The following is a 70,550-nucleotide window of genomic DNA, read 5'->3' as shown; positions in this document are numbered from 1 at the left end:
TTTCCCGCATCTCAGCACAGCCACATGGAAAAAGTGAACTCTCCCAGTGTAGCTGTTTTGCTGTGTACGCCTCGACGCGCACACTGGGCATCGACTGCCTCTGTACCAGGGAAGGTTTTAATTACACACTCATGTTTGTGGTGCATGACCAGTTTATCCCCAATATAGGTCACTAATTTGGATTCTCTTCTGGCTGGAGGATCCCGTAGTGCTGCTCGCTGTGATGTCTGGCAGCTCATACCCAACCCCAGAGCTTTTGCTCTTTCTCTCTGCCTTGTTTGAGACACAGATTCAAGAGAATCTATTTTCACAGGCTCAGAAATGTGTGTGTTTGGTTGGTTGTTGTTCCAGGTTTTTTGGTTTTGGTTTTGCTTTTTTTTTTTTTTTTTTTTCCCCTTCCCTTGAAGAATTAAAAATGTAACATATTTGAAATGCATTTAGAGACAGAGCTCACACACAATCACACACTCAGAGGAGGGATGCCAGTGCATATAGAGAATGATAGCTCAAAACGCAGAGAGAGCATGTAATGCAATTTTGTTGTAGCATATCACTGAATTTTGTTGATGTAATAACCTGAAATAAAGTATTAAGACAGATTGACACGCCTGGGTAGCACAGCTGAGGATTCAAATATTTAAATCTAACATGTTCTAGCTTGTTCCTGCTGAAATCAATGGAAGTTCTCCTTCACAGCTGATTGCAGTGGGGGAAAATGGATCCAGCTTATGCAGAGTAATGACAGGAAGGGGAATGGGTAAGTTCAGCTGAGTTTTCAAATGTTGATTTCTCAGCTTAAATCAGCTCTAATTTCTAATTTGGCTTTTGATGGGATTTGTGGGCAGGGTTTTTGGGTATTTTTATTAGAAGTGAAAAAGAAAGCTAATTTCCTAGACATTCGTAAAAAAAATAGAAATCATCCCAATGCAAGGAAAGAGACTACAAAACCTGTTTAATCTGCATCTTCCTTTCATCCCTTTCACTTCCTTTGCCATTCTTCTATTGCCACTTTATCTACCCAAAAGATGAGACCATATCCTGCTGGAACCTGGAGATCCTCTAAGTCTGCTCACAACAGACACAAACACTTCAAACCACATTCTTGAGCTCCAGATCTGAAAACACAAATATTGCAAAAAATATTACAGTCTCACGCTCAATTTATGAGTGGTCACATTCTCATTCCAGTCACCTCTCTCTGTTCCAAGACCGTCCTGAGCAGGCAATCGTTCTTTTAGCTGCCTGATAACAAAATTTTTGATTTTTTTTTTTTTTTCCCAGAATTGTGCAGCTTCACATTAGCAATTTGTGTCTGGGCATTCAATCACCAAACTGACTTCAAAAGATTTTAGCAACAAGGCATTGGTTTATACTTCCATTGAGACAACAGGGATGCCCCAGTTAATCACAGGAGAAAGGCTTCAACCCAGATCTCAGAAAGCTGACATCTTTCAAAAAGTACTAAACCTATTTCAGATTATTTCCACAGAGGGTATTTTCCATCACCCCTCCCCAGGACTATCTCCTTTGATTGACTTTAAACATCAGGAAAGTTCTGAGAAATAGAAAACTTCTGTAATAAGACTCACAAAAACACATGTAAAGCTCGTTTATAGCAAATTCAAATCTCCATACTAAAAACTTGCCACTACAAAATGCTTTCTCAGATTAAAAGCCGAGTTTTCAAAAATAAAGCTGTAGCAGCAGCAAGAGCAGACTGGAGAATTTTGCTAGAAATAAGGAGGAAACACCTTTTTCCTTCAAACAAAACTAAATGAAATGGATTAATGAATGGTGACGAAAATCAACAGGAAGGGTCTTGACATTTCCAAAAGGAGCTTTGAAGGGAAAGAAAATGGCAATTCCCAGACCTCCCAAATCAACCCAAAGAAATGATTTCTGTGGTAGAAGTCTGGAAAGAGGAAAAATGCATATCCCAAAATACTGCAACACCACCCAGGGAAGGGCAAGAGAAAACCCTTCCACCCTTTCCAGCCTCCTGACTGAAAACTCAAACCCTAAATAATTTCAGGCTTTATCTACGATATTCTTCTGGTTTGTTTTGTTCAGGTGAGGGGGTTGGTTCGGTTTTGTGGTGTTATTTGTTCCAACTGCGCTCGACCAAAAAAAAACAAAACCCCACGAACCTTTCATCTGCTGAATCCTTGCTGCACTGCTCGCAGCATTCCCGGGAAGGTTCCTCTGTCCCTCTTTTGTGGGAAACAAAGGCTTGGGGGAGGCGGAGGGGAGCAGCCCAGCCCTGCTGCCCCATCCCGCATCCCGGGGAAGGCACAAACCCCTCGCAGGGTATGACCTTGCTCGGGACATTCCCTTTGCACCTTCCCAGGAAAGGAAAATGCCATTCCCTGCCCCGGCCGGCTCCTTCGGGCTCGTTTTTTACATTCAGATCATCCTCCCGGGACACCGGGCTGGGCGCTCACCCCAAGCCACCAGCCAAAGTGTGACTCTGTGCTCCTCAGCTGGAGGAAAACACTGGGAATATAAATTGGAGCCCGGATCGTTTCCTGGCGTTATTTTACAGTAAATTTAAATGGCCTTGACGTTGTGGAGCTCTCTCGTTTATTTTAAAAGCAGGGAAGATTTATTCTCCCCAGAAGTCGTTCAGAGTGGGATGGAGAACAACCAGGACTGGGGTTTTGCTGTTTTCCTAACAACAGCAGGGCTGCCTCTGGGCTGAATTGCAGAGGGGTTTGGGCTACTTTTATTTCTCTTCCAAAATGCTCTCATATTTTTCCTCGTTTTCCTACACATCGTCTTCTGACAGAATTCCTGGTAATCTGATGTGCCATTTACCCTCCAAAACCCACCTGGGTCTTAAGTAGCAGCTTTCAGAGCCATCCCTGTATCCCTTGTACATGCTAAACACAAAAGTGCCTTCATGGGAATTCAGGTTATTTTGGCAAATGTTAGGTCACTCTCCTAGTCACAAGCAAAGTGTTGCCATTGAGGATTGTTCTGAGAAACAAATAAATATTTAGGATTAACCTCCTCCGTTTCAGGGATGGAAGAACAGGCTGGGGAAGGAAAAATGACCCAAAGACAAAGAACAGACCTGCAGGGAAGCTGAGCTCACTGCTCATGCTCCTGGCTGGCAGCCCCATCCCTGTACCACTACTCAAGCTCTACATCTTTGCTGGGTATGCAACTGGCATATGGAATTTTCAAAAGCAATTTTGTAAAGATGGGCTTCTATTTCTGTGCATGCCATAGCTTTTAATCCTGAGGCAGAAACAACCAATGCCTGAGTATTGCATGCATGCATATGCATTACCTGGAAAAGGCAGGCGAATGTCAGTTTTGGGTTTCTACCAAAATCTTCCCTTAGCTGAGTTTTTCTCAGAAACTAGGGAACAGACAGAAGCAGAGCCCTTAAAATATGTTTTCAGGATTTAAAATGCAAACTGCAGCCTTCTTCCCCTTCCCCACTTTGTACCTGGGGTGACATTCAGTGCTCTGGGGACCCACAGATCGTCCCCTGGATGCAGCACAAAGTGGCCAAGGTGGACATCACCCCACAGGAGGTGAATGCTGAATTTGGGCATGAGCTCTCTGCTGGATAAGAAACATGTGCAGAGAGAGGCTGGAGAGGAATAAAAGCAGGGATGAGAGATATTCTTGACTGACCTGCTGTTATTTGAATACACAGACTCAGCTGTGCAGAGAGGCCAGTGCTGGATATTAACACAGAGATTTCAAGCTCTGCCTTCAGGGTTGGAGCTGGACTCTCTTTTGTCATATATTCATGTCTCCCTTGTGTATAACCCATTAGCTGAGGCTGTGCCCAGGCTGTCAGGGGTAGGAACAGAGCCACACACGTGTTGGATCAGGAGAGTGCAGCATCTCTGCTTCTCATGGATACTCAGCAGCCAGCCAGGGATACCCACTGTAGGCCTCAGTTGTACATCATTGAGAAATTCCAGTACCACAACCATCTGAATCATTCATTTACTGCCCACTCCAACAGGAACTGGCTCTGAAATCTGGGAGAGCTGTAAACAGCCCTTCTTCTATGAACTAAGATGGATGTTTGTTCATATCTGTTCTTTTAGATGTTTATTGCCCTAACTGGCTTTTCATTAACTCAAGAGCTCTGCTATTAATTTTAATATTCACAGTATTTATGGCCTTGTAGCTATATCATCTGACTCTCTCCATATACACATTCTAGGTCATCATCAGTTTGTTTCATTTTCCCAGCACTGGTGTTTAAATGTGTCTGATCAGGTCATGCAAATTCCTATAGAGGAATTCTGAAAAATATTCAAAGATTGATCTTGTCTGGGCACAGGCACCTCACTGAAATTTGGGGTGCATATTCAGGCGTAGAAATTAGATTCGTTGAAATCATGCACCAAAATGTAATGTTTTCCATTTTTAAAAGAAGTTTTAGAATTTCATGGTCCACTTCCATAGGGCTATGTCCAGTTTAAACTTTTGGGTCTGGATAGACTTTGTTCTTCAGACACAGAGTGGAGAAAGAAAGTAAAAGAGAAAAAAAATGTTCACATTTTTGTGAGTGAACATCTTTTTGCTGTTACAATTTACCCTGACTCCAAGGAATCACTTATTTTTTTAACCTTTTAGAAGTTTCTATTGCTAGGAGAGAAAAAGATATTTAAACTATGGATAACCATCACTTTTCCATTTGTGGCCTGTCTAGAAGCTTCCAATCTTTGGATCAAACACCCAGGAGATATCGGTGTGGCCCAGGTGTCACCTTCCATCCTGGGCTCCCAGGAGCTGGTTAAGCTCTGCAGATTTCATTGGAATCTGCCTTCACTGATGTGAGGCTTTTTAATCTTGTCCTTGGGTTGGCTCTAACTATGATCTGAGCTAAGTGGCAGCAAGGTGAAAGGAAGTGATTAATATTGTTTTCAGTGGTGGCTGCATCGAGCCTCTCACTCTGAGGGTCTGTGAGCGATGGCCATGGTCAACTCTCCACTACAGAGGATTCAGCTCTGCTAATACACAATTACCTTTAATTATCACACATGCAAGAGAACAACAGAGTCTGAGGGGAAGGAAAAGTCTAGGAATTAAATCAGGCCATAAAACAGTGAATTTTCTGCTGGATTAGAGGTGTCATGTCATGGGAAAGGAGCAAACTGAAGGTGCTGAAAATTCAACTCCTCTCCCTTCACCAGAAGGGCGGTGGGGATGCAGGGACAGAGAGCTCTGGTTACCCCAGCTACACCTAACACAGACCTCCAGGCATGGAAAACACCCTTCAGACCTTCCACATCTTCAGCTTTCTTCTCCCTATCTTCAGCCTCTCTCCTTGATTTGAGAGGGAGAAAAATCCACTTGGCATTTGCAAATGGCTGTGATTCAATGCAGCGAAGGGTCCCTGCCGCCGCCAGCCTCGCCGAGCCTTGGGAACTCCTTGTGCCATAATGAAATCACATCTGCTGCCGAGTGGGGAGTCAGTGAAGGATGGATGAGTGGGGAGATGCTTTCTCAGGCAGGCTGGGCTCCACTACTTCCCGAGTTTAACATCCATGTGCTGCACCATCTGGGGTGTGCGTTGGCCCAGGCATCTGCCCCAGTTACAGCGGCTCTGGGGCAGGTGAGGGGCTGGAGCAGGGAGGCACAAGAACCTTTTTGCAGTGGATCAGCTGCTGGGGAGTGAAGGTCCTGATCCTTTAAAGCATTGCCTCGTAAAACCCAGTGTCACAAATTGATGTCCTGATTCTGCAGCGGGCTTGGGAAAGCCCAGAGAAGTGGATGTAAAGGCAAACAATGAATCTCATCACAGATTCATGGTAACAAGTGCCTACAGAAGTAGCACTCAACAAATTTCTCCAAGCTCTTAGAGCATCTTAAGAGGAGATCGCTCTGTCACTTGCTTTATGGGTCTGTGGAGGATCCTACTGGGTAAGAAATGCACATATTTAAGTTTATGGCAAGCTAAACCTAACATTTAGTGCCCAGCTCTGTTCATATTTAGCTCTGTGCATCCTGAGGTATATCCCTGCCATATGGGGCATTCTGGCTGACCAAACCAGAATGGGTTCTGTAATTATGTAATTGCTGTAGCAGGATGATACCTGTTATTATTATAAATAATAAACAATGTGTCTTAAACTATAAACCCCAAAAAGCAAGTCAGACAAATGCATGGCGGAAAAAAAAAACCCCAACAATGTGAAAAATACTTCTCTCCAGTAAAGATGAAACAGTGGCACTGTAGGAATCAGGGAAGTGGAAATACTGGGAAAATAACAGTGTGCTCCCTGCCTTGTGCTGAATCTGCACAAACAGACACGATATGAAATAGTCTCTGTCCTGAAGACTTAAAATTCATGGCTTTGGCTGAGTGAGAAAATGCCTTTATGAGCTCTCTCTCTCCTGTCTCGCTGAGGAAAGATCTTCAGGGGTAGAAAGAGCCAAGCTAGTGGATTTTATCATCTCCAGCTGGATTTTCACTTCCATGCCCACCGAAAGCAGCTCCTCACACAAAAGGTTTGCAGAGGGACAGAGGGCGAGGACTGCCAGAGAGAAGTACAGGAGCTGAGACCAATGCAAGGGAAAGAGAGCAAGAAAAGAAAGAGGCGGGACAAGGTGTCTGCTCATCTTTTTTTCGAGAGACAATGGAAATGCTTTAGGGGGACAGGGCAGGAGAAGCCAAGCAGGGTAAGAGGCAGGGCTGGAAGTGATAAAGAAAGGTTTCACTGCCAGAGAGGGTGACATTCAACTAATCTTTCCCTACTGGCAGTGAGCCGAGCCTGGTCCTGACATCTCCACAGGCAGGTCCTGCATGAGCTCCCTGCCACAGCCACCTCCCCAGCTCTCCCTTCCTCTCATGTCTGTGCAGAGCAAGAGAAGGGACAACGTTTACTGTGCTTTTCTTTATGTAAAAAGCAGTGAATTGGATAGAAACTACTCAATATCTCTTAACCCCCACCTCATCTTCTCTCCTAGAGAAACTTGTGCTATTTTACTTTTTACCATCTCCATCAAATGAGAAGAAGAATTTCCCTCAGTGCTGGAGAGCCTGGTGTAGATTCCCATTTCTCTGCCTTCATCTTGTCCTTTTCAGCTCTGGAGGCACTTGCCCACATCTCTAGCAGCAAAACCAAGGAAAGTGCTCTAACCCTGAGGATTTTTCCTGAGTTCCTTGGGAGAGTCTGGGAAATTTGGCAAGGAGGAGGTAAAGAAGGGGGGATAATAATAAGAGACATAAGTATACCCAAGCACAGAACTCCATATGAATGAACTGCTCCAAGGTCACCTGGTAAATGGCATGGAGACAGGTGGGGCAGATTTCCTCCCTGGTCCCTGTCCTCTAATGGAAGATGCACTTTAATGTGCTGATTTCATTTGCACCAACCTCTTTTAAGTGCAAAGCAAATGCAGAAACTCCAGAGATTTGCTGCACTGGTTAAAAAAAATCGTTAGTAAATAATTAGCTAGATCATGCATTTATGTATGTCAGTTTTGTGGTGTTTACAGATTAATAATAGTAACAGACTTTGAGTTATAGGGTTAGGGCAGTGGGTTTACACCTCATATCCAATTTCATCAAAATTGTCCAGCAAAATATGTACTTTTTTATTCTAGGGTGTTGGTGATGACACAAGAAGAGAGAAGAAATAAATGTCACTGGGACAATGTGGACAGGAGTGCCTGTTTGCTCTGGAAAAAATTGGAAAAAGAAGGAAAAAAAGTGGATTGCTGTGGTACATTAATTGTACAAGAACTGCAAAATGGCTGAAAACAGAGGGATGATACTTATAAAGCTGTCTAGTTTGGAAAAGATCAAAGGCAGAGGTGGAGAAATAATCCATTGGGCGTGTCTAATTGCAAAGCGTATCTTGCTAAAAAAAAAAATAAAATATATGTACTATGTATATATATATCTATATATATCCCTGGGTGTTCCCTCTGGCTCCTGCCCGTGCCCGGGGCTGGGGCCGGGGCTGGGCTCTCCCCGGCAGCCGAGGCTGCGGCGCTCCCCGCAGCGCCCTGCCCGCTGTGACAGGGGGAAGGACAAACCCCGAGCGCCTTCGGAGGGCGGACAGAGCCCGGGGCAGGTCACCGGGCCACTGCCTGTGACACCCAGGGCTGCCACTCTGGGGACACGCCAGCCTCATCCGCTCAGGAATGGATTTAGGGGGAAAAAGAATCACCCTTTGATGGGTGATGGGGAGAGGCCGGATCCCCTGGGAAGCCACCCCCGAGTGCTCCGTGGCTGAGAGGGCTCTGCGGTTCATCCACCCCAAACTCAGCCCATCTCCTCCCAAATCCGCGCACTGCTGTCCCCGCCGAGCCAGGACAGGGCCACCACCGGCTGCAGGGGACAGGGACAGGCAGGACAAGAACACAGGCAGGGCAGGGACAGGCAGAGCAAGGACAGGGCAGGGAGAGCAGAGACAGGCGCAGGGGAGGCTGAGGGAGGGACCAGTGTCTCTGTCCCTACATTTTGGGCCAGGAGCCGTGTCCGGGGCCGGCTGCGGGAGCGGAGCGCTCCCTGTGCCCGCAGCCAGAGGGGCAGGGAGGGATGCCGGGGCACCGCGGGGACAGGAGAACGCCCTGTGCCCACCCAGAGCCGCTGTTCCCCAGCTGCCAAGGGGATGAAGCCGCTGCCCGGAGCCGGGAGCCGAGGCCGAGGGTCCCCCCGGGCCCGCAGCTCCCGCGGCCGCCGCCCCCTCACCCCGGCGCGGAGCTGAGACACAGACTCAAAAGAGCAATTTCACAATCGCCTATTAAAATGAGGCTGGGCGGAATTGCATTTCTCCGTCCCTTTAATCCAATAAGTCAGAACTTCTTAACTGATTAATTACAAAATTAATGAGGAAAATGGCAGAGTTTGGGCGAGGCAGGGTTTGTGGGGGATTTCTTTTTTTTTTTTTTTTTTTTTTTTTAGTGTTGTGCTCTTTAAAACGACTGATGGAAATAAAGTTACCTCAAAGCATCAGGGTGCTTTGATGCCTATAATAGCAATTTAGTTATTATATTAATAGATTTCCTCTTTATTTTTAACAAGGCGTTGTTAAATATGGTCTTGTTTTTGTCTGAAGGAGTTTGCATTTCCCATTATACGAATTCTCCCCGTGCAAAGAATTATTTGGCATTATTTCCGCGCCTTAGATCTCGGCATTAATGTGAGATTGTCAGCTCATTTCACTGGGGGAGAGGGACTGGCAAAGCCCCAAACCCGAGCATCCCCCGGCGTCCCAGCACTGGTCCTGCAGCACCAGGGCTCGTGTTTACACGTACACTTTCCCCTCTGGAAACTACAGCGCCCAACTCAGCACAGCCAGCCCCCGAGATCAACCCCTCTACCCACAATTCCAGTTAGACAGGGCTGATCGCTTCAGACAGCACCGCAGCAGCCCTTCAATGCACACAAAATGTACATTTTTCCCCCGCTTTAAAAAAAAAAAAAAAAAAAAAAAAAAAAAAAAAAAAAAAAAAAAAAAAAAACAGCTGGAGAAAATACGGCGGTGACGCAGCAGCAGCAGAGATGAAGGAGTTTTACTCTGTCGTAATCAACTGTGAGGTGCCTTCCTTTCACTCAGAGATTGCCACTCTTGTCACAGAGGGATGCGGGGCAGGGATGTGTGCCGGGGTGAGACCCGCGGGTACCTGCGCTGCCTTTTCCCCACCGCAGCCCCAGCTCAGGATGCTGCGGCTGGGGAGCGGCTCGGGGCAGTGCCGGGAGCTGCTGCCGGGCTGCTCACAAGAGCTGAACGTGTTTGGGGACCTCTCTTGGATCAAAGAGGCTCCTGCCTCCATTAAGGGCTCGTATTTTTAGGGCAAATGTATAAGGAGAGGTGAAACTTGACGTGGGTGGGAGATGTTTTTTCCCCTCTCTAAGCGCTTTTGGTAAATAAAGGAAGGGGGAAAGGGGAAGACAGGGCTGCTCAGTAAAGCACTGATGGGTTTTGTCCCCTCTGTCGTTGCACAGGAAGGTGCCTGTCCCCTTTACTGGGACCTTTGCTAGAGATGGGCTGATTCAGTAAGCGAGGAGGGAAACCCACAGTACCAATCCTGTTTCCCCTCCATTCCTTAGGGTAAAACAATCTCTCCAAAGCCCTCATGGCCAGGACCACATTTCTAGGGCTGGCTCAGGATAAACACAATTCCTAAGAGAAAAAAAAAAAATGGTGCTTTTTTATTTTTTTTCTTTTTTTTTCTTTCCTAGGAAAAAGCTTTTTCTATAGCCTACCTGGGGGCACTCCCTAACACTGAATATTGAAGATACCTGAGGGAAGACGTATGGGGTTAGAGGGAGGGAGCACAGGGGTGCTCCAGCCCCACTGAGAGGGGTGCTCCAGCTCAACCTTGGTTCAGTCACCACTCCCGAGTGGAGGAATGACCAAGCTGAAAGTGCTGCTCAACTTCTGCAGGAGAAGCCGAGGGAACAACACCAAAATTCACACATAGAGTGGGGAAATGATGCCTCTGAGGGCAAGACGTGTCCTTGTGCCTGGACAGATGGACAGCAGCACAGCCAGCCCGGCTCAGAGCCCACGGGAGCTGTAGGCATTTCACAGATACATCCTGCAAACTATCTCCATGAAGTAGAGGTGTCCTCCAGACCCTGAGTGAGCCGTGCAGGCTGCACAAACACAGCTGGGGGGACGTGGAGCACGCAAGGTGTTACAGCATGAACTCACACACAGCCTGGCCATGCAGAGATGTGCCACCCCACTACGTGTGTGCTATAGAAATACAGAAATAAACTCCAGTGCAGCCAGCACATCCATGAGGAAGGAACAGGAAAGCTGCTCCAACACATGGGCAGTGTCACAGGCATGGGAGAGGGGCTGTGGCTGTGCCCACCAGATCCATGGGGGAATCTTCTCGTTCTCCCCCCGAGGCAGATCCGTGCTTGGCTGTGGGGTGCCCTGAGCAGATGATGGGGAGCAGGGCAGGGGCACCAGAGCCGGGGGGTCAAAGGCTGTGCCAAGGGATAGGGAGAGCTCTGACCACCCCCTCCTGCACCTCCCCACCCTGAATGAACATCCCCAGCTGGGCTGAGTTAGGGGCGATGCAGGAGAAAGCAAAAGTCAGAAGGATGAGGATGGAGGGCAGGGAATTGTGGGGGTCCTTGAGTGGGGTGGGGGGCGCAGCATCAGCCAGGGATGTCTCCAGCCCTTGCACCCCCTGTCCCAGCATTCAGGGCCCGTTCACAACCAGACCCGCCCCCCCCTCCCACGGCTCTACCCGCTTTCCCAGAACCATTTCCAGATTTTTACAGATATAAGTGGCGAGCAGTATTTAAACACAGCACTGTAATTATCAATTCCCCCCACATCCCCCCCCCCCATCACCCCCCCCCCCTTCAAACGCCAGGGTTTAATTGGCTCCGAGATGAGGAAGCCACAAGCAGTGTTATAAAATGAACTGACCCCGCGAAATGATGCAACATCTGGAGGCAGGGCAGGCGGGGAGGCAGGAGCGTCTCTGCGGAGCAGCCGTACGTGCAGCCTGCGCCGATGGGAAGGGCCCTACGGAGCTGCATCCCAGCTCCTGCCTCGGAAATCCCCTGCTAGAAGAAAGAGAAGCCCCTCGGTGCTTACCTGCCCGTGGCCAGGAGCGTCCCCTCGGCACCTGCACGACAGGAACCCTCTCCTTTCAAACGGCCCTCAAAAATTTTCCCCCAAATCCACCTGGGTGATTATTTTTTTAGAGCTAATCAAGGAAATAAAGTTAAAGAGGAGGAGAGTTCCTCTTGTTTGGGGTCTGATTTGGGAGAAGGAGGGGGTGGGGGGAGTTAAAGAGACCAGTTGCTGCCCACTGCTTTGACCAGTGAGGGATTCAACCCTTATTACCATTTTGTTTTTGTCCAGATTTCCAAGTAGGGCCCCCTGCATTCAAATCATCGCCCTCCATCCTTATTGTAAAGGACAGGCCTTAGTGGGCCCCCTTTGGATTGTCCTCCATTAACAATTCCTTCTTTTGTGAAGGTGTTTCTTTTTCTATTCACACACATCGCTGATGGTACTTCAGGCCGAGCTCTTAAAGAAACTGTTTGCAAAATTATACCTTTCCACACACTACTCCACAAGGAAGCGGGGAACTGTAGTTAGGAAAACATTATTGAGGCTTGTAATTTAATTAAAAATGTTAAAGCTGGCAAAGGGGAAGGGAGAGAGGGAGAAAGAACATAAGGGTGCAAAAAGCAGGAACCAGGTTTATTTTCTTTTGGAGCTCTGCAGTCCCTGCACAGGCGGTTTGGGGTGTGGGGCAGTGGCACCCTCCTGCCCCTGCACACCCAGAGTGTCTGCACAGGGACACGGGCTGCCTGTGTGCCACCTTCCCAGGCCAGGCACACATCAGGCAGCCAGACACCCGTACGCAAATGATGTTTTTAAAATGTGAACTCAAGCTCGGACATGCGTGGACAGAGCCCCAGGGGCAGGGCTGTGCAGCGGGCGCCTGCAGCTGCCGGGTGCTTGGGGCAAAGCCTGTGGTGGCTGTGGGGGGTTTGCACATTGCACCCCGCCAGCCTCCTCCTGAAAACCTCTTTCTCTTTTACGAGTTTAGGCTGAAAGAAAGCTGGAGGAGCTCAGCATCCCCGCTCTCAGAGAGGCTCAGGAGCACGTCTGCAGCGAGGACGCCCTTCCTTTGGTTATTGTTGTTATCCCCGTCGCCAACAGATCTGTAAATGTTCAAAGAACAACACGACTTTAAAAAAAAAATCATAATAATTCAGCTGGCGAAGCAGGGCAGAGCCTGACCTCCGGCTCCATGGATGAGTGCTTCGCTGGGACCCCTGCTGAGCCAATGTGGACCTTCAACATCAACTCAGAAATTGGTGTGATTTGCCTGGGAAACCAGCAGTCATAGAGCAACTGGCCTTGACAAGATGAAGAGGAAATGTATAGAAGACGTTTAATGGGTCGCAAAAGGAGGAGGGGGGGAGAAACTCAGCCTGGAGTGCTGCATTTTATATGTCTGGAGGGGCCCTTGTGCAGGAAGGGAAGGAGCAGGGCTGGGGAGGGGAGACTTTTTCAGGTTGGGTTTCATTTCCCAGCCATCGGAAGCCATCCGGGAACCGCTCTGCCCTGCAAAAGGTTATTTCTCTGTCCCTGGCTGGGACTCAGGCCCGGGCTGGGCTTCCAATAAACCCGGTGATTTCTTTAATGTCAGTGAATAGCTGAAGGCAGCCCGGCTGGCGAGGCTTTGTACATCGACGCACTGGGCTGGGATTATGCACGCCTAATCGCCTAATTTTCTTCGAGTGATCTGGATGCCGTACTCTTGGGCTGTGGAACATTTTATAAATAGCTGTGCTTGGAGTTAATATGATTTACTGGAGAAAGACCAGTTAAGCAATTCCCCACCTAAGTAGAGCAGTAATGAACAGGCTCTGGAGAAGATGCCTTCCCCACCGGCTCCAAGAGGGGGTGGGCAGGGATGCAGAGAGGTGATGTTTATTTGTGTGCGTGCACAGAGTGTCATTGATTTTTAATTGTATTAAAAGAATTGCAGTAGCCACAGGCTGCCTCTAGGACTGGACTTTTCCCTTAAATATGTGCGGCGAAGCTGTGGCCTCCCCCTCCTGCTAATGCTTGTACTGCTGCAAAATCCCACTGCGGGAGCGAGCGGGGACAGCAGAGCCCTGCCCCACTGTACATGCCTTCTCCTTCCCCTGCCCCTTCCCTTTCCCCTTCTCCTTCTCTTTTCCTTTTCCTTCCCTCATCCCTTTCTCCCGCCCTTTCTGAAGCCAAACCAAGCCAGAAGGTCTCTCTGCTGCTGTGTTTCCCATTCTCAGGGAACTCCATTGTCAGGGGGTGCCAGCAGAGCCAGGCTGAGCCCTGAGGGACAGGAGCACCCCTTGGCCTGTCCGCTGCACCTGCAGCCTTGGCCAGGAGAGTCAGCAGTGCCTGGAAACCCAGTGAAGCCACTGCTGAGCACAGTGTCCCCCTGCCACCACCACTGAAGGCCTGAACCAAAACCACAAGGATTTCAGTGAGAATCCCAGTGGGGTCTCATGCAGACATCTCTCTCCTCCCTGTTCCCAGGAAAAATACACCTTGGGACAACGCCCTGGAGCTTGGGGGAGCACTGCTGGGATCAGGGGTGCTCCTTGGGGAAGAAGGAGAGGATCAGCAGGCTGAGATGATGAAAACAACACTCTTCTCTTAGAAAATTTTAAGAGGAGAAATACACAAGCTTTAAACCTTGATGGTGTTGGGAGACAGTGTCCAAGGCTGGTCCTGGCTCTGTGCAGGAGGCAGCAGAGGCTGAGATGGGGATAAAATGGCCAGGCCTGAGCTCCCCAGCCCAGGCTGGCAGGGGCAGGGCAGGGGCAACATTGCTTGGTGTCTCACTGGTCACATCCCACTAGAGAGACAGGAGACACCTCCCCGTGGTGGGGCAGGAGAGGGTCCCCCATCCCTGTCAGCACAAACCCCACACCCCAGCTGTGCCGCCTCAGCAGGGAAGGAGCTGTGCACCCCCTGGCACCAGCACAGGGGTGACCCCCAGGCACCAGGAACCCCCCAGGGCAGCCCCTGCTCTGCCCACCCGGGGGATGTCAGACCCCTCTCCCAGCCCCACACAAGTGCAGCATCCACACTCAGGCACACAATAACCAGGAGCCCCCCATGCCCCCAGCATCTCCCCACCCTCCGCTGTGCCTTCTCCAGGTGACCAGGAAAAATTAGGCTGGAAACTGTCCTGGTGATTGATCCCACCAAATAAACATCTCTAGGGAAAGGGGGGAAGGAAGAGAAAAGCCTTTCTGCAGCGTGGAGCCCGAGAGGGGAAGCAGGTAATTAGCTATGTGATGGAGCAATCCTCTCCCGCCGAGGAAATTCTTGACACCAGAATTCTGCCCTGGGAAACCAAGTGTGACCCAAGTGAGGATTTTTATTTTCCCCTCTTCCCCTTTTTAAAATTAAGATCATTATATGTTTTTTTTTAAATGTCAAGCCCAGGAAGAAGTGGCAGGGGTGGGGGCTGGGGAGCTGCGGGCATTCTTCACTTCAGAAGCTTGAATGTTTCAAAGTTGCTGCTGTGCTGTTAGCTGACGGCTATTGTGTGTGTTTAAGGCTGGGGGGGCCTGGGGAGGGGGCTCGGACCCCCCGTTGGTGTGGATTTGCTGTCCAAAGACCGTTAGAAAGAGGCAAGAATGAATGAGATTGAATGGAATTGTAATGCACAAGGCCCTCCTCCTTTCTCAAGGAGCTGGGAGGCCAGGAAAGCGAGTCGTGGGGAGAGCAGGCAGCTTTCCTGCACATAGGAAGAGGCTTTGCAAATCAGCAAATTGTATATTTCTAGGGGAAGAGGGAAGGGACGGGGGTTATTTATTTTTTTTTTATTACAGATCTGGAAAAAAAAATTAAAAAAGCCCTGCAGCAGCTAAGAAGACCAAAAGGAGACAGAGAGAGAAAAGAGGGAGAGGAGACTTGATAGAAAAATCTGATTCCCAAACCTCTTGTAAGTGTAATTACTTTCTAAGAAAATGAATTGCTTTCTAAGAAAGATAAAAAAAAAATGCAGAAGAATGTCTGAAATTATATCAGGGACCAAACTCTGCTGATGCTTTTTTTCCTACACAGACAGATTTCTGGGGCAGGAACCAGAGGCCTAGAACCCGCGAAACCTTTGTCTGAGGCTTGAAAGGGATCCGGGCTTCATTTTAAGGAGATTTTGCTTTCTCCCCCGGGCTGTGGGTGAGCTCCGAGGCGATGCTCGGGCTGCCGGCGGGGCAGCGGCCGCTCGGCGCTGCTCCGGTGCCTGGGCCGCGTCCCGGTGGCAGCAGACAGACAAAGGCTGCTTAGGATCGACTTATTCGGCAGAAACGAGGAGGGGGATGAGGTTTTTTTGGGGTGTTTTTTACTGCTCTGCAGTGTGTGTGTGTGTGTGTGAGAGAGCACGTGTGTGGTGTCTGTGTGTGTCACGTTGTCCAGGACAGGGCTGAGCGCACGTTTTTCCGCGGTTTGTTGTGCCGCAGTTGATTTGGGGTTCAATCTTGTATATTTTTCTAATGTGGTCATCTATGCATGGTGGAGCAGGGGCTTGGAAATGGAAGGAAAGTGGAGGCATGTTGCTTGTCTCTGGGATTTCTTTGTTCGGGGAACAGTAGGTGGTAGGTCTAAAAAGGCAGAGAGCGACAGAGAAGGAGAAGAAGAAAGAAATGAAAAAACGGGGGAAAAAAATATGGCCCTTTACGAATCATCTGACTATTTTCTTCTGGGATGGAGAAATGCTGCATTAGAGATTAAGGAAGGGCTGTGCTTAAGACAAAATGTCTCACTGGAAGTGTTGGTAAAATAGCAGGCAAACCAGGCTGCCTTTAAAGCCTGGGATCAGGAAAAGGCTGCAGGGCCGCACAGGCAGGGGATGAGCTGGTGAGGGTATTTAATGGCAAACTTTAGAGGGGCTGAGCCGATTGCGGGTTTGTTTTAGAGGAGAAATAAACCCTGCTGCCAGTCTGCCGAGCAGCAGCGATCCACCCCCCCTCTCCCCACCATATGACACCGCTCAGTCACTACCACGGGGCTTGGCATTGACAGGAGGCTCCAAATACCCCAACCCCGCCGCACCGGGGGAGGGCAGAGCAAAATCAACCCCCTCGGCTTCTCGGGGAAGGATTGGCGGGGGGACAGGGGCAGGTGGAGGAGCGAGCGCTGGGGGACAGACAGACCGACAGAGCCAGCTCCCCGCAGGGCCCTCCGGCAAGGTGCGGACCTGTCGGGAAGGGCACGGGGAGAAACATCGCCTCAGTTTAGGGGGGAAAACAACCCGCGGGTGTCCCGTGTGTCCCCCCCAGGGCTGACCCCGGCGCCCCCGCGCCGCTGCTGCGGCTCCGCGCCTTCAACACCATGGACAGCGAAGCGGGGCCGGGCCGGGGGGAGGACGGGGAGCGGCGACCTGGGGCCGGGACACGGGGCAGGGGCCGGGGACAGAGGGACCGCGGGGCTCGGGGAGCCGGATGGGAGGCCAGAGGCCGGGGCTGGGCAAAGGGGAGGCTGCCCAGCCAGCCCCGCATCCCGGGCATCCCTGGAGCCCCTCCGCATCCCTCGGCCCCGGCTCGGAGCAGCAGCCTCGGGGCTGGGTGCGGATGTCGGGTCCGAGCCTCCTCCGGAGACAGGCCCCGTGCAAACGGTAAACCTGAGCGTTTTCCTCCGCGTTAATTTGTTTAGGTTGTTTTCTTTTAAATCGATAAAAGATTGAGAGCCTCGGTCTGGCGGAGTAAATAGGTCAATATGGAACAGGCTCTAAATAAGCAGAATTTTTTTTTTTTTTTTTTTTTTTTTTTTTTTTTTTTTTTTTTTTTTTAGGTTTCAGAAGATGAAAAGCGAAGGGAAAATTCCCTTTGCTGTGTAATGTCAAATGCTGATTGTACCTTTGTACCTGGTTTGTGCTTGTCATGAACCGCAGCATTATAAAAGAGGAAGGGGGAAAGGCACGCAAACAGGGACAGGGGCTCTCAGTGCTGTGGCTGCCTTGTAAATATGGCTCTTGAGTTTGGGAGGTGATATTTCACCCCCCTGCAGAGTATTTCAGCAGGCAACGGGGCCCACCAGTTTTTAAGAGGCTGCTGTTTGGAGGTGGTTTCCCCTTCGGAGCCTGGCCTGGCATGGCACGGCCATCAGCGGGGGAGACGACGGCCTCAAAACAATTGTTTTGCTCCAGCGGGGAAGGGAATAGATCCCTCTTCCAGCGGTTGTTGCCCAGCTGTCCTGGAAATGCTCATAGTGCTGAGGCAGGGAGAGACTTCCAGCACTGGAGCAAGACACCTTCCATCAAAATCATTATATCCCCCACTTTACACCCTTCCTACCATGAAGGAAAATACCACAGTGCACGGAAATACACCCAGGCAAATAAATCCTCGCCTGAAAGCTCTGCCAGCGAGCACGCACAGCGCTGCTGGCCATAAAAGTTACTCCAGGCAGGGAATAAGGGCTTGTAGCAAGCCACAGACCTGCACATCCTGTCACAAAAATGAGTGAGTGTGCCTGTATACAGGTTTTTTGGGGAATGGGTGTGTTTGGAGTGGGAGGGATGCACAATTAGCTCTGAAGAAGCAGGGTGCTTACCAAAAAATTAAATGCACGCAAGGCTTCTAAGCGAGACCTCTACTAACTGGACATGGTCTGCTTGTTATAGAACACGGTTTCTTTTCCCAGAGATGAAATTTGGTGACCTGAGATAAATAAATGAATTGCAGAGCCTGTTCCCATTGTAGCAGCCGCCCTGTGATGAGGTCTGTAAGTTTAACCAACAAGAGCTGCAGCAAACCCATCTCTGCTTCCCAGCTCGCAAAATGGATGTGGTGGAAGGATATAGTGAAGCACCAGCTAAACTGCAAGTGCAGGATGCCTGAGAGGGACGGGGAGAGACGCCTGGATGCCACGGCATAGGTTAGAGCAGGTTGAGGGCAGCAAATCTTTACGTGCTTTCAGCGTTTTCCAGAGTGGAAGTTTTAGCTTAAAGAAAAAGAAAAAAAAATACTCTCTCCGTTTGTCACTTGGAAGTCAAACCCATTTCCTTCCAGGTCCTCGCTCCTGTGAGTCTGAGCTCATGCACCGTTAAGAAAAAATCTACCATTAAACCCCAAATTATAGAATTCATATTGTATATTTAAAGGGAGCCTCTTACTTTATATAACTCAGGACACATTGTCTCTTCTCGGAGAGAACGGGGGTGAAATCCTACACATTACTTAAAAAAATAAAAAAAAAAAAAAAAAAAAAAGAAGAAAGAAAGAAAAAAAAACACGTTTTAAAATTACATCCATGTCAGCTCTAAAGAAAATTATCGCTGATGCCTTTTTGAGCTTGGAAATATTACTGTAGGATTCAGCTTTCCCCTCCCCCTCTGCCCCTCCACCCCCTCCCTTCCCAACCAAAAAAAAAAAAAAAAAAAAAGCAACAGAATATATAAAGCTCCTCTGATTAACAGTTTAGGTGCAGAACCCTATTTATAGGGTACACGTTCTCCTGTGCCGCCTCGATCCTCCAGCCCGGAGCGGTGCATTATTGATGCAGCTGCAAGTGCTCAAAGCTTAAACAATATTTTTTCCGAAAGCCCCAGCAGCCCGCCCGGGAGGAAGGTGGGGACGGGCTGGCGATGGAGCCCTGAATGTTACTCCTCCAGTTTCAAGGACATCTTGCTGATGAGGATTTGGTTAATGGAGGAGAACTTATGTCCTAGCGGTGACGTCATTGGGTCCCAATGTAATCCTCTTGTGCTGAACCCAATCAGCAGATGTGCTGAGAGCCGGGATGCGGAGAAGAAGCTCTAATCCCTTAGACTGGATGAGATCAGCTGAAACAGCCAGGACTAGACCCCAAACCCCTCTGCTAGGAAGATCAAGAGAAAAGGGATAAATTGAGAGAGACGCCTCATAACCCCTTTAAAGAGCTTCGGAGAAGAGAAGAGAAAGATGGGTGGTGCACCAAGTTCATCTTGCTTTTAAAGCCTAGCGGGAGCCTGGTTTTCGCTCTGATGAGGTCCTTCTGCATTGTTCCAGGGCAGGAGGAGAAAAGAGGAAAAAAAAAATAGAGTGAGAGGGAGAAAAGGGGAAAAAAAAAAAAAAAAAAAAAAAAAAAAAGAGAGAGAGAGAGAGAAAAGAAAAATCTGAAATTCAAAGATAATGAGAGACTAGGCGCCTTTCTTATTCATCTCCAGCTTGCCTACACAAAAACAAGCGTCCTGAGCCACGGGAGGGCGTTTGCACTGGATCTGAGCGAGGAGCGGAGTTTGTGCCGCCGGAGCCGCCGGGCGCCGCGACCACGAGTGGGTAAATCCGCTACGAGCGGGGCTCCGGCTGTGAGCGCGGGGTGCGGGCGACAGTGGCGGGGAGCGACCGGCTCTATCGCTGACTTGGAACAGCACCAGGATTTTTTTTTTCCTCCCCTTGTGCAAGCGACCTTAATGGGCTTGTGATTTTTTTTGTTGTTGTTGTTATTTGGTTGGGTTTTTTTAATTTTTAAATTTTTTTGCCCCCTTTTTTTTTTTCGCTTTTGGACAAAAAAAGAGGGGAGGAAGGGGAGGGGGTGAGAATTTTTCAGACGCGATATCTAGAGAGAGAAATCGTCCTAAATTCATAAGGCGACTCTTAAGTCTGACGGCGATCAACGAAACCGGTTTAATTGCTTTACTCCTTTTCAATCCCTCTCAATTTTCACCCTCCCTTTTTTTTTTTTTTTTTTTTTTTTTTTTTTTTTTTTTTTTTTTTTTTTTTTTTTTTTGCATTGCTGTTAATTTTTTTTAATGAAGCCATTCTTGCGCCGACCGCGGCGGAGCGGAGAGATGGGAAACGCGTGTTTAACCTTCGCCTGTTTCCCTTCAAGAGGAGAAAAATCGGCTCCTTTGCCTGGCCAGCAAAGACAAACACACGAGCGGGATTTTCATTTCGCTCTGGGGAGAGGGAGCGGGGGTCCCCCGCATCCCCTCTCCGGCTGCCCGGGGCTCGGACGGCGGCTGCCCGGCGTGGAGGGGCGAGCGGCTCCCGCAGCCCCGGGACCGCGGGGCTTGTGAAGCATCTCCGGCCGCTTTGCCGCCTCTCCTGCCTCCGGACCGGGACGCGCCGCAAGGCACCGGCAGCCGGGGGTTTGTTGCGAGATTTCCTCGGCGCTACCGGCTCTGTTGTTATTATTCTTGGGTTTATTATTATTATTATCAACGCCAGCCGCATTTTTCTCGCTGGTAGGGCCGGAGCTCGGGATGTCTGCCCCCGGGGCTGCTCCGCGCCCGGCGCTCCCGCATCTCCCCGGGTGCTCTGCAGCGGTGCGGCTGGCAGGAGGTCCGGGGGACGCTGCCCGCTCCGGCAGGGCGAGGAGCGGGGGGAAAAGGACGGGCAGCGGCTCCCGGCGGTAAAGGCAGCCCCTCCTGGGCGCCCTCCTCCGCTCCCCGCCGCCCCCGGCCCCGCCGCGCCCCCGCGGCCGCCCTGGCGGAGGGGGGCCCCGGGGAGGGCTGCCGGCGGTCCCGGCGGGCTGCACCCTGCACTGACAGCCTCTCTCTCTCTTTCTCTCCCCCCTCCGCTCTCTCCCGCAAGCCCCGCTCGCCGCCTGCCCTGCTCCGAGCGGGGACAGCCCGAGCCCCTCTCTGCGTGTTCACAGCGGACCTTGATTTAATGTCCATACAATTAAGGCACGCGGTGAATGCCAAGAGAGGAGCCTCACAGCTTCATTTTCATGGAAATTGGGGACATAAACCCTCTAATTACACTTAACAACAGCCACGGAGCGATCTATGGAGCATCCTCGGCCTTTTGACAAATAGGAGTAACAATGCGCCAGCGCCCGGCGGGGCAGCTGTCTCCTCGCATTAACGGGGGCACGGGGGGAGGCGGGGGGAGGCCCCGCTCCGGCCCCGCCGGGGCTTGCGGGGGCTCCCGGCGTACAAAGGGCAGCAGGAGCGGCAGGACAATGCGGGCAGAGCTGGGGGGGCCGCGGGCAGGGAGCGCTGCGAGGAGCGGGGCGTGGGCGGGGGGTGACGAGCGGCTCCTCGTTGCGGAGCGAGGGACCCCCCCCCATCCCCTGCAAAGGGACACCCCCTCTTCTCAGCCTCCACAATGCCGTTCAGAGGCTCCCCGAAAAAAAAGAAAAAAACACCCCTCTGGGGGATTTTAGGAAAGGGGGCGCTTTTTTTGCTTCGTTGTTATTTTTTTGGTTTGTTTTTTTTTTTTTTTTTTTTTTTCAGTAGCTCTATTTTGATTTTATTTTTGCCGTTGCCCCTGCAATGCTCCTCCCTCGCGTGGGGGCTCGGCCATGTGGCTCCCGCTGCTCTGCGGAGCCACAAGACAGGTCCAGGGTCTGTCCTGCCCCTCTGAGCCCCTCTGCAACTCAACTATTCACAGAACTAAATGATGAGGCTGCTTTTTTTTTTTTTTTTTTTTTTTTTTTTTTTTCACAAGCAAGGCTGGCAAGGTGAGGGGCTGCAGCACTGCGGCCTCCCCAGTGCCACCTCCGGCCCTGTCACCGCAGCCTGCAAGGTGGCACACGTCCCCTTTCGCAGTCTCCGGCGAGACTGCAGCAGCACACACCGGCTCTCAGGTTAGGCTTTAGACCTCAATAAACCTCTGTTGTAAGACTCGTGTACTCAACTTCCTAAAGACATAGCGAGCCCTAAGTTCGAGCTTCCTGAGGACTGTGCTTGGGCAAGGGAGGATTTGATGATTTGGCAGCAAAAAGCCATCATATAGAGCCGGATTGAGCCGCACACGCCCAGCTCTCTGTGCCCCCTCCCCGCTTCGTCTCTGCTCCACTTCTGCCAGCACTGCGTCTGTCCAAGGAACCGAGGCCGTGGATGTCTCCATCCTCCATCCCTGCAGTGCCTGTGTGGGACACACGACCTTGTCTGCAGTGGAAATGTCAGTGGCACAGCGCTCACCTTGCTTAGGAGGGGGGGAAAGGAAAACCTTCCCGTACTTTATGGGATTATTTGACTTCCAGCTGACCTGTGAAAAGCAGGGACTTTCAGGTAGGTTTCTCCTGGGGGAAGCGGGGCAAGGGACAGAGCAGAGGACACGGGCTGTGGAGGACAGGAGCGTGGTGTTGAGGCTGTTCTGCTGCAGAGGCATTGCACAGCCGAGCAGCTGTGGATGGGTCATGCCTCCAAAGCTGTCAGGAGACAGGAGTGAGGAAGCACCCGATGCCTGCAGGTCTCCATCGAGTGGTGCAGCCACCCATCCCTGCCCTGGACCTGATCCTGAGCACTGCTCCAGCGAGGCCAGATACCCTGTAACTGCGGCAGCTCATGGGGCAAGAGGCTGTGAGGTGCAGGGTGGCCCAGCTGCATCAGGAGGGCTCTAGGGGCACAGAGATCCTTAAAAGAAGCTGGATCTTTTCCCCCTCCCTGTTTCCCAATAGACCAGCACAGGTGTTGGAGATCTGCTTACCCTCACATCCATCATGTGCTGCAATGCCACAGGACATATTTTGACCTCATTTGCCCCCAACATAAGCCGGGCTGTGTGGTGACTGGATTCACTGCTGTGGCATGGAAACACCATGCAACGCTGTGGGGGCAGAGCTCCAGCCACAAGGCAGTTCTGCTCTTGAACAAGTTCTTGGCTCTTTGCAAAGCTGGGAGGAATAAGAGGGAGAATTAAGTACCCCAGTGCAGGGAGACAGATCCTGATAAAGCTAAAGTTGACGTTGACAGAAGGGAGTGAGGCGCTCCAAGGCAATCTGCAGTGCAGCAGGAAAGCTGCTGGGCTTCCTCCAGGGGCCACCAAGAGGCCAAGGACAGCTCTGAAGGAATGCAGGTAACTGCTGGGGGCCGTGTGGGGCCCAATGGACCAGACTGGGCCTGGTCCCCAGATTGGGATTGAAAATGAAGATCGGTTGTGCTAAAATGGTGCGAGCCAGATGCTTATCCTGGACCAGATCTCTCTCCAGGTTTGCGCAGACTCCTCAGCAAACAGGACTGCCTCGTTTCCCAAATGTTCTCCCTCAGGCTTTCTGCGTGCTCCCCTCTTAGAAAAGAGGGCATTTATTAAATTTGATCACTTAGAGGTAACCCTCTTCCCTCACACAAAGCCCCTCCTGGGCTGCCACACCTCTTGCTCCAGAGTGCCTGGCAGTCGCTGTCCCCATCCCCGCTCTGTGCAGAGCCAGAGGCTGCAGCACTCTTGGGAGGGGCCACACAAACCCCACCAAGCCCTGGGGCCACCACGCTGCCAGGAGCCCTCCCGAGTCACCTGTGTGGCACCCAGGGAGGCAGCAGGGGCCACATGGGCTGGGGCTGGCAGGCAGAGGAGCGGGCAAGACTGGCAGTGCAGCCAGCCGTGGTTTCCCTCTGCACCTTCTCTGCTCCTACACTGACCCCTGCTTAGGTAAGTCAAGGCTCAGTCACCTGGGAGCAGAGAGTTCCTGCACAGAGAGCTGTGTGTGCCCATGAACAGCTCTCTACTCTGTGGTCTTTGCTGCTCAGTGTGGATTCACAGGTCCCTCGAGGATATGGTCCCACCTCAGTGCCAGCTCCTTAGCCGTGCTTGGGGGTGATCCTGCAGTGGTTCCTGGCTGCCCCAGAGGCTCAGCTCTGCAGTGGTTCAGCTGGAGGCACCTCCTCCAGGAAGTCACACATCCCACAGGCTGCTCAGCTTAAAAAAAGCCCTCAGAGCAACACCATTAGTCACACAGCAAGGACAGCACTGCCACCAAGTCACCTCCAGTCACGGGCATCACCTCCCCGACATTCAGAAGGAGGATTTATCCAAGATCAGTTATACTCCTGTGCCAGTCACAGCTTTAGTCCAGTTTCCTGGTGGGAAAGCCTTGGGGAAAACATGAGCTGCAACAATGGGCCTGGATGAGGCCATTCTATGATAGTCACCACGGAGGAGAAATCATCATCTTATTTCCCCTGTACAGTTCCCCAGCACTCAGGGGTGACACAGTTTCCTCCCCACAGGGAAAAGCACAGTTGGAGCCAAGTTGGGGTGAGAAGGAAGCATTACCTTCCCCCCTCTAAGCACCTCTTCCTTGTAGATGTACACAAAGCACCACAAACACATGACAACTGCTCAGGGAATGGCTTTGCACATGATAGGCCCATACTGTACAAACATCAGCCTGTCCTGACATCAGCCACTAAGGACAGGATAAACATCGGAGTGTTTTCTCCCAAATCAGCACAGGGCAGATGGAGCTGCCTCATCAGCCCAGGGGAGGCCTTGGATTTGAGCTACGTTTAGAAATACAAGCACCACTTGCAAATAGGATAAGGAGAAAGCAACCTGGGCAGTGGCCTGACTTTTGATGACATGAGAGTAAACCTGTGAAAGAAAGAGGGTGAGAGTGAAGTGCATAAAAGGCTGCTGCAAGAAGAGGGAACCAGACAATTTCTATGGCTGTCTAGGTAGGAACAGGCCCAACCTGCAGCAAAAACGATTCAGGTAGTAGGAAAAGAACCTTCTGGTGGAAAGGATAGAGAAGCACTGGTACAGCCTGAGAAGGAGCAGAAATTCCTGCCCAGGGAAGCACCCAACAGGAGTCCCAAGGTGCCACTGGTCCCTCCAGCCTTAAAGTGCCACAAGCAGAAGGTGGCATCACACATCTATTTCTCCTGAAAACATGACAGAGCCCCCAAACGCCTTCATGCCTTCTCCTAAATCCAGAGGGTTCATTTGTGTCTCCACAGAGACCAGAAAGATGCCACTGCTCAAGTGACAATAAAAGAGTGCAGTGCCTTATGGTCCTCATACAAAAACAAGGTTGAGGCTTCGCAAGAGAAATGGTCAAATTCAAGCTTCATTTTTGTCTAAAAAGATAAAAATGAGATGTGTCTTCAGCAGTCCTAAGGAAATAATCCTGTTTGGGATTACTTCCTCACATGGTTTGTCCCAAGCCAGCTCAAAACCAATTGAGAGCATTACCAAGGTATAATACCCTCAGGTGACATCCCAGAGGGATTGCCATTTTCTGCCACCTCCCTTTCAATTGACTGCACACCTTCCTGGGTACATCTGCGGAAACAGAGGAAAACATCGATAATCTGATATAAATAATATATAAATAATATAAATATAAATACAAATATAAATAATATAAATATAAAGCAGCTGTCTCTCTGTCCAGAGGACAGAGAAGTCAGACAGGGAAGGATCCAAAGCACTCACTCAAGGACCCTAAACCATACCCTACCATCGAGGGGAGGGAGAGGTGATTTCTTTAGGCCATCAGGACAATTCACTTCGCCTGCAGCACAGCTTTCCCACCCTGGGCTGCCCCATTTTGCCACCAGAAAGTGAGGGACCCTCAGCACAGCATCTTCCCTCCCTGCAGAGCTTGCCCGTATCTCACAGCAGCTTTGCTGTGTTTGTGGAGCTGCTGTAGGACAGGCAGAGAGCAGGGATCGCTTTCACAGCCCTCTCTCATAACCCTCTAAGCAACCCCAGCGTCAGCTGCTGCCCAGCCCGAGCAGGCAACACCTCTTTAAACTTTTATCACCTTGAGCACAAAGGGAGAAGGAACCGAGACAGGAGCGGCTCCTGCAGAGCAGAGAAGACAAAAGCGGGACAAAGCCACCGTGCCTCCTGCAAAGGGCCGGGAGGCCGCAGGATGGCACCACTGTCGCTTCTCCCCCGGGACAGCAGGGACACGGCGCTGCCGGGGCCTTTGTGGCGTTTCTGTCACCAAACCGCCCCTGAATGATCCGATGTCCTGCACCTACACACGCCCCGAGATACGAATTGGGTTTCAGGACTGTGGCTTGAATTAAATTTCATCGTGAATTGAGGAGGCAACTCTGCCTCCCCCAGCCAGTCCAGCCCCAACCCTCTGCTCTGGAAACAACCAGAAGGGATCTTCTACTATATCAAAGTGATCTTCTGCTACATTCTTCCGTCCTCAACACTTTAGCCTATCGCCCCTATCTGCCTCTGGCTTTGCTGCTTGGAAACCCTGTGTGTCTGGAAAGGCAGCCCGGTCCCCATCCGGGTCCCATCCCGGTCCCATTCCTGCCCCCATCCCAGTACCATCCCTGTCCCATTCCGGTCCCATCCCTGTCCCATCCCGGTTCCATCCCGGTCCCATTCCTGTCCCCATCCCGGTCCCATCCCGGTTCCATCCCGGTTCCATCCCGATCCGCATCCCGGTCCCATCCCTGTCCCATCCCGGTACCATCCCTGTCCCATTCCGGTCCCATCCCGGTCCCATCCCGATCCGCATCCTGGTCCCATCCCTGTCCCATCCCGGTCCCATCCCTGTCCCATCCCTGTCCCATCCCGGTCCATCCCTGTCCCATCCCGGTCCCATCCCTGTCCCATTCCGATCCCATCCCGGTCCATCCCGGTCCCATCCCGGTCGCATCCCTGTCCCATCCCGGTCCATCCCGGTCCCCAGCCCTGCTGTCCCCGGGGCTGCTGGCCCCTCCGCAGGGCCGGGGAAGGGACAGGGCCCGGGAGCCGTGGCCGCTGCCGGGCACACGGTGGCAGTCGCTCTCCATCCCAGCAGAGGCCGCGGGGAGCGACAGCCGGTGCAGGAGGCAAAGCAGCGTTGAATTGCTCTGTCAGAAGACGCGTGCTCGGCTCCTTCCCCGCACTCCCCGGCCCCTCTCTGGACCTCCCAGACACGGCCGAGCTGCTCCTGCCCCGGTCCCTTCTGTCACACGGGCGGTTCTGGATGCCGGGGCTGCAACTCACTCGGGATGTTGGCCAAGAACTCGTGTCTCAAACGACAGGGCCGGGAGTGTGCAAGGAGCAAAGCCTTTCCTGCTGCTCTGCAAATGAGCACTGTGATAAACCAGACAGTCCAAAGCCCTTTCTCCCCATTAGGATGGGAGAAGGCTACAGTCTTCACCTAAAAACCAGTTCTCCCTCATTTCCACAGGCCTCCCAGCTCAGACCCACATGGATATGCCCCTTCTCCATCCCCGGAGGCAGCACAAGCCTCTTCTTCCCTTCCCTTGCCCCTCACAAGTTAACACAGCCTCCAGGGGGAAGGGATGCTCCTCAGCACTCCACTGCACCGTGCTAACATCCAGCCTTCCCCCACCTCATTCCATAAAATCTTGTATCCCTTCCCATATGGAAATGCCAGCTGATTCAGAGAGGTTCATGTTTTGTGCAAAGCAGTGATCAAAGGCTTTGCTTGCAGCTGCTGAGCTTGATTTGAGCTATTGCACAACACAAGAAGCTGCCTCCTAACCCACCTTATCCTCAACAGCATCTCCAAACGACGAGTGGTATTTAAATGAGACCTACAGAAATCACCTAATATGATGTGTCAGATCTCTTGCATTCAGATGGGAAAAAAAAAAAAAAAAGGCAAAAGCAAGAGAGAGGAGGAGGTGGTATGTGCACATGACAGAATTTGTCAGGAGTTTGTTCATCAGCTCACAGAGAGAGGACTTCTATCCCATGCTTGCAAATCGGCAATTTCCATTTTCAAGGGGTTACTTGTAGGGTGGCACCCTCATAAAAGACATCCCATGAGGTCCTGCAGCAGGAGAAGTTGTGCAGTGCCCATGCCAAGGCACAGGGATGCCAGATCCAGGGGCAGCACAGTTGTAGGCTTGGAGCAAAAGGCACAAAGAGCTGGCACCCAAGTGTCTGCAAACAAATTAAAGCAGGGAGAAGGGAGGTGGAACTGGGATGGAGCAAAGCAGCACTGCAAACTGGCCAGTGAAAGCAGGAGGACATGGGGGCTGTTCTCCTGGGCTGTCTGGCAGTTTTCTGCTCTAAATTCTGCTGGCAGCACAAACCCTCCCACCCAAGGCTGCCCCTTTTCCCAGTGCGAGTGACAGCCAGCAAAGTCAGACATTTCCATGTCAGATCCTGAAGCAAAACCTTGCCACTGGAAACCTGTCATTCCACAGCTACACTCAGGTGCAGGCCCCAGAGACAGAAAAGCTTTTGGCATCGTTACAGGAAAAGATCTGGAAGTGCTGTAGGAAGTTACATCCCAATTAGCTTCACGTAAAGGTGGGGTAAGCATTACAAAGCATTTAAAAGATCAAATGCAAAAGCACAGCTTGAGTAATAGGGACCAAGGTGATTTCAGCAAGGAACAGTTGTGGTTAATCTGGTGGAGCTCTTTGAGGCTGGAACCGCTGCAGCAGCCAAAGGGGAGGGAACAGCACAGCACAATTAGGTTTGCAGCATGCAGTGGACAAGGCTTTGCAAAAGAAGCTAATGACTGAGATGTGGAGTCCCAGAATAAGTGGATGTGCTGTGGCTTAATGCTCTGGAAATTACCCAGAAACAAAGATGCAAGCAGGAAGGTATTAATGGAAGCCTTCTGTGTCAGAAGGAAATGATTCCAGGGATGCAGCAGTGCAGCCAGCTTGTCTGGAGCAGAACAAAAGGCAGGGAGGGAGAACAGAGCTTCGCAGGGCAGGGGGCTGCATTTCAATCCTGAACATCATATCCCATTATCCCATGTCCCCTCATACTCCAAATCGACAATTCTTTTTTTTTTTTTTTTTTTTTTTTTTTTTTTTAAACAGAGCTGTTTGAACTTTGCTTTATTGTATTTTTTCCATGATTTTTTTTCCTTCTCTAACAGTGATTTGTTGTTGTTGTTTTTGTTTTTTGTTTTGGGTGGTGGGATTTTTTTTTTTTTGCTTTGTTGTTGTTTTTTTTTTTTTTTTTTTTTTTTTTTTTTTGTCTGGGTTTTTTTTAAAATTGTTGTTGTTGTTTAAAAAAAAAAAAAAAAAAAAAAAACAGAAACTACTTTCAGAACAAACTGTGCCAGCAGCACCCACAGGCCCCATCAGTGTGGGGATGGAACAGTTGCATGGCTGTGATCACTTCCTATACTTGGAAGGCCAAGCATGAGCTATGCCAGATGGTGCCAACTGGGAGTTACATTCCCCATATCCTTCCCTGCATTCTGCAAATCTGCAGAGAAATGGGAATGGCAGGTGAGGAACAGAAAAGCCTCATTTTGTACCCTTAGGTTTGGTAAGAGCCTTGCAATGCAATAATCTGACACATGTAAAAACAAATTCCAAGCAAATGGCACCTAAGAACCATCTCAATTCCCAAGAATTCTCAGCAGCCTGAGAGCAGGGACTTAAGAGAATACTCCAACATGACTAAGACTGGAGCTCAGCTTTTAGCTCTAGTCCTTGAATTCACTGCTTGGTTGTAATTCTCACAAGCCAGGCTGATTCTCAGCTCGAGCTACACCCCTGCAAAAGCCCCAGTCTGAGGGGTTCCCACCTTGTGGGGGTCACATCCAGAGGTCAGAGCTGAGCATGGCATAACCTCAGGAGAAGAAAACAAAGGGTAAAATATTCTTGGCTCCTGAAGCACTCAGCCCACAGGGAACAGAAACCCAGCCTGACCTGAGAGCAGCAGAGCACACACAGGTTAAGGAATCTGTTGGCCAGAGGAGGATGCAAAGCACTCTGAGGGGTCAGCACACTCATACAGTTCACCACAAACCAGTTTATTTCCACTTCTCCACTCAACAGAACTCTGGGAACAATTTACCAACTACATCACATGATCTCAGAGTGATCCACATAAACCTGTACATTTAAACCAATTTAAAGGCATCCTAAATACGCAGTTGGACCTATGGAAAGAGCCAATGCCCTGCCCAGTTCTTAGGCTCATCAAACTGAGCTCTGCTGATGGCCACTGAAATGGCAAGGCTGTTAACTCCAGCAGCAGCACCAAATTAGCACCATGGAGATGATCAGGATCTCTGCAGTTGGCTTCTTGGCATGGAGCTTGCTATTACATTTCCTCCAGCTTTGCTAATTCTGATCCTTTACCCTCCACTAGCTGTGCTAACTGTGCAGCCTGGGGTGTAGATCCAATCACTGAAATAAGGTATTTGGGGTTTTATAGTTAGAGTTCAATTAAAAAACAAAGTATGGGCAGGATTGTAATGGAGAGGGGAGCAGCTCTGTGACAGAGCCTGTGCTGTAAGCCAGTGTTGCTACTGGAGAAAAGATAACACTGAATAAAATCCTTATTTTATCAGCACTTTTACACTGTAAAAGAATTGCAGAGCTCCCCACACCCATCGCTTTTTTATTTATTGGCAAGTTGTTGCAGGAAGGAGAACCCACCCTTGCAGAATCCCTTTGTTGGGCTGGAACCACCCAACGTGGGATGTGCTTTCACAGCACGGGCACCTGGGCAGGCATCACACCAGACCAACTGTCTGACAAAAGCTGTGAAAAAGGGGCTGCTTTTCCTGGTTTGCATCTCTGAGAACAGTCTCTGATGTACACTGAGCCTTCCAGACCTCCTACCTCCCCTGCTATTTCATTTTGTTGTTAATCATCCCAGTTTCCTCTTTGTTAGCATCATTAATACCTTTAATGCATTCTTATAAAAAGCACAGTGAGATTGCCAGCTAGTGGAAATCAGCAGCATCTGGGGCTGTGCCAATTCCCTTCAGCTCAGACACACAGTGATAGTTACCACCTTCCCATTTGTGTGAAGAAAAAGCCATCACTATTTGTCCGTGCACGTCTCCTCTTGGAAGCAAATTCATGTATGTGTGTGCACAAATGTAATGTACACACTGATATACATAAGGCTGTTATACAGCAGAAAAATCCCAGTGTTTATTCCAGAGTGTGATTTATTTGAGAAACTAATGGCTTATTACATGCAGAATGCTCTTGCTCTACTGAGGATGAGAAGAGCCTTGGAGAACTAAGTCTGAGAAAACTGCAGAAGTAACTACATTGGAAAGGATGACATTAGATCACAAAGAAAATCCATTTTAACTATCCAGGACTCTGAGCCTGTGTTTGTACAACATTTCCTGTGGGCAGAGGTGTCAGAGTGGTCCTGCCTGTAAACCTCCTTTTCTCTGTGCTGTAACTAATCTTTCCAACAGACTGAACGCTCGCTGCAGTCACCAGCCTAGCGATGCTTTGTGCCTCCGGACAAACCTCAGCAGACTGACTAATGGCACAGCTGGGACCCTGGGAATAATTCAAACACCACCTTTATTGCTCCATGAGCCACAACTGAGGGATGCTGCAGCAGCCACAAGCCTCTCAGGAAAGCCCAAGCAGGCTCCTCGCTGCAGGAGTGCTGGGGAAGCTGATGACAGCACATACTGTGCACCACGTGTTTTCCCTCCCCTCCTCCTGCCTTCCCATTTATCTCTAACATAACCACACCCTCACACTTTAAAAACAAATAAGAACAAAACCCGCAGGGTTGTTTTTACATTTGCCACCTTCCCCCTTCCCTGTGCTCAGGTTTCTCTTCCCTGGCCCCCTCGGGATCCCTCAGGCTCCACTTGTAGCACAACTTTCCACTGCTAATGACCTCCATGCTCGGAGTATTTCCGAGCTAAAACCTGCATCTGTTCACTGACTGAAAAGCACAGCTCCATAAATGCCTGGTGTGTTTTTACTCACTCCCTTCATCACCTCAGTGAGCCACTCACTTGGTGCAGCGTCAGCCCATCAGGAGGAGGTGAGAGGGAAAGGGGCTCTGGGTTCTCTGGAGTCCCAACACAGGTCACAGTCCCCAGAGAAGACTATTTTGAATATTTCAGAGGATGGTTGTGCCTCACAACCCACTCTCACATCACCAGGAGGCTTTTGGAATTCAACAAGAGGAACCTTGGCAATTTATGATCTGCAGGTTCACATTTTTGCTTGTATTTATTATTTAAAATAAACTCCTATGGATAAATAAATTTTAAAAGTCTGTCTAAAGATCACCCCATCTACTGGTCCTTCATTAACACCCTCCTCTTCATCTTCCACTACCATGTTCTTTGAAATAACTGAATTAGCAACTTGCAGTATTTCCCCTTCCTCAGCAAGGTCAGTAAGTTCAGGAAAAATCTGAAATTGTATCTGGCTCATAAAATTACTCTTCTTCCCCACCTACTATTTTACTCACTACGGGGAGATTACATTTCCCATGGGGGCTCATTAGTGCTGCTCTTTCCTCAGCATCAGGAAATCTTTTGGAGTTGTCTTTACTCCCAGTTGATAAAAATTGCTCTTTATTCCTTCTCTCAACTCCCTGACCATGACTCCCTGGTTCTGAAGTGGCATTTTCAGAAAGACAAAGATTTTGGACCAAAAATCCCCACCATGCTTCTAACCTCGATGCTGCTGCTGAGTGGATGAATGAGCTGTCAACTTCTGCAAATCAAGCATTCGGCCAAGGCACACTGAAAGATTGTTCTTTAAGACATTGACAGGTTAAAACTAGGAATTCTTGTTCCCTGTCAAAGCAAACAAGGAATTACTGTGGTTATAATGTTTTGGCTGTAATTTCTCCTTTACAGAGGTCAAATATATGAAACCGGAGGACACGAAGCAGTGTGCCTTGCTTTCCTTTTTGAAATGCTGCCCACCAATGATACAACACACAGCTACACCTCTGTTATTGGTTCTTTTGTTCCAAATTTCTGGTGGCTGATCTAAAATTAGTGGAAAAAAACCCATAAATCCCTCAACACTGTGAAATAAGACAGCTCAGTTAAGCAGGTACTACATATAAAAAGCAGGGCACAACAACAGTGAATTTGGTGTGATTGTCTGACCATCCAACTGCTGCCAACAGTTCAATTTCAGTACACCACAAAGGAGTATTTTGATTCAAAAGGGGATCTCTCAAAGTGACACAGAGTGAGGACTGAAAAGGATAAACTATGAGAAAAATCTCAACATTTTGCCAGTGGTTAAGAAATAAAAGATGCTTTGATACCTCAGAATCTACTTCTGTTCCAGAAATGGGGTCCTCACCACTAACTGCTCCTTCCTGACTCCTCCAGAGCCTCCATGCTCAGCCTTTTTTTGGCTCCTATCCCTGGCCTCTGCTCTACCTTAGAGCACCTGTGGGAAAGTACAAAACAGCTCCTTTAAGGATTAAACATGAACTCTTTAAACAAAGGGTTCAAAACTCCTCTGCAATGGCAGAGTTTTGTTATCAGTCCTACCCTGCACAAACCTTCCAGCCTTTGTCCTACCCCAGCCCTGAGCAGCAGAGCTGGGAAGGATCTCAGCTTTCCTGGATCTCAGAGCACCTTTCAGAGAGGCTTAGCACGAGCTAAGGATTGGAACAAAGGTCTAGAAACTCTACAGAGAGTTGCACTTAAAAATGTGAATTTTCATGCCAGGTAACAAATATCACCACTGTATTTATTAAATACAGGGTGGTGTTTGTTACCTGACATGAAAATATCAAAAGCATCTTGTCTTTTCACCAGTTTTTCAAGGGCCCTGGATAATCAGCCTTTTTTACAAGTGGCCAAAAGCTTCTGCTGACAGTTTTTGACACTATAAGCAGAAGCTTTTTGCAGATATTTGAGTTCTTCCCCCAACAAATCAGACTATTTGCACTCACATAAATGTATACTGCCAATATTTTACAAATTTGTGTTGAACAGATTTGTATTGGAAAAGGATTTTCATACACACCAAGTGGACTAAGAAAGCCGAACAGTCTCCATAAATCCCCAGACTTTCCAAAATCCATTATTCCCTGAATGGGCTGATTGTCCACAAAGGGGGTGAAGATGAAGCCACTCTCCACCACTAAGTTCAACTCCAAACTTGCTAAACCTGAGCCCACTGCAGGGGATGTGCAGTTTTGAATTAAAAAGTGACTCTTCCTCCAGGTGTAGACAATGATCTGATTTGCTGCTTCTGACCCTAATGACTCCCAGTTCTCCAAAGTTTTATCAGAACTGACTAAACACTACTTCAGCAAAGTGCCTTCAGCTGCAAGAACCTGAACATTCCATTTCTCTGCCATCAAGCTGAAATGTGTTGTCACAAGAGAGCAGCAGCAGCAGCAGGAACAGTTCCTACTCCATCAGTGGTTTCTAACTCAGGAGGGTTTGCAGAGCACAACTTCCAGGGAGATGCTGAGCTATCCTAGACCTGAAACGTTATCAAGAATCAAATTGCTCAAGTTACAATTTGCAGACCCACAGAGCAAAGCATAGAAATCAAAGTATATATAAATAATGGAAAAAAGCTCCCTAATAATACCTGTACTTTACTGATAAAAATTATTTTCTTCCTATTCTCACCTATCCAGATGGTGAGGAGGGGAGAAATATTTAAGGAGGTTGTTTGCAATATGTATTACTGCCCAAGGCACTGCATTAATAATCTAAAAATACCTGGAGAGTGTATATTTGGTAAAACAAGTATTTACACCTCTTTTCCACTGTCTTCATTATTGAAAGAACAGCAAAACACCAGATCCTACTGATTTAACAGCAGTTGGACATTAGAAATGCATTTGGTGAAGACTTTACTGTCTGTCTGTTGTCATGGTAACATCCCAGGTAAAAATAATTTCTTGAATAACTTATAAACAGACAGATGGCATAAAACCTCCCACGCTCTCCAAATTGAAGAATATTCAGTAAAAGACAGTGTTGATGCCAGTTCCATGAAGTCCTGCATGTTGAAGAAGGCACATTTCCAAGGTCTTGCTTGTGCTGGCAAGAAACTCACCTCAGAACATGAACAAAAGGGAGATCAGGGATGCTACCGGAAGTGAAATGAGGAGACACAAGTCAAGTCAGCACTCCTGTGTGCAGCATTTCCCAAGGGATTACAAAGGTGCCCTGAAATGATGATCCTACATTAAACAAGGAAATTAATCCCATATTGTACCAGGGAACAAAAGCTGTTCTTGGAACTGCTAAAGCCCTGCCCTGCTCATGCTCTGACAGGGAAATGAGAAACATCCCTGACTGCCACCACACTGCCCGTGCAATGCAGTGCTGCAAATGCAATAAGCACTTTGAAAGCTTTTTTTTAATCAGCATAAGCTTTCTCAAGACAGGAAAGTTGTGTAATTGATAATGTTCATACCCAAGGCATTTCCCTTCACCCTCACAATGGGTCAAAGCACCAAGAGATGTGAAGTGGGAAGTTGCACTGAGGGAATGATGTCAGCTATGGAAAGTCCATAGGGCTGGACCACGTTTCTTGTGAAATTCAAAATCTCCCTCTGCCAAGTCACAGCCCAATTAAGTCATTTCAACATTCTGACTCAACTCCCTTAATTCTAAAAATAGGCTGAACAAGAGCTGTTCCTTCTCAAAGGAGCTGTGGACAAGGAAGGCTGAAGCCAAGGCAGTGATCACAGCCACAGCCACAACCGCACTTACTCTGTTCTTGGGCAGGATCACAAATTCCAATTAAAAACCTGCACTTGCCCAAAAATAGCGAACAGCTTTCTCCTGAAATGAGCAGATGCTGAGCACTGTTGTCAGCAAGAGCCAGAGCTTTATCCAAGGGAAACAGATTGTTCAACATAAAGAATTCAAAGTAGCTGAGAGACCAGGAAAAGGAGCATTACATCAAAACACACTTCCCTCCATCAGATGTTTGTGCTTACTTTTGCATTTATCTGATATTTTAACTAAATTTCTCTTACTCCTCTCAGCTTCTTTTCTCAAGAGGTGCAGAAACCAGAAAAGGGCACTAACATTACATCAGTTAGTTTTCCTTTGATGGTTTTGTACTATCTCTGCATACAAGTTCCTTTTTTATGGCCACATCCATTGGAATTTCCATCTTCTCGGGGCAAATAAAATCCCTCATTATTAAAGAGGAAAAGCAAACCACTTACCCACTCTGTAGTCAGTCTAATGCTTAAAAATAAATACTGCTCTCTTTTTCACTGAGAGCTCACTAATACCCTTTGAGTAAATTCAAAAATACCTTTAAGCTCTCTGCAGAAATACCAAGTATTTTGTGAGGAAACACATCTTTGATTATCAACAGCAGTGTAAATGGTAAAAGAAAAAAAAAAAAAAAAAAAAAAAAAAAAAAAAAAAAAAAAAAAAAAAAAAAAAAAAAGAGAGAATTTTAGATTTTACATCCTCTTTTTCCATCTCCCCAAAATGAGAAGTAAAAAAATCAGTCTGGCCTTATGAGCACGATCTGTTACAAAGAGAAGTAACCTTGATTTTCTGTCTGCCTGTTTCTGCCCTCACATCTCAGTGTAGGTTTGACTTCAGAGTTTTCTCCACAAGCTCCCAGTGACAAACACAATCTCCATAAAGATTTAATTATTCAGTACTATTACTTTTGGTGTGACTACCTGCTAACAAAGAGGGTTTTTCCCCTCGTGATGCATATTCACAGCTTCAGAGCAGTGCAATGTGCCACCAACACCAATCATTAATTGAACCAGAGAAATAATTAAACTTTTAAATCAGCATTTGGTGCTGCCAGCTCCATTTGGCTTAAAAGTGAAAGGCAGCAGCATTACTGTCACACCCAAACTCCAGAAACATCAAGCAAAGTAACTCATTTTAAGGAGTGAGTTTAAGCACCAATTCCAAAAGCACAAAGGAACGTTCCTTTAGAACTATTACTTGGACTAAATAAAGAATAAGCAAGACTTGTGACATGAAGTTATTCTTCAAGAGACACTGGAAGAATGTTTCTTCCCCCTCACAGTGAAATGTGAACTCAGTGAAACACAAAAAGTGAGTCATCCCTTGGAATTGCAGTGGCAGGGGATTGAAATGCTGAAGGACCAGCAGGCAGCACTGCAGTTATCTGAGCACCCAACGTGCTTGTGATGAACAGGATTATTTTACCCACTGTTAAATCTTCTCCCACCTCTCTGATAGGGCTGTACAACACTGCAGTGTCAGTAACAAACCTCTTCTTCCTGAAGCTGCTTTCTGTTGCCCACAAAGCCAGACAGCTGAAATACATCATCACTTTAATAAGTCAAACCAGTTTCAGCTGAAGGCTCACAATTATTTTTTTTAAATAAAACATTTCTGGAAGTCTATCAATGTATCACAGCACCGAGTGTTTAGATCTGAAAAAAAGAAGTACTGAAGTTGTGTAACTAACTTTTCTCTTGAGGGTCCAGATGCAGTTCTTTTTGCCTCTAGAATCACCAGTGGAAGGAAGTGTTCAACTGAAACTAACAGCAGGTGCTTTTAGTGGATGGCAACACATGTATAAAATGCAAAATTGCTTCAATAAATCAGTTAAAAAAAAGGTATCAAAGCAAGTTACTAGTTAGAGCTGGGAAACACAGCTAAGTGCTGGGAAAGAAACTGGTCAGAGCATTCCTGTATTTGGGAAGTTCTTTTCTTACGCTGATGAGCCAAGGCTGTGCTGCTGCCTCCTCAAGGACACAGCACAACTTCTGATCCTCTCCTCAGCTTCTCCACCATACAAGGAGGAAGGGAAGCACAAGTGACAAGCACTGAACATGAATGCAGAGCCTCTGAGGAATGGGAATAGTCAAAGCAGTTAAATGTCCTCTGCAGAGTCCTGTGAAACCATTCAGGTGTGCTGAGAACAAACATCTGAGTTGCCCAATAGATTTAATGGAGGAGTCAGCATAAAGGGTGATTGGAACAGAGGAAGACAACTGAATGTAGGGAAAAAATGAAAATGACATCAAGCTTGCTAAATATGTATTGTTTATTAAGGCTTGTATTCTCCTAGAGGAAAAAGTTAATCTGATGCTGTCCATTACTCCTTACAGGCAGTAACAGTCCAGAGACAGAGTTATACGTTCTAAATACAAGTCTAAATGATACAGATTAAACTTTATTTAAATTGGAGGTCCTTTTGGAGTAAATAGTATTCAGAAGATACTTGCTTTCTAATATAGTAAAAGATCCTCTACAATAAACACGTGCAGATTCAGTGTGCTAGAGCAGCGGACATGAGCACCATTTCCATGCTTAACTGGAACTCCAGTTGGTGACAGGTTCTCCGACGGTCCCCTCACTCCACAAAAACATGACAGCAAATTCAATTTCTTAAAACAGGTTTTTTTACTCATCCAACAGAAAAAAAAAAAAAAAGTTAGACATACACACTGTCAATTTTAAACATCTGAGGCATAATCCATCATATTATCCGTACTATTAGTTCCTACGTTAAAGCTCAGCATTATTGGTATAAAAACTTTAAATGGCATTAGGATTTGGGGGAGGCTGGGAGAGAGTAATGAAGGGAAGGATTAAAAATGATCTGCAATTAACTAATAACACCTGAAAGCTGAAACAGGTTTAAAACACATTGTTTAAAACCCCTGCAATGTCGATAGCATCACATTATTATTTAATTAAGCTACAAAAACCGTAAAGCAGAATTATGGCTGAGAGAAAGCGTCTCGCTCACCCTCGGCAGGATATGGAATAACAGATGCACACTGAAGCACTGGTTAAACAGAATGTGAAAGGGAAATATTTTCCAGAGAAACAATTCCACTGACGATTTGATTTCCTACTAGACAGAAAAAACCAACATGGCGCATCAGCAGTTTTAAAAGAGTAATTGTACAGATAAATAAAGAGGCAGAGCAGCTGCACAAAGTGATCAGAAATTTAGGGTTCTTTTAATTTTAAAATTCTGAAGTGCAGTATCTTAGGAGGTTGGTTTTTTTGTTTGGGTGTTGTTGTTTTTTTTTTTAATGAGGAAAAAAAAAAAAAAAATCGATGCATGGTTTCTTACTTCTGCCATGAAGAAAAAGGGATTGAGAGGAGGATAAAGGAAGATTTGTCATGTATTCTCCATAATCTCTATATCTGGCTAGGAACATAATTCGTGCCAAAATAAAGTCTTTGGGAAGCACTGACATTTTAGTATGCTCATGTATAGGTCCACATTAGGTTAATATAACTGTTTACCAACTTAAAAAAATAAAAACAGACACACCTTTATTAATGATTTCTACAGAATTTTACATAGAAAAAAGATACAAATTAATGCAGATCCACTTGGGCAAAAATAAACTACAATGTACTTAAAGATGCAACAACTTAATTTCCCCTGCACGAGAAGATATATTGGAGCTGAAAGCTTTAATTTGTCCTGATGCCAGGATACAGCACCAGTTATACTTAATTTTGTTTCTCATAGTCGAATTTAATATCAGTTCTAGTATATATATCAAACTGTATATGTTTATTCTTATTGTTTGTTTCGATTCTGACGTTCCTGCAAAGAGAAAAAAGTTAAGATTTTAGTCAAAGGAACAAGCAAAGAGTTTTTAGTAGTTTAACAGTAACACTAATGTGATCCCAGATAATTATACACTTAAAACAATGCTGCTATATTTTATAAATATATTGTTCATACCCAACAAACCCAAGGAGTTGATAAGAATGTTTTTAAGTGCAGCCTCAAGTGGAACATCTGGATGAATACCTGCAGTCACTTCAAACCAAGGTCACAGAGAAAGGTATGAAATATCAACATTCCTAAGGAGAAACAGGATCTGCAATATTCCACTTTCTGGATTATTTTAGCTACTGCAGTAGTAGCACAACCAATACACGAGCAGAAAGCAGATGGCAGATTAGTGAACTCCACAGAACTGGTCTAATTTTGAAGCACCCAAATGACTTTGGAGTTTAGTCACATCCAGTAAAATCAGGGATTTCAGCTGTCAAGAAATTCTGTCCCTAACTCCTTCCTATTGGTTCAACTACTCTGGGAGGCACTGGGAAATACCTGGGGGTAAGAGAAAAAAGCAATATTAAGAAGAAGAAGTTTTGTGCTTCTACACAGTCTGATAAAACCCAGCACAGCTGGACTGAAGCACCCAAGCATGTCCCAAAGTGCCCCAGCAGAGCAGTGGGAGGGTCTTTGAGCCTTTCCCAAAGTTTCTGCTAATCAGAAATACTGACTAGGTCACCTAAGGGACACAGGCTGCAGGTGAGCTCCCCACCAGTGACCCTGTGCCCTCCCACAGACCCCTGAGCAGAGCCCAGCACAACAGGGCACTTCTGCACTCCGGGTTTCAGGAGCCCCACAAGTGCAGAATGTGCAATGGCAGCAGGACAGAACCAGGCTGCTGTGTCTTATTGCTGTGCATCCTCCAGCCAAGGCACCACTGCACACTGAACAAAAGGGCTCAGCCTTCCCACCTTTGCCGCTCACAAAGTGCAGAACTGGCATGGAAAGACTCGACTCAGTACTTAAACGCATCAATATGGCACCAAATCCTATTCCAAATGAAACTGTGAACTAGCCCAAGCACCAACAACAGCCAACTCCTGAACTAACACCTTCAGAGTTTGTTTTGTGGACACATTCTGTATAAAGTTCATCTCAGAATTGTTCCTGTTGTGATGTGAAGCTTACTTGCAAATATATCAACCATTGTAAATGCAACAGACTGCATTTGCTGCTTCAGCTGGTCACAGCATAAAAATCAGAAGATAATTTTAAAAACTGAATATACTGCTTTCTGCCTCCAAGCCAAATGTTAGTATTTCAATTTTCATAATAAAATTAAGTCAACAAAGTACAGAAAATTCCTAATCTATAATTTAAGACAGAAGTAAGAGATAAAGTTGTTTTACCAAATCAACAAAACAAGTCATGTAAAGTGGTAGGATTTATTATAATCTATATTCCTCCTGTCTTTTAATTCTCGACTATGATAAATTATCAATGAAAGCCATTTCTTAATGGCAGTGTCAGAACATTACATGTTGCTCTTAATAAAAAGCACTTATGTCTGCCTGACCTTTCAAAGAAAAGATGGTTACAAAGTATCTAGAACTGAATAATATCAACTCCATTTTCAGGCTTCCAGAAAAGTAATTGTTTCATCCTATTTCCTACTTCCATTTCCAAGGTGGCACATCCCTACCGTGATCATGAGCCCAATTCTTTCCCACTGCCACCTCATGTAACTCATTTTCAGCTTTCTGTGTAGTCATCCACGGACCTCCCTAATCCCACTCTATTTAGCAATGGAAGTTTTCCACTCTCATGGACTAGCCCCACATAAAAAGAGGCAGGCTAACACCTGAGACTTCCACATGAGGTGCTCATGGAATTCAGAAACTCAGCTCAGACTCTATAATTCTGTAAAAAAATGCTCTTTACTGAGCAAGTTCCCAAGCAGTTCCTCCTACCTTGCTTTTTGCTTTCTCTCTTGGGGGCTAATCTGAGTCTTCTCTTTACAAATGTCTGAAACCACACAAACTGATGCAACAATTCTTCGTGCTCTCGAGCATGGGCTGCTTTCTAGAAGCTCTAACTCTCAAATTCTCCTCCTTACTGCTACTTAGCACTACTGCAAGCAAGAACAAACAGTTTTTTAAGCAGCTAAGAAAGCTGTGCTCATTTTGGTTCTGAGGATCCGGAGCCTTCAGTCTCTCTTCTCCAGTGGAATACTCTTGATATCTCACAGGAGAGCTCCAGCTGCACACTTCTCCTTCAGGACACTAATCTGTATGGTCTTCAGACACAGGGAAAGTAGGTTTCCACAAAACTTGCAGAGATTTCCATCTTGGAGACACTCATCCCTGTCAAACTTCTCTTCACCTCAGGCTAAAGTAGCTTCAACTCTCCTACTAAACTTGGTTAAAGTCAGTGGGATCAAAGCATTCATCTTCAGACACAAATATATATATATATATGTTTTTATCTCAGGAACATGGTATTAATCTTAAAATACGTTTAACTAGAGCTTTGGAGGAAGGACAATATTCCTTTTAAGTTCTGCGACTGTGTTCACAGAAAGCTCATCACTGAGAGGAAGCATACAGTGCTGGGAGAAAATGAGTATTTCCAGGTGCCAACATGCACCAGCCAATGCTTTTCAGTATTTAATCACCTAAAGCAGAACTGGCAATCCTGGTGATTCAGGAGCTTTCTGAGACTCTGCAGCTCTGCCAACACAACACCAAGGTGTAGAGCTGAGTGCCTTGCCTGGATCAGAGGTGACAGCACAGCAGCCCAGGACAGGAACTGGGACCATCTGCTTTGGTCCAGATCTGGGAGCCCAAGCTGCTGACAGCTCATCTGTCACCTGTACAGCATCAACATTTGCAACAAGTTTGTCTTTACAAGCTTTTAAGCTTTGGAAGACAACTTTGTTAAGGCTCTGATGTCATGCTTTTAGGGAATATTAATAACTCATGCCACATTACACCCCTATTTTCTTTTTGAAAAGAAGCTCTCTCACACGTCACAACTTTTGTACAGTTTTCAGAGCGTGAGCTTTGATGACAGAAGCAGCTCTTTAAGGGCACTGACTGAAAAAGGCTGTGAGGGTCAGGTGAGAATTCATGCCACTCAATGTTTTGCTATTTCATTCCAGACCCCAATACACTTCTATTATTCCCCTCCCAGCTTCTGGGTCACCAGACCGGGTTTAAGTATTTCCATGTGGCAATTCAAAAGCTGGACTTAAATCCCAGCATGACCAAATCCTCTCTCAATTCTGCAGAGATACCTCCTTTCAGCAATGCTGCAATGAGATGAATCTTTGGCACTTGAAAGAATTTCATGCAGCATTATACCTGCCAAAGCCTCACCGGATGATTTGGCACTGACACTGAGGCTCCTACATCAGCTCAACTCAGCAGCACAAGTTGGAGCTGGCTCTGCACACAGCAGCCATGGAAATGCTGGTTAGCAACAAACTGGAGCCATCTAAAGAGCTTGCCCTGCACAGATTACACTATTATTCTCTACTAAATATTCACAGGTAAATGAACTGGTATCATTTAAGCTCGCTATGTATAGCCTTTTAAGGATTGTGCTCCTTTGTAATCACAACAGCAGTGAAATGGAAGCACAAAATCTCAACAATTTTACAGGTAAACAAGAACGTAATGAGCTAGACCCAGCAATTTGAAAACCAATTAAGACACATATAAAAACAACTATCTGAAAATGTCAATTAGGTGGTAAGATACTTTAACCGGCAATAAGATTCTTCAAAAGTTACTGTCATAGGAAGATTAACTTAGTTAACAGGGAAGTTTGAATTTCAACAGCACAAACTTCTCAACAAGAACTTTAGGTAAATATATATATATATCTCCTGTAAAAATACCAACTCTTCTAGTAGTCAGCTGAACTTCTAAAATTCATTTTGTCAATGAAGGGGAAAATAGTGACTTTCCAGGCAAGTTTTATAGAGTGCAACCTAACAAGCAGCATCTTATTTTTCATTCCTTCATTGCTGCTCTGCTTTAGCTCTCCAGCACTATTATCTTCCTCAGTGTACTTTGGTGTCTCATTTCTTAAGCTATTCAGAGGAATCTAAGAAATATTAAATTAGACTTCATAGTTTATTTTGTGAATGTGTAATACAAGCCAGAGCCTCTGCTTTAAATGAGGAAGGAAAATGCATTATTTTGAAAAACTGATCCTGTTATAAATAAAGCAGACCTGGGTAAGAATATTTTTGAGCAGATAGTGGGAATTAGTTGTGCTTATTAAATCAACCCAAAATGAGATCAGCTCAATAGTCAAACACCAGCCCTCTGAGATCCTATAAAGCACAGGAGTTCTGGTGTTTGTGCCACCATTAGGATCTTGCTCAGGCGAGCGAGTTATCTGTGCAAGAGTAGATCTGTTATCACCCTCCTTGTGCTCTCACTTCTGAAACACCCACAGTTCTCCCCTCCAGCCTCGGCAGCAGAGCACAGGGAGACAGAACGAAAACCCCAAACCAGTCACACCCCACTACACCACAAACACTGGACAGAGGAGCCCACGCTGCCTCACTCTGCCAAGACTCTCTCCTACGTGAGGGAACACCTCTCTAAGATACAGTCTGCATTAAATATTGAATTGCTAATTACCTACTGAAGGAAGGAAGTGCTCAAGTAAAGCCCTTTAGGTTTTACCTTGTGGGACCCCACAGAGAGTACACAAGAAAAACTTGCAATTTTAAGCTGTCCTTCCCTGCTGTGCTGAGGTCAGCTATGCACATCTATCATGGCCAGGAAAAGTTCAGCCACGAAGTTTTAAAGACACTGAACTCCTTTTCTCACATAATTTAAGGATAAAATCTATGAAGAGAGTTTCAAGCTATTTATCTACACTTATAAAATGGCAATAAAAACTTTAAATGGCAATTTTAAAATTTAAGCTGCAGGAACATGCATTAAGTCTTTACTTTAAAAAAATCTTAAAACAAGTGTGAGTTACCTTAAACTAAACCAGCCTGTCAAACAAATGCTGTATTTGCAATGCTACACAAAAAAGGTCTGGGAAACACTATCAACATCAAGCAAATCTAAGTGTTACTTCAGTAGCAACTACACATCCTGACGCCTGTTATTTTGTCAGGTCATTACTTCTAGACTGCCTAATTAAAGAAAGGCATTCTTGAAACTGAGGTCGTGGGACGGAGAGGGACAGAGATCCCTTGTGACAGACTTAGAGGCATGAAAGTGCATGGAAAGTTTTGCTACACTCTCCCAGTTACTGCTCAGACTTGTCTCACTATATCTTCACTCAAAACTTCAAGAATTAGTAGACAGATTAAACCTGGGAACTGAAAACCTTTATTTATCCAAATAATACATGTGACTCCAGCAGCATAAATGCACTCTTTCTAGCACTATTCCAGCAATATTATGCAACTCTTTCTTTTCCAGAGATAAACTGAATAAACAAAATCAGGTTTCTTATTCTTAAAGGTGACGTACAAATTTCAAATACCAGTACAGGTATCAATTTTGATAGCCCAGTTGCAGTCAAACAGTGTTAAAACACCTCATATTTAAGGCAAAAAACTTAAGTGACAATCACTGGCAGAACCCAATTCTGAAACAGAAACTACTTTCTATTAACCATTTTAAGATAAAAAAATAAATCAAACTCCAATAAACTGGACATAAAGTCCTTTACCCGTATTACTGCTTAGCCTTCTGCTTTGAAACTCAGTGACTTGTGAAACTTTCACAGAAAAATAAGCATCAGCTTTGTGTTGTTAAACACACAAGAAACCATAAAGTTGAGACGTACTAAAAACATTTTGAATTCCTACTTACATTTTTCCACCACAGCAGCCTTCACATTTCATTTTCCCCATATCTGTGTATAAAATAAATTTTTTAATAAGTTTACCTTCCGCACCACCTCCTCCTCTTCCTGGCGCTTTTCATAATGAGAAAAGTCATCAAAGATGGAGGTCGTGTGCTTGTAAGTAGCAATAATTTTAAGCACTTGTTTTGCTTTTTCTAAGGGCACCTCCTGTGTATCACGGGAGTTTGTAACTGGTTTGTTGTCATTGTTCTCCAGCCTGATGTGTCTCAGTTGGTTGTTGGGCACATCCTTCACGAAGATCCACTTGACATCAAATTTCCCCTTCCACTTGTCCTGAGACCAGACACCTGCACTGGTGCCGTAGTCCACAGGCGATTTCATCTCTGCTACTCCACAGAAGTGTCCACTGCCATTGACACTGAACAGCAAGTACACGGGGCCCTTGCTGTTCATGGAGCGAAAAGCGCTGTCCAGGCGTTTGTTGCCGTGCTCCGTACTACACCAAATAGAATATTTAATGGAACGATGAATATCATCCTCGGAATAGCTCTTTATTATGAACACACGTCCATTTTTAAGGTTCCATTCGAAATCTTTAGGGTTATAGCTGTGAGCAGCTTTCAGTTTTTCAAGGACAGGATGGGACTCACCGCTGGGAATGGGGTTGGGCTGGGTGCTGCCAGCTGAGTTGGTGTCGTTCCCAGTTCCTCCACTTTGGCCGAAAGCTGCGTTTCTGTTGCGAGGAGCTACCCAGCGGTTTTGGGGTGGCTGCTGAGGGGTCTGATACTGTGGCTGAGTCAATGGAGGAGGCTGAGCTGGAACAGGCTGAACAATTGGTTGCTGTGGCTGTGGAACAGACTGAGGAGAAGGTATCTGTTGGGGGGCAGGAACTTTTGCCACAGGACCCTTATTGTCCCAAGTACCTATGTCCATATTATGCTTTATAGGGGGAGGAGGCAACGCTCCTCCGATTACAGGTCCAGTTTTTGTTTTCATTTTAGGCTGTGGTTTTGCAGGCTTGCTGGCAATAGCAGCCCAAGAGGTTGGTTTAGATACTGGCAAGTTTACATTAGATCCACCATTCCCAGAGAGGGCACCTGTCATCCCGGCACTGTTAACAACAGAACCTACTGTTTTCACTGCAGAGGTTGTAACATCTCCACCAATCTTAAGTCCGACCATTCCCTGTTCAATACTGTTCATTCCAGGAGCTTTATTTAATGTATCATTATGAAATCCTGTTTGTCCATCCACAATGGTACCCCCCAGGGAACTGGGTGGGTAGCTGTAACTGCTCCCATATGCTGAGCTTTGTGTCTGCTGTCCTTGGGATCCACTTGTTCCCCAAGCTGAGAAGGCAGGATTTTCAGGGAAGAAGTTAAACCGGTGCTGGTAGATATTATTTCCCAGACCCCCAGGCTGTCCAAAAACGGCATCGTGCATAAAATGATGATCCCCGTTACTGAGCTGTCCATAGGTGGTGAGATAAGGGATAGGAGGATCTCCTCCTGTAGACCATGGTGCTTCACTGAGAGAATAGGGGAACCCAATAGATGGTGGATAATAACTGGACAGATAAGGATCAGTCATTGATGGATAGCTACTGTTCTGTTAAAGAGAAAAAACAGTCACCAGATAAATAAACCCTTCATTTATAAATAGCCACAACACCAAACAGAAAAGAACACTGGAGACAAGGTAATGTAATTTCTAATGACAGATCTTAGTTCACACTCCAAGAAGGATTCAGGACTAAAATGAAGTATCTGGGCATTTTTAATACCCCAGGACTAGGGGCTCACATTGAGGTTACTACTAGAGATTTTGAAACCATGTAATCTCACTTACACTACTAAGGTTATTTAGTAGCCAACACTCCAAATTATTGCAAGGAACATATCAAACTATATTTTGTAGCTCACAGAACCAAGGACATTTAGCATTTCTAGACTGCTACGTGGAAGAAGCTTTAGACTAAATTAGCTTAATATGACAATACATCTAACATACTGTTACAATCCTCATGATGGAGCTGTTTAGAGGTGCCTACAGCCTCCTCAAACTCACACCTCAAGCACTAGAATATGCACATATGACACACATGCCAAGTTAGCCACAGGTAAAAGATACAAACTGGCATTACAGGGCCTGGTGCACCACAGGCAGATCCAGGCCAAGATGGCACAGGCCACACAAACTCTCGGAGAAAGAGTTCCTTCTCAGCCTTTTGCATAAGTCTTTTCCTCCCTCAGTAGTGAAGTTACAACTGTGCAGGAGTGTTCCTGACTGTCCTTCCAAACAGGACATCTCACCCACTCATGAAATAAGAGACCAAACATTTATAAACCAGCAGATCCCCTCTGAAATTTCTTCTACTTCAACTGTTTCTTAGACCAAGCTGAGAAGCTTTCCCTCTCGCTAACACTTTGCTGGCACCTGATTTTTGACTGATTCCATATGGTTGTTATATTCAACAATGCAAAAGAACAAAGCCAGGATGTTCTAAAGTGGGTTTTATTCCTCTTCAAATCAACTTGAAGCACATATACTGGAGACCTTCCAAAGTGACACTCTAACAGTAATTACCAGAGAGGGGGTGGGAAGGTCAACATCTCCTGTTAATGAGTCAAGCAGTAGCTCGCCTTCCCTTACTCATAAAGACTATTTTAAGAAGAGGAACTCTTCTTTTACACTGCTAGATTTCAAATTTGAAAAGAAAAATGCGAAAAGAAAAATCTGCAGAATTAGGAAAACTGCAACAGAACTTCAGCCATTTTTCCAAAACTTTGACTTCTCAGATTCCAAAAAAAAAAAAAAAAAAAAAATCCCCTCCTTGCCAAAGATAAGCCTAATAAAGCCTAATATCCAATCCAATTTCCAATTAATACAGAATCATCGTTTTTATTGTTCATTTTTCAATGATCTCTTTTCCATGACACTCCAAAGCCAGAGTAATTCAATATCCTTCTGTTTCATACACAGAATTATACCACAATGTGTCCAAGACTTCCATACAGTACTACAAACACTTCAGAGACTGAAACAGCCTAAATCCAATGTTATTGATTCAAAAGAAATGATCTCTGCCACTTGATTTACACACAATTCTATCACTACCAAGAGGTACAAAAATCACCTTCCTATAAGATGATCCTCTAACATACATTAAGTTTTCTGAGCCTCTCAAGCTAATGTAATCAATATTTAGCATAAACCCCACTTTTTTCTGAAAGACTTTGACACTGCTGAGTGTTATACCTTAAAGTGTTAATTTAAGAAAAAATTAAAACCAAATGCAGATGAAATGGAGGAGATATAAGTAGTTCTCTGACATACTTATGCTCATGTATTCTGCAAGTTTAGATATCAAGACAGAAGAGAGTAAACCTGGAGAAAAGCAAGTGTTTTGTCTCAGAAATATTTAGGTTAAAGGATTTTAGACAATTCCTGCAGCTGTCATCTCTTCACAAAGGCTCCACAAGGATTCTAAGAAGATTAAAGGAAAGTTTCAGCAGCCATCCTTACCAAACATTCCATCTATTTTGACTGGCTTTATGCCAAAGTGTGTAAAAGAAACCCTGACAGAAGTTCTTCCCTGCAACAGCAGAACAGTTTATTTCAATAAACTTATCCTCGACCTTTCTGCACTCTTCTGTTTTTGTTTTTTTTTAACTAAAAAACCCCAAACAAAACCAACTCAACCATTCTGTCACTTAGGAAAGAATCTCTTTTCCCCCAAAATATGCTACTTGTTTGTGATTCCCTATTCCTTAGGAATAATCTCTTGGTTCTGAAAGACTTTACATGAGGATGCATTTCCTGCAGAGTGTAAATTTTTACACAAAGAGTCTACTTGACTCAGTTCCCTCTGCTCTTGAAAATACTTTCAATATAATATTACTAACCTACATCTGATTTTTGATGTCAAATATATTATCTAATCTGGGGCTTAAATTTTTTTTAAATATCCAGTCGGTTTAAATTTTTTTTTTAAGTAATTTGGACTTTACAGTAGTTTTCAACGGCTGAATAAATCTGACTGGATAACTGGATAATAATAAGGCTTTGTTCAGCAACATGGTTGTCTTCAGCACAAAATCTCACAGCCCTAATTAATGCTACTGTCACTTTCCACTTAAAATTATAAGAGGACCTACACAATTGTTTCTTGTGCCATGCCAATTTTTCACTGCAGCATAAATAAATTGGTCAACGGAGCTACACTTTCCTAAAGAAAACTTTTATTATCAGTATGAAAATTCTAACAGCCGTAGCAATTTTTCTATTTAATCCTAATAATTGGGCTTGTTGACAGCAAAGACACATCTCCTAGAATAAAACTGTAACAGATGGGTCTAGTTTTTCCATGTAAACATCCAGTGTATTTCTCATAGTTTAGATTTAAGTAATTAAAAACTACATATAGATATGATAAAGCACAATTTAAAAAAAAAATCAGAGGGAGGTGAAACTCCAATTTCTTTTATAATTAATTTTGCACTAAAAATTAAGATTTTACTTCTTTTTTTCTCCTACAAAGGCCTTTCTACCTACCACAGCATGTTAACTCCAAAAGAAGGAATATTTCCCATTAAATTAAGTCTGGAGAACATGTCTATGCTGCAAGCAAACTCAGTGATGTCATCAATATTAACACTGGCATCTGACAGCTTCAGGCTGAATTACAAATTTCCTTTTTAAAATGTAACACTTGGCCTTCCCATCATGTACCTCTGGTGAATGAAAACTTTTTGCTTGTCCAGTTTTCATACATTTTGTTCTCTTTGAAGATTTGAATGTGAAGTCAAAAATTACTTCGGAGTATACTTTCTTTTATAATGTATTTTAGTCATGGATGTCGATTTAATGCAGATTATGATGAGAGTTTACATTACAGTAAATGTAACGTAAACTTAAGTATCATCAATTCTTAAAATGCATCAGAGGACATGGAACAACATTTGCTGAAGTGCAAAAAATGGGACAACTCTGTGAAGTACCTAGAGAGCATCCAACCCAAATCTCACCTACATTAATTTCTATGATTCTATAAATAACAGAAATCAGGAGAGCCCAAAAGCAGAATTTTCTGACTCCCACAAGCAACCTGCCTATCAAAGAACAGTAAGATCAGCCTGCCCCAGTCCAGCCACACCAATAACCTGCAAGGGGAGGAGGAATCAGCTCCTTGGAGCATTAACTTCATTTTCACTTGTGGCCATCTGGAGATGCAGAGTAATATTAGCTTTGGGAACACAAATGCTGGTTGTATCATCAAGTAACACAATATGCTGTCATTTCTTTTTCCATTTCTATTTAAGGCATTTGCTCCCTCCACACAATCCTATGAATGGAGTGCCAACAGCATGCCTAAGAAAAAAAAAAACTAAGTTAAAAATACACTAACCTGATTTGACTGCCCGGAAAGGTAAGGTTCAAAATCGTTGTCATGAACTGTGTCCTTCTGATGTAATGAACCATTTTGTACTACAAAAAAAGGGTTACAGCACATTATAACACCAGCAGCAGCATTGCAGGAATGATGTTCCACCCTATGCTACTTCAGGAAAAGCCATATTTCTTCTGCAAACCAGGAAGACTCATAAAAAGACCAAGGGATGACATTTCCCACCCCACAGACAGTTTCTCTTTACATTACTGCTTATAAAACAAAAGTTTGAGTAAATTAAAAAAAAAAAAGTAATTAAAAATTCTACAGCTGAGAGCGAGTAAGCAACTCATGTGAATTAACTCCAAACAAAAAAAATCATTACTGAGAACAATTTTGTGAAAAAAAGATTGAGAAACAACATCTATTGTTCTGGCCCATAATTAGAACACACAAACTCACAGTTCTCCCAGCGTGTGTTATTCACTGCTTAAGCTGCCTAAAATAAGATGAGGTGAGGTTACATTGAATTATGAAATGAAGACTGCTAAATGCTTTGGTATCCTGATATTTTCAGGAAAACTTAAGTTTCAACGTTCTCATCTGTAAAATAAAGATATCTGCCATAAAGTCCTACTTCAGCATAAAAGAATGTCTGATAAGCATTCAAAACCCATTACTGAATGATATACAAACTCAAAATGGCTATTAGCTCCCTTCAAATAATTTCCTGTTTGCTTTAAATTTAAAAAAAACAAAGTCAAATACACAGTGTGATAGTTGCTGTATTTACCTATTTCATAGAACAGCTAAACTAAATATAATACCACACCAAATAAAGTGTTTAGCAAACAAGTTTGGGGGCTTAGCAGAATATTGCTGCGAAGTTTGCCAAGGGGAGTAGAGGTATAAGAGTTTTTACTAACACAGGGAATGTGTTTCTTCAACTAGAAGGAGCTGGATTTTCAAGGCAGGTTACAACATATTAAAAAGCATTTATGAGTTGGATATTATTACTTACTCAGTCTTAACAGTTACCTACTTGTTAGCAATCACAGGAAGAATGAAAGTATTTTTTAGACTACTTGTTTTAAAGTTAAATTTCAAATGAAGCAGGAGAGTTATAAAAAAGCCCATTATCTCAACAGAAGTTAACCATCTTTTAAGTCCTCTAAATTATTAAGTTTATGCGTTTAAGCAATTACCTCAGCCAACAGCAGAGCAACAACAAAACAGCATTCACAGAGCGTGCAGAAGCAGGTAAAAACACATATATTGTACAGGGATATCCTTGTGACTTTATGTAGCAACCTGCTTCATCTTAAACGAGGAGAATTATTTAGTACCAACACACAGAGTCCTTCCCACTGCAAATCCAGCAGCATTAAGTGGGATGCAGGCAAGCTCGGATGAATGGCAGTCGATGTTATTTTTGAAACAAAGCACACATTCCCTCATTCCCAGATTATTTTCCACACAGAGTAACAGCGATACATTTCTGCTCACCTACGGGTACCTGTGTAACTGATCTGTTACAGTAACAATTTAAGCGACCAGATCACAGCATAATTTCTCACCTTTATTATCCTGTCCTTTCGGTCTCTGGGAAGCCACAGCACGTGATTACGAAAAAAAAAAAAAAAGGAAATAAAAAAGTTAATTTTAGAAAAACGCTTATATTATCACAGTCACTGCAAACTCCACGGCTTCTGAGGGCGGTGAAGACTCATAAAAATAGCCAGCAGCATCCCAAGGTTTGTTTGGAGCGGGGCTGGAGCAGCGTGTTCCACGTATCACTCAGCACCGGCCTTCCTGAGAAATGGCCCCGGCTCCGCGGAGGAGGCGGGAACGCGCTGCGCCCACGGGGGAAGTTCAGGAGAACGATGGAGGTCTAAAGCAGCCCAAGGGGGAGAAGAAAAGCCTCGCGGGGCCTACCAGCCGCAGGCCCGGGAATCCCCCCGCCCACGGGCCGCCTCGCCACTCGCTTACCTGAGGGTCAACGCTTGTGGCAGACATAATTCATGCACAGGGCCGCCGTGGTTCAGCAGAGAGCGCCGGGGGACGAGGCAGGGCCGCTCGGCGCGGCGCGGAGCTCCGGGGCCTGGCGGAGGGGCGGCGGCGGCGCCTCCTCTCCCCTCAGGCGGCGGCCGGGCGGGGAAGGGGCCGGGGCCGAGGGGGAGGGAAAGGGGCCGCCTGGCGCCTCCTCGGGGCTCCTCCTCAAGAGTCGGCGGTGCAGGCGGCGGTGGCGCGGCGGGGCCGTGGCGCTGCCGGTGCCGGTGGCGGCCCGGTCTCTCACATGCCCGCGGGCCGGGCCTGGGGCCGCAGCGAGCGGGGCAGCGGCGGCCGCCGACTCCAATGGCGGCGGGCGCCGGGCTGCGGTGACGTCAGCGCCGAGCGCGCGCGGGGCGCGCCGGGAGCGCACGGGGCGGGGAGCGGGGGAAAGGCGCGCGGGGCGGCGGCGCCTGGTGCGCGTGCGCGGGAGCGCTGAGGGCGCTGAGGGGAGGAGAGGGAGCGCATGGCGGACACGGCACCGCCCCGCCGCTGCGGGCTGGGGCTGCTCGGCCTGGGGAACGGGAGGGTGAGGGCACGCATCGTCCCTGTGTGCGGCTTCCTCGGGAGGAAAGGGTTCTTCGCTCAGAGGGTGGTCGGGCGCTGGGACGGGCTCCCCAGGGATGTCGCAGCGCCGAGCCTCATTGCTCAGGGTATGTGTGGACGACGGCACGTGGAGGGATTCTTGGGTGTCCTGTGCAGCGCCAGGAGTTGGACTCGATCCTTGTGCGTCTCTTCTAACTCACAATATTCTCAGAGTCTGTCCTTTCTCCATTCCTCGCTCACTCTTCGCACAGGCTGGGCTCTGCGGGTTCACAGGATCACTGAATCAGGGAAACAGGACCACTGAGCTTCCTGAGTTGGAAGGGGCCCAGCATCACCGAATGGCTTCGGTTGGAAAAGACCCCTGAGATCACGTCCAACCTCTGACCCAGCACCTCTGGTCAGCCACATCACGGCACTGCATGCCACATCCATTCCACCACCCATTCCAGTGTCTAATCACTCTTCCTGTGTTGGAATTCCTCTTCATGTCCAGCCTAAACTTCCCCAGGTGCAGCTTAAGACTCATCTCCTATTGACAACAAGGATCTTTAAAGACCAACTCCTGTCCCGGCGCAGGCCACCCCTAACAATCCCACCATGTGTCAGAGCACTGTCCAGATCTCCTGGAGCTCCCCTCCTCAGGCTCAAGCCATGATCCCTTTCCTGGGGAGTCAGGAATCTGAACTGTTCCAGTCCAACCAAGAGCTTTTCCCTGTTTTCCCTCACACCAGCCCACAGTTGCCCTGGCTGGGATGCCCTGGCAGAGGATCACACCCAGTCTGACCACTGGCAGCAGCCACCCTCAACATGGGTTTTTATCAGATTAATTTTTTTTTTTTTTTTTTTGCCTTCCAGCTATTTTGCAGAAGCTGGGTGGAATTTGGGCCCCTTAGCTCAGTTTTTGTTGATTTCATCAGGCCCACAGTTTTAAGTCCCGCAATTTACAAAGTCTTGTAACATCTCCATGCTAATTTTTGGGGGTAAATTCAGGTCCTTGTGAAATACACTAAACAACACAATCATGTTTTCCTTTAGATGCAGTTAAAACCAGAGACTTCTCTGCATTCACATGTTTGGAAACTGCTAGTTGGAGTTTGTACTTACCATTCAAATAAAATATCTGAAATGAGGAGTCCACTTTTGTACTTTTTCTGATCAGACATCCAGAGATAAGGAAGAAAGAGTGGTGCTTTAATCCTCAGCACCTGGACATGCTTTGCATTCTCTGTTTGAATTAAGTAGCAAGAAATAATTGGTATTTTCCTAGAATCCCAGAATGGTTTGGGTTGGAAGACACCTCAGAGATCATCTTGTTCCAATCCCAGCCGTGGGCAGGGACACCTCCCACTATCTCAAGTTTCTCCAAGCCTTGTCCAACGTGGCCTGCTCCAATTCTGTTTGCCTTTGGTGTAATTATGCAGCAAGTCAGTAAATCCCTGCTGTGGGCAGTCCCTGAGCGAGCTGGAAAGGCTGTCCAAAGAACAGAGCTTCAAACCACAGGACAAAGAACACCTGATCAGCGTGGCCAGAGAGAGGAAGGTGTGTGGAAGGAGAAGGGAAAGGCTGGATGCCTGGGTGCTGGGCACTGCTCCGAAGTCCATGTGATTGTGTATGTTCACATCTCGATATAGAAACGATGTGACTATGAATCATCCTCGCCAGGAGAGCATGTGGGCAGAATGTTAGAGCTCTCTGTGCTTCAGCATCCCAACGTACAGGGGACTGCTCATGGGCTGTACCTGTTAGATTAGACCCAAAGGCAGCATGTCACATATCTACACACATGTACACATCTAAGTTTTTGTGGGAATATTTTTTTTCCTGTCGCATTTGGAAAATCAAAAATTTTTTTTTCCTAGTAATGCTGAGAACAATCTCGTCTATCTGTTGAGAAGTGCATAGTCTTTTAGAAATAAAACCAGTAAGATGAAAGTGAAAGATATGGATAAGGTAATATGCATATTTTTATATATATTATATAACTTAACATACTCTTGGAGTGTAACACTGTAGCCCAGGGGAAACACAGGGTTTGGTTTTGTCTTAGTTGAATGAAAAGGGTTCTTCTAGTTTAAAAAAATAGTTGTACTTACCTTTTTCTTCCTTGGCTAATGCTCTGAAATCTCAGGAGAGTTCATAAGCAAGCTACAACATACTTTTGTTGGTGTTTTTATTATTTGTTTTTAATTCAGGCTTTATAGGAATTTTATGCAGCCCTCTATGTTATAAGCATGGAAGAAAACAAAATATTTCCATAATGGAATCATCTCCCTCCTGCACCTTACACCCCTGCAGAATGTTCCCAAACCATGGATCCAGCATCCACTTCCATCATTTTAGGGTGAAAAATAAAAGCAGACACACAGAGAAATTGTATCTGTTCTCCTCTCCTGTTTCTCATGTCACTGACACGCTGTTTGTGAAAACATGAGGAGGGAAATCATATGCAAAGAGTGTGGCCTGTGAACAGATCCCATCTGACATCAGCATCACACATGCTGTTCCCTGCAAGACAACTTCCTTGGAAAGCTGTGGCAAGGAGCTCAACGGAGCAACAGCTGAGCACAGGGACTCTCCCCTACCTCCCTCTTGATCTTCATCCTTGGCAACTCCTTGCTGCTGTACCTGGGGTTTCCATTCAATTGTAAGGTCAGTCTGTCTTTGGTTACTTTGTTGTGCATTTTTCCCTTCAGCTCTTTGCATCGACTTCACGTTCCTCTGTTGTCTTTTCTTCCTTGTCTTTCAATCTTGCTATTGATTATTGATGCAAGGACAAAATAAACTCATTCCAGGCCAATTTGCATGGAGGAAAGCAGATGATTGTAGTGTGAATGGCTTAAGAATAGATCTCTCTGCCTGTTGCCCAAGCAATGTTCAGGCAGCCAGGCACATTCTCTGCAATAAAAACAGTCCAAACTCTAGTAGGATTTAATTGGAAAATCAGATGTTCTATGACTCTTGATGGCTGATTTTCTGCCAATTATAAAAAGTTGGACGAGCTCTGTTGGAATCACAATACTGTGTGAATCACACAATACCTGACAAATCCTTCTTTACAGGTGATTTAATGGCTGAACGATGGACATGTGGCCACAATCAGTAAGAATCTCTTCTGAGGAGCTGTTAGTTTTATATGTGAATAATTTGGAGTTACAATGCCACTCAGTTGACATTAGGCTCCAGGTCTTTTGTTCCTGTACCTCCTGGCTTGGAGTAGATAAAGGGAATAGAGCCCAGATGTGAGGCTCCTCCATGTCAGAATCAGAAGGAATTGGGAAATGATCAAAGTCAGTCAGAGGGAGAGGAAGAAGCACAATTCATCTTTGGGGAAACTTACCAGGTGCTACTTAGGAAGGAAAAAGCACAGGATTATAATTTATACTTTCCATATTCACTGTGGGAATGTACTTATCCCTACAGTTCTCTCCTCAAGTTTTAATTTGTATTCCCAATCCCTGTGCTGCTGCTCAGGCCTCTAAACACTCTGTGTGCTCTTTGCATTGTTGGATTGTTGATCTGCTGAAAACTGAAAATAGTTCACTCAATTTGCAGCAGCAGTGAAATTTTACAGATTTTTTTCAAGTATTCAGAATTTAATGGGAAACAAAACAAAACAAAACAAAACAGACAACAAGTAGTGTATGGGGTTTGGGGTTGTTCTTTATTTCATTTTTTCCCCCTTTATTTCATTTTTTTCCCCCTCATCCCCTTGTCAGCAAGGACAAGAAGGGCTAGAAAACTAAACAAAGAGAAAAAATGACCCTTGAAAAAGAAACTCATATTTTTTAGCTCCAATAGACATTTAGAAAAATAAAAGAGAAGCTATTTTCTACAAACACTTTCCTTTGAAAAAGAAGCGAACAGTGGTCAGTCCACTCTTCAAAAGGAGAAATATTTTTTTATTATAGGCTGGACACTGAAACCCCGAAGTTTTTTAGATTTTAAGGCCAGTTCCTCTACTGATTTTTGAGTATCTGCTGTGCTTTGCAGATTTTCCTTTTCATATGTACTGTGTTCTGTTCTGTGGGCTGGGATATTAATAGGATTTGATTTGAAGCACTTTCATGAATCACGTTGCAAGCTACATTTAGCTATTCCTAACTATTACAATACCCAAAGTTTTGAGGCAATCAAATGCCATGGTAGTGGAGGCCAGGGGAAAGAATTAGGGCAAGAGATGAAAAGATTTGAATCCCTAGGAAATCACAAAACAGGTATTTGTTACTCACCTGTGCATTAGTTCCAGCAGTCTCTCTGTGTATGTGTACTTTTTACAAGAGCATGCAGTGATAGAATAAGGGAGAACAGCTTTAAACTAAAACAGGAGAGGTTTAGGTTTGATATTAGGAAGAAGTTCTTTACTCAGATGGTGGTGAGGTGCTGGCACAGGCTGCCCAGAGTAGCTGTCCCATCCTTGGAAGTGTCCAAGGCCAGGCTGGATGGGGCTTGGAGAAACCTGGTCTAATGGAAGGTTATGATCTAATGCCCATGGCAGGGGTTGCAATGAGATAAACTTTAATGTCCTTTCCAACCCAAAGCATTCTGGGATTCTATGATTTAGTTCATAGCAACATTTTCCAAGCTTCTTGAATGAATGCTTGTTAATGTGTGGAGAAATAAACCGTTTATTATTAATGTGTTAAATTTCTTTTCTTTTTTATTATTGAAAAGTCCACTGAGGGAAGTGCAGAGAGGAAGCTGTTGATGGCAGAGAAGATCCCTGTAGATGTATAGCAGAACTTGTTATGGGAAAAGAAAAACTTGAGCTGCATGAAACAGCAAAGTGACACTTCTGAGCTTTGCCCTGCCCTGAGGAAATGGCTCTGTGTTTGTCTCAGGGGTGAGCAGTCACTTTTCAGTGTGTCTTGTCACTATTCACTGAGTTGGATCCTGTTTCCTGTCCACAGTGGATTTGTTTTATGGATGCCGTGGAGCTCTGTGTGTGCTTTGGTCCCTCAGGGCTGCCCTGGGAGGCAGCTGAGCAGATGAGCTCCCTCACGGGTGTTCCTGTGGCAGGAGCTCCCCAGAGAGCAGCAGTGCAGGTGCTGTGCTGCAGAACCAGACCAGCAGCCCCTTCAGTGGGAAGGAACGGGGAGGACAATAGCAAGAGGCAGCCAGAAGAGAAAGGAGAGGCCCTAAATGGAGAAACAGCAGCAGTCATCTGTGTCTAGGGCTTTAGGTGCAATGATTTTGTCTACTCTGCTTCAGGCTGCAAAGCAGTTATATCACAGGGTCTGAATGTTTTATTCTGCAAAATGGATCCACGTCCTAATAGTGGCTAACGCCTGAGCAAATGGGAATGGGAACTGTGCCATAAATTTGCTTGGTATCCAGTCTCTTCACACATCAGTTGCAGTGGCAAGCTATGGTACCTCCTTTTGTGTTCCAGCCTCTTCATTCTTCACCAATGCCAACTGATAAGTTTTTTTCCTCCTGTTATAAAAGCCTTTATTCTCAGTAAACTCTTAATTTATTGATGAAAGCACTATAGTGTTCCTCGAGCTAAGCCACACAGAACAGCTTCAGCCCCTTACAGCTGTGTAGCACCTTGAGGGTAAAGATGCTGAATTCTGCTGGACTTTTTCCAGGGGCTCCAGTCACTTCAATGCTTTCAAGCTCTTCATTATGCTGTCTCCAGATACACTCTGACCCTTTTATTTATTGATTGTTTTCCTTCCAAATCAGGTTGATAATAGCAAGGAGATTTTTGATTGATTATGTTTATATTACTTTCTTCATTGAGGGTTTCCAACCACTGTCTAGTGATGGCACTGTTGATCATTGTCACTGATCTGTCCTGGACTCCTGATTGATGTTTACTGATTCCCACATTTGTTTATCACTAGCTCATGACACTCCTCATTTTAAGAAGCATTTGTAAGTTCAGTAGGCGATCTTAATGCTCTGAAAAGGAACTGAAAATGTATGACTTGCTAAAAAAGATCAGCTTAAGTTGCATACATCGGATTACTGAATATGTTATTTGCTTTCCTAATTTTGGTGCCCTAAAATAAAACCTTATCATTTATACACGGTGACTTGTTTTTACTTGCTCTCAGCACCATACTTGGTGTCATTTCATCTTCTTCTGCTACAGTCATCTCATTGGTCCTCCTCAGCTTTCCTCTGTCGGTGGAATGTTCCCCCCAAAACCACATAAGTGTATCCCCACAGATAATCAACCTTAAACCGTCCTGAAGTTTTTATGATGGAAGAATGTTGTGTATAAAAGGGAAAAAAAACCAAAACAACCATTACCAGAAATAGACCAATGTTGTTAATTAACTTAAAAGCTGCTTTTGAGCTCCTCTGAGATTTCCACAGTTTTTCCCTCTTTAAGAATCAGGCTTGGGCTTCCCCTAAAACAGGTGGAATTATGCACTACTTTGAGAAGCCAGGTTGTTTTAAGCAGTAGAAAATGAGGTCATTGCTTGTAAAATGCTTCATAAAATCAGAATTATCAATCACTCTTATTGATTAACAGGTGATTTGCTACAACCCATCAGCAGACCCCAAACAGCCTCAGCTGGAGGGATTTTGTTAACTGTCTCTTAGATTTTTAGGATGCATTCTTCAAAAATCAGCATAGACTTAGAAAGGACAGGATCCATGGAGTGGAAGATAATGTGCAATTATCTGCATATGTATTTTATTACAGAGGAATTCATTAAGGACAAACCTCCCCGGCACATTTTCTTGTTACAGGATTCTGTAAATGTCATATAAAAGCACTGCCCTCTACTGCTCAGGGACTTTCATTAACGAGTATTTAATTAGCAAAAACCCAACACTGTTCTTTTTAATGAGAATGATTGTGTGGGCTTGTCTGTAAAAAAAAAAAAAAAAAAAAAAAAAAAAAAAAAAAAAAAAAAAGAACTCTGGATTACTTTATTTAAAAAATGATAATTTATCATTTCTAAGAAACATGAACCACCCATTCTTATGTTTACATGGAGAGCTGATATTTTGTCAAGAGTTTAGAAGAAGCTTTATGCATCTTCTCAGGTTGTGGTAAAGGGAAAATACATTTTTAAGTAATTGCACCTTTCAAAACTGTCCTTAAATTCTTCCATTTTGTAGAATTGTGACCACAGGAAGGCAAAGAAATAGGAGGATTTCAAGTTGTGAAGATGCAATTGTAGAAAAAGCCTTGATCCCCAATGTAAAGGCAATGCAATCTGTTCAAGCTGTCTGAGGACAATTCTTCTTGCTATTTATCTGCTAATTGTACAATATATTTTCTTAATAAATGGAAGGTGCAAAACACACGTGAAAACAAGCTGAAAAGGAGGCAGAAACACTCTAAATAGAGACACAACAAAATAGGGGGGTGACAGCCATTATATCATAGGAGTCAGGGCATTAGACTAAATTTTAACAAGATCTGTTATTTCCTGGAAAAAGTTTGAGCTTAACTTCATACCTTTGCCTTGTGACTCCTTTTTATAAAGACGAAATTCGGAGTGGTCAGCCAATGGAGAACTTCAGCCCATCCCAACCAATTGGGGGCAACTAAGCATTACAAATGGCCTCTGAGGCAGGTGGGGTTACTTACTCCTTGGCAGTGCTTCTGCTTTGGGAGAGACACCTGAGGAGAGTTTTGTGTGAAGTTTGAGGTGTTGAGAGAGTTTTAAATCATGGAAGCTTTCTGGGGTTTGGTTAGCATGTTTCAGGTAAAGTTTTTTTTGTTTTTTTGGTTTTTTTTTTAATAGTTGTGGGATTTTTTGTGCTAATTGTCAGTATGAACTGTAATGTTGCTTTGGCTTTGTATTGCTCTGTAAGTAATGGGTTGTGGGAGAATGTTGGTTTTTAGTGGTGTAAAGCTGTTTAAAATTTTAATTTGATTCAGGGAGCATTGTTAGCAGAATTAATGAATCTTCTGCAGAGTGTATGAATATGCAGGTAAACCATAATGGGCTTCCTAATAAGCAAAAGATAAATATATTTGTTCTGTTGTGTTGTACCTCTTATTATAATGTCTTTTGTGGAAGAAATAATTTTCTTTGTGCAGATATAAAGCAAAAAGCAGTGAAACTTGCTCTCAAGTGCTTTCTGGGTGGGGGAAGGCTAAGATAACCTGGTCATCATCTCTGAAACCTGAAATTTGTTGTGGCTTAAGAGTTACAGCTTTTGCTTTGTTAAGGCTCAAAAGCAGAGCAGCAGAGATTGTGGATGAACAAGCGTCTGTGTTCTGGGAGCAGAATCTGCTGTCAAGGCAAACAATCTGCCTCTCCTCAGTTTGCTTAGCTTGCACATTCTGCTGGCCATCACTGGCTAATGGCCTCAGAGCTTTCTTTCTCTATGCACTTCTCCTTATACCAGGGACATAGCTCTCAAGCAGCTTCTTTACTGCATTAAATAAAGCATAGTTCCTGAAAGGGATTTTTAGAGCCTTTTCTTCCAGCCCTCGTTTCTGTCCCTGTCACTATAGAAGGAAATTCTGGTTGTAATGAACTTTCTCTTCTTTACTACCTTCTGTTATAGGAGGCATGTGGTTTGAGGAAGTTGGATTTTTAAAATCTCACTGAATGCATAATACCTGTGGAGGACAACTGTGGGTTTTGTGACTAAAATTACCTGTAAGCTTTTTTTCTTCCCTAAATATGTTGCAGCTCTTAATTAAGAGAAGTATTTCTTTTGAGATGCTACAGGCCTGAGTGTCTCTTAAGCCTCCTCAGAGCTTCTGTGATGGTGTTTGCTGCAGAGTAGCTGCTGCATCTCTGGTCTCCACTTGTTTGTATTTAACTGTGCACTGCTGTAGTTATCTGTAACTTTAATGTGCTGTACCAGCCTCGAAAAATTGTAGCTTTTAAAGGTGTATATTTATTTTTTTTCCCATGAGTTACCATTTTCTGGTGATGTTTTGGGGTCTGTGCACTAATAAAGCTTAGCCCTGGTAATTGGTAGATAGGAAGTTGCACTTCTTTGGGTTGAACTCACCTATTGAGTTGGGAGGGGAAGGTATTTTAAGTGTCCTTAATTAAAAAAAAAAAAAGGGGGGAGGAGGGAGTTAATTGCATCTTTCACTTAGTTACACTGTGTAGGGTCTTTGCTCCAAAGGAATTAAATTTTTCCTGATTCGCAGTTTTGTTACTGTAGGTGCTTTTGTAAGTGTCTTTGCCAGCCATAGGGAAAGTGTTGGAAGTAGTGGCTGAGTTGCAGCTCAGCTTATTTACCCAGGGAAGGGCTGTTCGCTTAAGCAGGATGAGAGTTTGGACAATCAGGCACTTGGTAACTTCTTTAATCTCACTCTTCCTCTTGCACAGAAGTAGCCCAGACAGAGTATGACAAAACCCAGAAAATCCTTGATTTAAGGGCACCACCTCATAGAAACTGCACCTAATTATTTTAGGCTGTGGCTTGTAAAAGTTCGCTTTTACAGAGCTATTTCTAGATAATCACTGCTTAATAATCGTGACAATAAAGACATGAGAAATGTGGTGTTTTGTGTGGTGTTCGGCTGTAAACGGGAGATTGAGACATTATTTGTTTTGGTGTGGCTGTTCTCTGTTTTGTTATGGCACGCCTGCTTTGGGGAATAAAAAGCTGAGCCTTTCTAATGCTAGTTTAAAGGCTTAGCAACATGGCTGGGGATTTAGCTTGCAGATCAGATGCCAAAGGTTGGCTTGGTTCAGCCTGGGGGGCAGCGCAGGTTTTGCCCTCCCCTCTCCGTTCCATCTTCCCTGCAAATTGGCAGAGGGCCTTGGAAAGCGCTGGGCTCTTCCCGTCAGTGAGGGCTCAGCAAAAGCTCAACAGCAGAGCCCAGAAACACCAGCTCCGTGACTGGGCTGCCATTCCCAAACAAGCTGGGCTTTGTTGAGAGCAGGAGCTTTCTGGAATGCGCACGGGGCCGAGGAATAATAGGGCGGGGTGAGCGCTGCCCGGCAGCCGCTGGGGATGCAGCTGACTGCTCCGGGCTCTCCATCCTCTCTTTCAGAGCACGGCCATGGGGGATGCAGCACCAGCGAGGCAGCCTGAGCCCAGGGCTGCTCGCTGCCAGCTCTTTGATCCCAGCATGAGGAGCGTGGCCAGGAGGATGAGGACGTTCCTGCTGTGGCCCCGCACCGCCCCTGTGTCTGCCCGGGACCTGGCAGAGGCTGGATTTTTCTACGTGGGTCCCAGGGATGAAGTGCAGTGTTTCTGCTGCGGTGGTGTCCTGAAGGATTGGAGACCTGGTGATTGCCCCATAATAGAGCACCTGAATTTCTTCCCTTCCTGTAAATACCTCCGTGGCAAGGATGTTGGGAAAGAGGAGATGCTGTCCCTGCAGGAGATCTTTGACACTGTGGATGGGCAGTTCCTGAGTGTCCTGCAGGGGATAGTCAGTGAGGACACAGCCCTGCCCAATGAGCCAGAGTACCCCGAGATGGTGGCAGAGGAGATGAGACTGTCTACATTTGAGAACTGGCCGCAAAATTCCATCATGCATCCAGAGCAGCTGGCTAGAGCAGGGTTCTTCTACACAGGTAGGTACCCTGGGGAAGTGTCCTTAACTCTGATTCAAAGTAACTTTTGAAGGCTTCACTGTTTTATTGCTCTTAGAAATACATGTGTGTATTGTAGTTAAAAACCACATCCTTCCTCTTGCCTGTGCTGGTTCTCTTGCTGCTTGTGCAGAATTTGTTTCAACATTTAACTCTTTTTGGGTACTGAGGGGTCCACTAGTAAATACCTCCTTGCCAGCAGGAGAGGAAAAGATGATGTCTTTGAAACAGATGATTTACTGACAAAGAAATGTGTGCTTGAAGATCCATTGAATGTATTTAGTCCTTGCACTTCTAAAAGGACTTGAAGGGCTTGCTTGGTATGTCATGTTTTGGATAGGCTCTGTCTTGCACTGAAGCCTTTTCTTCTCAAAACCCCAAACTGAGTGACAGCTGTATGGAGTCAGCCCATCTGGCTGTTGCTGTGGCTTGTTTCTCTGAGGACTCTTCATCTGAAATACAGAGATCAGATGCTTTGTTGTTGTTGTTGTGGAAAATTGGCAATATTTCTCGTAGTCACATGCATGTGAATATCAATGTAGTGTTACTCTCTCTTTGAGAATGCTTTGCTGGTTAGGTAACAGGTTTGAAGAAATACTCCTCTCTGAATTGACCAGTCAGAAGTAGTATTGGCATGACGGCAGACTGTGGTTAGTGAGCAAAGTGTGTTCACAGGTAAAACTAGTTACAGCTCTGCTCTAAAGGCAGGCTGGGGGGTTGTGCATGGGAGCTCAGCTGCTGTTATCTTGTGACCCCCTTCTGGAATCATCTCAACCACCTGCAGCTCTGGGAGCTCAGACCGAGTTCCTGCCCCTGTACAATGTGCAGTGTGTTGGTGAATTGTCATGTGTTCATCTCTTCTGTCCAAAGCCTGTGTTTTGTGCTGAGTCTCACCCCAGGTTCTCACCCAGGGTTAGTGTAGGGCATGGAGTGTCTCAGGTGTCAAATAATCTCTTGATTTCCCTTTCAGGACGAGGAGATGTAGTGAGGTGTTTTTACTGTGATGGAGGTGTGAGGAGCTGGTCCTTCGGGGATGATCCTTGGAGGGAACATGCCAAGTGGTACCCAGAGTAAGTCAGTCTTGGTTAACAAATGCCCCTCATAGCAAGGCCAAAAGATAGGTCATGCATTTCACAATGATACTTTTCTTTCATAGGATAGAAATATTGATATCTCCTCACCTTAAAAGCAAAATAAAATGTTCAAGCTCAGGTGGAATGGTACAGTTCAGACCTGAGACTCTCTAATTTGACCTAGAGTTGAATTAAAGTAACTTTCTTCAGCATCAAAAAAGAGCTTTCATTACTCCTGCTCTGAGGTACAAGAAGAAGTGTATTGTAAGCCTTGGGTTCCTGCAGCAGTTCTTGTTGCTTTCCTGTGAACTGCTCTCATCACAGTTCCTGTGGTCTAGTCTAAAGCATATTACAACTGAGCTCATCTTGGGCCAAAATGAAGAACTGAATCCCCCTGAATGAAGGGGGAGGGATCATGATCCTTTTACTGTCAACCTTTGTGCAAGAGGTGGGCAGGTGAAACACCCAATACCCTGTCTTTAATGGATATAGCCGTTTGGTCATTGCTCATAAAACCCTTTGCTTCTACATTTCAAACTGCTGCTTTCACTTGGGAAATCCTGTATTAATGTGTTTAAACTTTTCTGCTCATAGGTGTGAATTTGTACTGCACTCAAGGGGGAGAGAATTTGTTAGCAGCGTTCAGGAGACCTTTTCTACCACCCTGCTGGCTCCAGTGAGTCACGAATATTTTGTGTGCAGTGGATTAGGGTTGGTAGATGGGAGAGTTTTGAACACCTGCTTCTTTTTGTATCATTTTCAGAGACATTCCTGGGATCAGACTGAGCAGGACTCCTCTCCTTCCCAAGGTCAGTGCTGTAGCTCCATGGTGTTTTATTTTCTGGTGAATGTAGTGTAATCTGAGTTCCACCAGCCCACCTCAGCTGCTCTGCCCTCTGTATACATGGTGCTTGTGAGATGTTTTGAGAATCTAGAAGCTGTTTCACTGTGGTTTTAGGAAATGGCTTTAGCTTAAGAAACAAAATTACTTGTTCTTGGGAAACCTCTTAGTCCAAGGCCAGACACAGTCAGTCTGGATAATCATGTGAGTTTTGAGTGCTTACCTAACTTACCTTTGACTTTTGCATGCTCTTCCTGTTGATGTCTGTCTGTAAAGGCCTTCACTATGACAATTTAAACATGCTTGATAAAAAAACAGAACAGTAGAGGGTCTAGATGTTCATGAAAATGTTGATCCTGGGGTTTTTCCCCTTTTATCACTTGCTCCCAGAAATGTAAGTACATGAAATTTGGCTCCCATAAGCTTAAGCAAGACTTGAGCCTTTGAAGAGACTGCCAGCTGAATTTCCTACTTCTGTTGTTCCTGATGAATGGTTGAAGTAGGAGAGGCTTCAACTGGGGTGTTCCACTTGATGTTCATGAAAGCAGTTCTGAGGCTTCTGTTCTGGGATGTTACAGCAGAGATAAGGATTCTGGACTGATGCCAAACACAGGAGACTCTTCACTGATAAAGTGAAATAAAACATTTAAAATAAGTGTCTGGGCTTTGATGAAATTTGCTTTGATTAATTTTTTTGTGAATTATGATTTGAAGTAAAAAATAAATGTGGAAGTTAATCTAGCTATATGGATAGCTTGAGGATCATTCTAGGATCTGTTAATGCCATTTTATGTAGAACACCTTCAAGGAATGGCACACCCTTTGCCCAAAGCTGTGCCTTTTTGATAAAGTACCTGTTCACTGCTTTACAGATCCTCTGAGGAACTGGGAATTGCTGGCTCATCCTTCTGAGGCTCAGAGTCTCATAGTGCAGAATGTCCTGCAGATGGGCTTTGACCCCACTTGGGTGGCAAACCTGGTAGAGAATAAATTTTTGCTGACTGGGACTTTCTACCTGTGTGAGTCCGAGCTGATTTCAGAGCTGCTGCAGTCAGGCTGGGGGGCCAGCAGCAGTGCAGCAGGAAGCAGAGGTAGGCCTGACTCACTGCTGGGCTGGTGGGTGTTCAACCTCTTCCTCACTGCACCTGGAGCACTGCTGGGAGTGTCCTGAGGGTCTGCCTTCACTGTGCCCAGCTGGAACTGGGAGGGGCAATGCCCCCAAGCCTGCCTTTCCTTAGGGGGCTGAGCAGTGAGATTCTGATTTAAAGGAACCTGGAGAAGCTGTGGTTACTGGGTTATCAGTGGCTGAATCTGCCTGCACTGGGCTGTGGTGGGGATATCCTTGGTGTTTCCTGCTGCCCTCAGACCTGCACTAACCAGCAGCTCCATGATGTGCAAGCCTGTGCACAAATTCACAGCTGATCCAGGCAGTTGTCTGAAGCAAAGCTCTTTGGATGGCTGGTTGCTTCAAGCCTATTTAAAATTGGAATCAATAACTGGTTTAGAAATAGGCACAGTTCCTGTCTAGATAATATGTATCTTCCTTAGCTTTTGTCTTGTTATCTGTTTTGTGAAGTCCATTTGCCAAGTGAAGTTTACTTGAGGATGCAGTTCTAAAGCTCCTGCCTTCACAGCATGATCTGCCATTTCTGTAGCTAACATGGAAAAAAAAATCCACAAAACTGAAAATTTGATTAAATAGTAGCACAGGAGCTGGAATGATCAGCTGATGTGATAAACCAACTTTGAGGAGAGAGTGTGATGTGGACAGACAGGCCTTGGCAAGGAGGTGAACCTACATAGCCACTGGAGCACCACAGAGAACATCAGCCACGCCAGGCTGAGTTAAGAAGTTTTCAAACAAATCCTTCTGAGGTCCAGGGTGGTTCATCTTTTCCCACAGCACTGTTGGGAGAGGGATAAAGGAGACAGCATTGAATACCATCTTCTCTTCTGGTTATACAGGTGCTGTTCAGAGAGAGCCTGGAACATCAAGACAAGAAACACGATCTGTGCAGCAAAAGGAATCAGGTGCTCTGGGCTGGCAGTGGTGGGGAATTGAGCTTAAGCGTAACTGGGAGGAGTTCTAGAATAACAGTCTCAGTAGTCATTATACTAACTCATTTCTTTAATTTTGAAGGGGACTGTGTGTTTGAGTGGTACCTGAGCACAGGAACCTTTAGTCAGGGATTGGAGTGCCCCTGTGAAACAGCTGCTACCAAAAAAAAAAAAAAATCCAGTTATGGGGCTAATTTATGTACCACAGTAAATGCTGGTGATCTGTGTCCCTGCTCAGTCCAGCATGTGTAGATAAGATTAATCTTGTGTAGATAAGCCAGCCTACAATAGCTGTAGTTTTTCAGCTAAAAGGAAACTTGCCTGAGAGATACTTTTGCCACCTTCACAGTCTCTGAACAAAACAATGGGCAAGTGGCAATGTGACTTCCTAAGGTGTCACAAGTGGCACTCTGGAGCTGTGACAACACTAACAATTTGGGCTTTTGTTTTTTTCTTTTTTTTTGGTAAAGATGAGTCGCAGCTGAGCACAGAAGAACAGCTCCGCCGCCTGCAAGAGGAGAGGATGTGCAAAGTGTGCATGGACAAAGATGTGTCTGTTGTGTTTGTTCCCTGTGGCCACCTGGTAGCTTGTGAAGAATGTGCCCCCAATTTGAGGCTGTGTCCCATCTGCAGAGCTGTCATCAGGGGCAGTGTGAGAGCTTTCATGTCCTGAGCCATGATGCACCCAAAGGGAAAGATAAGTCTATACCTTTAAAGATTTCTCTTTCCTTATAGACAACTCTTTCACAACTCAGAAGAGGGAGAAAATAAGTAAATAGTTTGCTGGAGCAATCTTATTTGCAGGGTAGCTTGGCATAAGTGTAAAACTTCACTAAATGTGTCTCCCATGCACAGTGTTTCTCAAAGAACTGCTGGTTTGATCTATTCTTGCTTTAGGACTGCTCCAGGAAAACTCTGCTGGGTTCTGTTGGCCTCCAAAATGAGGCTTTTATTGACAGAGATTCTCCTTCTGCACTTTTTTGTGTTCTCAAGGGAATGTTTGCTCTCTCTGTTGAAATCAAAGACAGTTTTCAGCAGACTCTGGTTCTTTCTCACTCACTTAGCAGTTGTCTAGAGATTATATTGCTAGGGATTCTTTCAGGAAGTGTGATTGAAAATGGGAGTATTTTTTGTACAAAATTAATTCCACTGAGACTAGAATACTCAGCAGCAGTGTATTGTGGGGGAGGGACAATCTACCTTTTTCTCCCCTTTTTGCTGCTATTTTTTTCTCCCCTCTTTGTTGAATTTTCAACAACTGATGAAATGTTTCACTAATACTCAAATTTGCATAACTGAGTGGAAAAGCCTGGCCTGACTCTCTAAGCTCTCTGCTCTCAGCTGACTTCCCCAGGTGGAAGGCTCTTTGCTCAGGGTCACTGGATGGTCTCCTGGAAGCTTCTTATGGAGCTCTTCCCTTGCTGTTGGGTATTATCCTAGTAGAAAACAGCTCTGGAAACATACTTTGTTAGAATGTGTGTTTGCTGCCTAAATCGGTGATTCTTATTTAAAGTGGAATATTCTATCATGTAGCCAAAAAGAGTAAGTCTCATCCACATGCTCCCTTGTTAAGTGAAGGGGAAAAGTTTTTAAAAATAAACTGTTCTTTTTCATGGAATAAATTTTTTTCTTTGTTTAACTTAGAGCTCTGAGTGTCTGATTCGAGTACAATTCCCCACTGGGAGAGGGGTGTGGTGGTGTCCTAAGATGTTAAGAGTGGCATCAGGTTGTAAATCACATCTGTCCTTCAGTGCTACATGAGCATGAGTAAGAAAAGCAACTGTTCTTAGCATCCATTTCCTTTTGAATTTACTAGACAGCACTTGGGTCATAGAGGCTTAGAGTGCTTTGGCTTGGAAGGGACCTTAAAGCTTATCTCATTCCACACCCTGCCATGGGCAGGGACACCTTCCACTATCCCAGGGTGCTCCAAGCCCCATCCAACCTGGCCTTGGACACCTCCAGGGATGGGGCACCCACAGCTTCTCTGGGTGCCCTCTGCCAAAGCCTCATCACCCTCACAGGGAAGAATCTGGCTCCTCAAGATACTCTTCGATTGCAAAAGAAGGGATAAGGATGAAGGAGAGTAAGGATCTGATACATGAAACTGCAAATGCAGAATAATTCTGATCTGAACTCTTTGTAGAGTTTTGGTAGGTGGTTCTTTAGTATATTTGTGGCTCTGGAACTGCTTCTCTTTGGTTCCAGCTCTGGATACTAAATGGCTTAAGGGCTTGCCTATGAGTAACTTTACGGTGTCAGTTATCTGTGGATCACACGGGAGAGCAGCTGTCTTCATCCCTGCCTTCAGAAAATGGGAATATTAGTGCAGTTCTTGGCAAAGATGAGAGTAATTACAAACTGGGTGGTTTAAACTCTGCAGCTCTAGGAGGAATTGGTTGGGTCTCTGCCAGACAGCAGCTTTCCTAGAGAACAGTGTCACCACCATGCCAAATTAGGTGTTGTCTGGGTTCAAGAGATCATTGACTTTGTTTTGCCTCTATAAATACAGCAAAAACTTATAGTTTAAATAGCTGTGCTAATCTGAGAAGGGAAAACACCAGCTCAGTGCTGGAACAGTGTTATTTCCTCCCAAACTCACCTCAGTGTGACTGGAACCTAAGCGAGGCTGGACATGCACCAACTATTTCTGGGGCTGTTGGACATTGTGAAAATGGTGACTTTTCCACATCAGGAAAAGGGAGGAGCTGCTTTGTTTTCCTGTGGGGAAATGTCCCTTCAGAAACAGGTACCACGTTGTTCTTTGGCCAGAAGCTTCTCCAGCGCTGTCTGTCCCCAACAGAGGGCACTCCGAAACTGGAGATGGGGGAACCCAGCCCCTTCAGCTGCTCCGGGATCGGGATGGGATGGGGTGGGACGGAGTGGCAGTCCCTGCCCTCGCAGAGCAGCGTCACTGTGTCACCTTGTGGTACTCAGAGTGGGTCTAGCACAAGCAGACCACGAGAGGAGTT

The 70,550-nt window shown here is 45.8% G+C and overlaps 2 protein-coding genes across 4 annotated transcripts; one reads left to right on the top strand and one right to left on the bottom strand.

Moving 5' to 3' along the window:
• Nucleotides 1–37,785: 37,785 nt before the first annotated feature.
• Nucleotides 37,786–52,892, bottom strand: YTHDF1 (YTH N6-methyladenosine RNA binding protein F1). 2 transcript variants are annotated; one of them, XM_066330862.1, is made up of 5 exons: nucleotides 52,517–52,892; nucleotides 52,105–52,129; nucleotides 50,546–50,625; nucleotides 45,220–46,746; nucleotides 37,786–39,330 (listed from the first exon to the last, which is right to left on the bottom strand). In XM_066330862.1, exons 1-5 carry the CDS (start codon nucleotides 52,541–52,543, stop codon nucleotides 39,304–39,306), a joined length of 1,686 nt encoding a protein of 561 aa, XP_066186959.1. In that variant the 5' UTR covers nucleotides 52,544–52,892; the 3' UTR covers nucleotides 37,786–39,303. The 2 variants fall into 2 exon arrangements, with proteins under 2 accessions (XP_066186959.1, XP_066186958.1); XM_066330861.1 differs by lacking the exon at nucleotides 37,786–39,330 and having other exon boundaries at nucleotides 44,632–46,746.
• A 7,797-nt stretch (nucleotides 52,893–60,689) lies between these two features.
• Nucleotides 60,690–68,909, top strand: BIRC7 (baculoviral IAP repeat containing 7). Of its 2 annotated transcripts, XM_066330852.1 has the most exons (8): nucleotides 60,690–60,795; nucleotides 63,060–63,588; nucleotides 64,577–64,676; nucleotides 65,274–65,355; nucleotides 65,443–65,488; nucleotides 66,393–66,611; nucleotides 67,486–67,551; nucleotides 68,049–68,909. In XM_066330852.1, exons 1-8 carry the CDS (start codon nucleotides 60,760–60,762, stop codon nucleotides 68,249–68,251), a joined length of 1,281 nt encoding a protein of 426 aa, XP_066186949.1. In that variant the 5' UTR covers nucleotides 60,690–60,759; the 3' UTR covers nucleotides 68,252–68,909. The 2 variants fall into 2 exon arrangements, with proteins under 2 accessions (XP_066186949.1, XP_066186950.1); XM_066330853.1 differs by lacking the exon at nucleotides 66,393–66,611.
• Nucleotides 68,910–70,550: the final 1,641 nt, after the last annotated feature.

The sequence above is a fragment of the Sylvia atricapilla genome, chromosome 16 (assembly GCF_009819655.1).
Source record: "Sylvia atricapilla isolate bSylAtr1 chromosome 16, bSylAtr1.pri, whole genome shotgun sequence".
NCBI classification, from domain to species: Eukaryota; Metazoa; Chordata; class Aves; order Passeriformes; family Sylviidae; genus Sylvia; species Sylvia atricapilla.
The sequence above is the reverse complement of the archived record's forward strand: the minus strand, read 5'-3'. Positions and strand labels throughout refer to the sequence as shown.

Bases quoted from the DNA above. Each gene is read 5' to 3' on its own strand.
- YTHDF1 (XM_066330861.1), bottom strand. From the start codon at position 52,543: ATGTCTGCCACAAGCGTTGACCCTCAG. The intron at 52,130-52,516 runs GTAAGCGAGTGG...GTGGCTTCCCAG, and splicing joins CCACAAGCGTTGACCCTCAG to AGACCGAAAGGACAGGATAA. The intron at 46,747-50,545 runs GTTAGTGTATTT...TCTCTTTAACAG, and splicing joins TTTCCGGGCAGTCAAATCAG to AACAGTAGCTATCCATCAAT.
- BIRC7 (XM_066330852.1), top strand. From the start codon at position 60,760: ATGGAAGCTTTCTGGGGTTTGGTTAGCATGTTTCAG. The intron at 65,356-65,442 runs GTGAGTCACGAA...TATCATTTTCAG, and splicing joins CTACCACCCTGCTGGCTCCA to AGACATTCCTGGGATCAGAC. The intron at 66,612-67,485 runs GTAGGCCTGACT...CTGGTTATACAG, and splicing joins CAGTGCAGCAGGAAGCAGAG to GTGCTGTTCAGAGAGAGCCT.